Here is a 66,997-nt window from a genome sequence, read left to right as displayed (position 1 = left end):
GTTGATAACATATTTAAATATAATAAAAATATCCTTTTATTGGATCATCAACTACTTGAACCCCTCCCCATAGTTGATAGATTTTTCTTGTAATTTTGAGCTAGAAATAGAAATGAACAAAATTTGGGATGTGACCAAAGACCCATGAGGTCTGTAAGAGACACTAGAAACAAAGGATAAGGCCACTAAGCCCGGGGTCCCGGCAGCTTAGATGATGTTAACCTGATGTGCTTCTCTCTAGAACCTCATCAGTACCCCGGAATGAGACCCCTCAAGTGTAACCATCACCGACACAATTTGTTATCAGAAATGGGCCTAGTGCCAGTTTGTTCAAAACTTAGCCCAGCATTTAAATCTGCCGAGTTTTTTACAATTGGACCATGGTTTGGTAAACCCGTGAACCGGAAACCAGGCGGACACGACAACACGATGCCTCCATTAGGGCCCACAAGGGGTTTCATATCTCCTCCCAGGCTGGCGCCTCTGGAGCAAAACACGTGGTCCATAGCAACTCTACACGTGGCTATCGTACAGCGTTCAATCGGGACCACAATCGCTCCCACGTGGCTCATGTCGGATGGTTTCGCCACGTGTCGGTTAGGACCACGCAGCCAGGTCGACAATGATCCGGATTTTTAAAAAGCACCGGCTTTAATAGTTACACGTCGCCATCGGAACCCATACCCAATGTGGCAAATTCCTTTTATTTGCTTTTGGTCCAGCCTTCTATGCCCGAGGACTAAATTCTAATTTTTAAAAAATAAAGTAAAAAAATCAAAATTACTGAAATGAAACGGGGGACCAGAGTCCCATACAAGGGGAATGTTGGTTGGATTTAAGGTACACTGACCAGGAAAGTGACCTTGTTTCAAAGGGATGTAGACCCCAAGGAAAAAAAAAAAAGTTTTTACTCTGAAAATTTTATACATATTTAATCTAATAATATTTAAATATATATTTCATATTTATGTATAAACAAGAAATTTTTAAGGGAAAAAAAAGAGAAAAGAATTTATTATTTTAAAAAACTGATTTATCTTCACTTGAATGAAGATGCAAAGGGTGAATCAATGCGAGGAAACGAAAAATAACCTTAACTTCGTACAAATGAAGAGAAAGTTGCCATTACATGATCGGATTTTATTCGATCATAATCAAAATATAGTGTTCATAGTGTTTCTTTTGGTTGCAACACGTTAAAGTGAATGTTCCAAAAAATGTCGGAAAAAATTCTAAGAAATATTTTTATATTTTTGGGACAAAAAATATTTTTTTTTTGTTTAATTCCTCTAATCCACCACCCATTTTCTAATGTAATTACTAAATTCATCAGTTAATTTTATTAAAATATATTTTTTTAAATGATAAAACGAAAAAATAGCAAAAAATAAAATAAAATCTCCCAAACAGGTTTGAACTTGGGTTCATAAGTTGCAGCCTCCAGCAGCTGCTGACAAGCCAACCATTTCCCGTCAGTTTCCTGATTGATCAGTTGCAGTCTCGGAGAGGTGGAGATGCCTTCAGAGATCAGTACAATTCGGAGCAGGCAATGCCAGAAAGCTCCTTTTCAGGGTATCCCATGGTGCGAAAAAGAGAAAACACACACACACACACACACACACAGATTCAAACTTCAGTAGGACCTATTGTCCTTACCCAGATTGACCTTCAATTTCCTGGATCCTTTCTGAGCAGGTAAAAAATCATCAGGCTGTTCCTTCTCATTAAATGGCAATCACCTGGACTGCAAGTTTTTTTCACACGCCGCCATTAAAGCTGAGAAACGATACGAGTTCAGCTCATGCAGACTCAGATAACCCAGTTGCTTCTCTCTCTCACTCTCTCCCATTTCCATGGCTGACACTCGGAACCCATTCTAGCAACTCAGTAATGGGGGGGTATTGGGAGTAAATGAGGATGTCAATGGTGGTTTAGCTGCTATAAATGATGACGCTGATTCATTATTGGGTACTGGAGTTATGTAGCAGAAGTAGGTAGCTTGAGACAGATCGAATATTGCTTCAGATCAAGTGACATAACTGGTAGAACATGAATCATGTAATGGCGGACAATCTAATGATAAGATGGAAATGAATTACGTATTTGCTTCAGGGGTTTAATTCATTAGAGAAGTCTATTTTATGATTTTTTTATTAAATGTGACCTACCATCACTAACGTTACTTTTATGTAAAGGATTAGGGAGCAAAGTAGGATCATGAAGAGGCCTAACAATTCTTATTTTTAGTACTTAAATTGAATGGAAAAGGATTACTAGTAGTAATATGCACTTCAAGTCATGTAATAATAATCTAGATTAAGATTTTTTTGTCTCAGATAAAAACAACAACATTTATACATTGTTTTATCATTTGTCTAAAAACATGGGATTCTTCTTTCTACTCGAAAGAGCCTCATTTACGACGAAGAATAAAGTTATTACATGCACGTTGGATATTTGGTATATCATATATCGGTATACTGTATAAGTTGTTTCGTATACGATTTATTTACCTATTTAATGAAAGGAAGAACATGTAATCGGGTAAATAAATAAAAGAATAATAAAAATACTTAAAATTGATAAAATAAAAAAAATTATAACTAAACACGTAATCATATTTACAAAAAATTAAGAGCAATGTCATTCTACTGTATAACAAAATCATAAGAGTATGCTACAAAAACCTTACAAGAAGGCAGTTGAGTTATATTTTATCACTACTAAAAAAATATTAAATTACGCTTATATATAATCCGGTAATCGGTTAATTGGGTATGGGGTAACTTTCGCCCATTTTTATTTTATTTAATAAAAAATAAAAAAAGTGGACAAATAGTTCAAATTTCCACCCCTACTTGTCGGACTATATATTTGTAAATATGGGATTAATCCTTGTTCATAATTGTTGTTTGATTGTCATCACCGTTATCATCATCATCTTCTTCTCCTTTTTTCAAGTTTTCTCTAAATTGTTAAGTGTGGACTCATGATCAATTATGCAACTTGGTTGAAGCAACCTTAACCCTCCTCCACACACTCATCTAACAAAAATAAAATGTGGTTAGGTGTTCTAGGGGATTAAGGGAACCAGTCAAATGTATCCTTGTCATGGTGGATTTTCCATTTCTTACACTCAAAGATTACAGGCAATGAGGCAAAGCAAAATATCCAAGTCAATCGTTGTGGCATAGCAGTTAGGGCACAATGCTTGTAATGTAGACATTGGAAGCTGGAGTTAAGTTTATTAGAGACTTGCAAGCCTGACAAAGAGATTTTAACAGCCAATTCTGCCATGACAGACAAACTGCACTATCCATCTCAATCACATCAAACTAAATGGTTTGCTACCAAACAAAACAACCATGGCCATCCGTAAAACGTAATGAAGTGAGTGAAAGGATCTCAGTGAGGGTCATTTTATGATAAATTTCATGATGGTCACTTTGAAAAAAGATCAGATTGATCAGTTTTGAAGAAATCATTCTAGTTTGAAACCGGAAGTGTCAATGTAGGGTGAGTTTTTTTTTCTTCTCAATCAGTGTTACGATACACTCCAAAGCTTTAAATCGAAAACGGAGGTTAGGACAGGCTCCAGACCCTCTGATCAGAATGAACACCGATGAGGACAGGACATAAGTAATGTCATGGTCATGGGTCCGGTCCCAAGTTACCCCGTGAGTAATAGCATGAGAGAATGCAATTCTAAAGAGAAAATGAAAGAAAAAGAGAGAAAAAGAGGGAGAAGATAAGAAAGGGAGAGATGAGAGCAATCTGAGATGAACCCAAAACGGACTCTAAATGATGTGGGGGACCATATATCGATAGAAAGGTGGTGAAAATAGATGTTTAAAGGTGGCTTCCCATTTAGAGGTTTTTGGACCATGGAATTGGAACTGCGGTTCCAAAATGGGTCCCTTCTCATGTCTCCATTTATGGAATTCAATAACTGATATGACATATTATTGTGGAGAGTGTAGACCAAACAATCTTTCACTTGTCCAATCTCAAATGAACATTGTTTATTTTCACACAAAGACTCCTTGGACAAAAAAACAATGCTTTGAAACTGTTGAGGATCATCTCCTTTCCTTCTTGAGTCTTCCTTTTTTGCTATTAAACTAATCAAACAGTGACTTGTTTATCTTAACTTGCTTGCTTGACATGATTCGCACCTTTGAAAATCAAAAGCTTCACATTGTTTAACACATCTATTCTAATCGAACGCATATAGAATGATTTGTTTCAATCAGTATTATATCCACTGCAAATGATATAGTATTGTGGCAGATTGATAATGTTTCTTGTTCAAACTCGTTAGCCAATGAAAGAGGAGACTGATTCAAGGAGAGAGAGGATCTACGAGAGTATCAAATATTTGGATGAAGAGAACAGATATCGTCCATAGTGTTTGGAATGCCCCACTCTCCCCTCTTGCTCTCTTTTCTATCACGAAGATGATATACTCGTTTGACTCGGGCTTATGTTGAGTCATCTCTTCTTATGAAACGGAATCAAGGTTGTTCATTTATGTGAATGGGCGTCTCTCTCTCTCTCTCTCTCTTACCCTCGTCTTAGTATCTGATGGCATTAGGGTCGTTCACTTATTACGTGGGTCTTGTTTGAATGGACGTGTTTCAGTCTTTCAAATGCCACTAGTCTCTCTCTGTCTCTCTCTTACCCTCGTCTTACTATCTGATGGCATTAGGGCCATTCACTTATTACGTGGGTCTTGTTTGAATGGACATGTTTCAGTCTTTCAAATGCCACTACTCTCTCTCTCTCTCTCTCTCTATACTATCAATAAGGGTATGTTTGGAACCCCTAGAAAAGAAAAGAAAAAAAAGAAAATGAGAATTTGACCATTTGTTTTTCCAAAAATAGTTAGTGAAAAAGAGAATTTGATGATTATCTCATTCTCACTAGCTAATTTTAGAAATAATAACGGTCAAATTCTCATTTTCTTTTCTAGGGGTTTCAAACAGACCCTAAGGGTAGTACTAGTACTACCTCTCAATATGAGAGGGAATTAGGATCATTCACTTATGTGGATCCCATAGGAATAGACAACCCTGGTTCTATCTCATTCTGAAAGAAGATGAGAAATCTCAATAGTAGGGTCTAATCATTTATACTAATCGACCATTTTTTATTCATTAGGAGACAAACCCAAAAGGATTATGATAACCCATTTTCATAAACTTCAAATAGAAATCTATAAAATCTTGGAAGAAGTCCATTCCACAACAAAGAAGTATGACAAACTTAGGTGAGGAATGGCTAGGTTTCCAGAGGTCTATATTATTCCATCCTAACAGCTATATTTGTCTTAGATCAAAGTTTGATCATTCAGGCAACGTCTTGATGGGGTCACTATCAGATTAATCTAATGAATTCATCATCAATATGGTGAAGTTTTTCTTCTGTTGCTTGGGTCATGCTACTGATGATGAAACCTTTCCCTTCTTTCATCTTCTTCGAAGCAGAGATTAAGCTTTCTTAAACAGCGCTCAGCTTAGTCCAAACCAAACTTAAACTCGCTCAGTGATGCGAATTGGCTTTTGGGTGCAGTTTCAGAACTCAGATTTCAGCATCGACGGACGAAGCTGTGTTTATCTTCTTTCTCACTCCTTCTGGAGTTAGGGTTTTTAGGGTTCTGATACTTTTAACGTTACTGGAGCAGAGGACTCTGCAAATATTAATGCATCCATGGCGGTTAATTATCGTCCCTATCAAGGTATCAAGTTTGACTCATCGTTTCACTTGCTTTGACTCTTGAGAAAGCTAAAAGAGTCGTGCAATCGAGCTGCTTTCTGTCTACGAGTTACATTCATGGCGTCGGGTGTGCACACCGAGAACTCGGTTCATTAAAAGTCAAGACCCATGATGCCACCTGATCCACTCCGCCATTAAAGACGGCAGCTCAAACCAGTAACTACCACACCCAGTACATCCCCAGCCCTCACGAATCCAACGGCCAGCGACGCCGTTGACGCACCCTCGTACGACCGTTCTAATAAAATAATCAACCCAAGACGAAGTAAAATTATCGCCGCAATAATGGCGATTATTATTATCGCGAAAGATAAATCCAGGTCCGGCATCGCTGGTACCGTGGAACAGAGGAAAAGAGGACAGAGACAACGATGGGTGTTCATCCGACCGAGACTGTAGAGATTTTCTTTTTTACGGAAGACGGGTTTTGCCTTTGCAGTTGGTGCAGTCGCAGTTCAGAGGAAGGCGTCGCTTGCCTCCATGGCTCAGCGACTGGTAAAGGCTGAAGCGTGAAAGAGGAGGAAGCAGACCATGTTTTCGTCTGTTACTCTCGCTTACGTGATTGTCGAAAGGATTCCTGGAAGACTGCCTGGTCCAGGATCTCCATGATCACGACTTACCATCTTTCTCTCTTACTGACAATTTTTCAAAAAATTCCTGTGGCAGGGAGTCTAAGGAAGACGACCCACGGTCGTCCAAAGGGCAAGTTGTGGATTATGTATTGATTTTTGTTTGGCATAATTTTAAATAATCATTTAAATATCATAAATTGTAAATTTACTTCTTCAATGTGGGTCAACACTCAACCTGCAATTTTAATTAGCATAAAAATAATAAAATATTTTTATTATTTATTATCTCTTGCTCTTTTTTAAGAAAAAAAACGTTACATCTAAACTCTAAGTCAATTAAAAGAATGTGGGTGTCGATCATTAGACCATGTCTACTTCCCAATGGTTTCTTGAGATACTTAGGGGGGGTTATCCACAATGAAGTGGAATGAATTTCTCCCATATTACTTAGTTCATTAAATAACATCGTTAGTATAAAATGAATTGAATTAAAATTAAAATTACATCACTTCATTCTCTCATACAAAAATCGGGGAATTTTGTTTCCCACATATTTTATGAATTTTCTCTTCCCCCTCCTCCCCTGCAATCCTTTGGCCAAAATTTTTTTTTTCTCTTCTCCCTCCCTCCCGTCGGCCTTTCGTCCCTCTCCTCTCCCTCTCGTCCTCCCGACTTCTCTTCTCTTTCAGCCTTCCTCTCTTCTCCCAAATGATTCTAGTAAAACTCTTTTTTTTTTTTTTTTTGAGTCTTACAATTTTTAGCCGGTTGGATTTAATTTAAGAAACTCAACATAGCTATTTGTTATCAAAATATGGGTAAACTTAACCTTACCAATATTTTTTATATGGTTAACTCGCTGGGTCGAAACACCTTGGTTTATAAGGGGAAATGTCTCTGATTTTTTGACTCGGTCCAGACTCACCCTGGTCTGGAAAATGACGGACGGTAGACGAGCCAGAAGGTGGTTCCACTCCAAGTGGCGTAGAACGAGGTGGCCCGCCGTTTCCTTTGGAAGGCGGTAAACGGCATCGTCAAGATCAGAGAGCCCCGCCCACCTTCCCGTCTGTCGTTTTCCTCCCTTCTGCGACGCCGTCATATCAGCCGTTAAGGCCCCTGACCAACCACCCGCAAGTCCCTCCCCCTGCAAGCCATATTCAAGCCGGTTAGCCGTTGTTGTCCCTCAATGACACGTATCGATTTCCCGTTCGCTCTTCGACACCCTGTCAAAGTCTTTTTGTTTAGAGTCTTTAGACGAGCTTGCCGAAAGCGGTTGATCGATCTGACGCCGCCGGATATACGCTGCGAACCGTTACCTGACCCCGTCCGAGCTCAAGATATTCTGAACCGGTTAGGGTTTTTATTCCAAATTTTAATTAATTAATTTATTTTTACTTATTTATTTGATACTAATTTTTTACAAAGGAAACGAGTTTTTTACTAAATATTATATAATAAATAAACCATCATAATTTTACAAGAATTTTTATTAAAAAACTAAAGTGAATAAAAAATAATTTGGTTCGAAAAATTAATTAAAATAAATTATTTATATTTTATGCTTTGATAATATGTTATTATTACTGAAGATAAGGTTATAAAGATTTCAAACCCGGTTTACGTTGGTCCGGTCTGGATATAATAACATATATTTAAACTTTAATATGATTAAATGAATAAACTAGTAAAAAAAGGAAGAGGAGAGTGAAACGGGGTTGTCGATTAGACGCGCGCGTGTAGGTGGTCCCCGAGGAGTTGGGAGCGAGCGTGTGGGAGGGGGTGAGGTTCACGTGACATCATCCAAAAGGCGACAGATGAAGGAAGGTTGGCCTGTCAACTATCAATCCGGTTTGCAGTTAGCTCCATTTTCCCCTTTTAAAAAATAATAATAATTATTAACCCTATTTAATAAATAAAAAATAATAAAAACCCTCCACGAGTCACGTTCCCCGTGAATGACGCACAAAAAGTAAAAAAATAAATAAGCCGTTTTTTTCTTAATTAGCCAATTAAAAAAAAATGAAGATATTTAAAAGAAAAAAAAAATCTAAGACCCCTCTCTCCCTCTCTCTCTTTCTCACACGCGCGCGTACAGCTCACACACACACACACAAAAAAGACGGTTACGAGTGGCTATCGCTTTCCCGCTCCTACGATACAAGCGTGCCACGTCGCACGTGTGATCTGTAGCTAAAATGGCAATTCTTTTTCTTACTGTACGTCCTTCTTTTACGTGACACTCCTCGACCTTTTTCTCCCCTTCACTTTCACCGGTTTACGTTGTGTTGCTTCACGCCATTATTAAATGACCAAACTGACCCCACTCCTCCCTCGTTGACCTGCACCAAACTTACCCTCCTTTTTTTTACAGTTATTTTCTTTAATTTTTTTTACTATTGAAGAGAAAAAACGTGATTTTGGTTGCTTGATTGATTCAAATTGAATTTTAAATTGGAGTAGTTAAAAATAATTAGTCTAATTTAATCAAACTTTGGCTCAGGAATCATATTTAAGATGTTTAATAGCCAGTAAAAAGATTTTTTACTGCCTATTTGTTTTTTTTAATAAAGAAGTGCGAATAGGTGAAAATCTTGAAAAGAAGAGACAGGTGTAAATAAGTAAATTCAATAATAGTACGTCGCTTTCATGGGCCGTGGCGGATTCGTAATATTGTTTAAAACGTTGTCGTTTTCACAATGGGGCCGAGGCCACATAAAGTTAGAGAACCACCGAAGGGGAAACGGAATAGACGGATCTACCCTTATCGAACGAGGAAGATTCATTCGAGATAGAGGAGCTGTCGGTCATTTCGAAATCGTCTCTTGCTTTTGGAGTGTATGAAGAGGGGGGAAAGAGGAGAAGCACAGCGACCTTTTCTTTTCGCTTCAGTGTGCGTCTGAGATCAAGTCTTCGTCCTCCCCCATTTATTATTTTTATCATTTATTTCGAGTTTTTGTTTTATTTTTATCTCCTCGTCTTCCTTTTCAAAAGGCGATTGTAGATGACTGCAAAGAGCAACGGAAGGGCAAAGAAGAAGGAGATGGGAAGAGAAAGATAGGAGGGACAGGAATGGAGGAATTCATCGAGCATCATTCGGTCCTTCTGAGAGAACGATGTCTGAAAGCTTTATACTCTTACAAGCTAGCTTCCAACTGTAAGTATATATGGGAATTAATAGGGAGAGATACCCCAAAAAAAAAAATGGATTTTGTGTCCTTTTGATTCTATCCGTGTGTGTATTATTGAGGCGGCTCAGCTGGGAGCTTGAATTTGATCATGTTTGATTATTTTCGGTTCCGGTCGGACGCAGACAGCTTCTTGCTGAACGGAAACAGAATCTGTTTGTTAATTTTAAGTGACCTTGTCTTTATTTTTTCTTCTTTTGATGTCTTGTGTTGTCTGTAATTACTGAGGATTGATGGTGGATGAGTTGTAGTTTCTCTACTAATTTGCTTGTTACTGGACGGATGGCTATGGACAGGACGAAGGAAAGAAGATGAGGAAAAACATAGAGAGATGGGCTTAGCAACCCCAGCGCCACCCCAGCTTCTATTCCTTCATCAGGAGCATTCCAACTATATAGCTAAAATCACAGTTCCGGTTCGGTCTGATTCCGTCATTTCTATGTCCCAGGGCTTCCATCAGGGGATCTTCAGCTTCTCGGATGGCTTTGACAGATCTTCGTCTCACCAGGAACAGCAATTACACGTCCCGCAGCAAAGCCGGAGAGACAAATTGAGGGTGCAAGGAGGGTTCGAGTCGGCACCACCGCCTCTAGTGGCGGTAGAGGAAGAAGAGCCCGCAGATCTTCCAGTCTACGGGATGCTGTCGGAGATGTTCAATTTCCCTTCCGGGGGCTCCGTCGGCCACTCCGATCTCCTCGAGAATCAGATCCCGTCGAATTATCGGATTCCGAGGCCGTCGACTGGAGCAGAGTGGTATGGGAACAGGCAAGGGATTGTGGGGAATTTGGTTTCTTTGGGAGATGGGAAGCGCGAAAACAACAACAGCTTAGCATCACAGCAGCAGCAGCAGCATCAGATTTCTGGCATAAATGCGGATTCAGCAGCCGCCATGCAGCTTTTTCTAATGAACCCACAGCCAAGATCACCTTCTCCGTCTCCTCCTCCCGCTTCCTCTACTCCTCTCCACATGCTGCTTCCCAATCCTCCCCCTCCCATTCAAGCCTTCCACGGCACAGCCAACTCGTTCGGCAACAACCAAATTTCGCAGTCGCAGTTTACGTGGGTCCCCAGCGGCAGTGGTGACAACCCGACCACCATCAGCGGCGGTCACAAGATAGGAGGAGTGTTGGAGAGCCAAGGGCTTTCGCTGTCATTAGCTTCCTCATTGCAAGCCGGAAAGGCAGCTGACGAATTGAGGATGGGCGATGGAATGTTGTATTACAATCACGCCGGCGGCGGAGGGGCTTCGGCTTCCTCCTCTTCATACCCGCTGAAGAATTTTGGAAATCTGCACTTGCAAGGAGCTGCAGGTGGTGGTGGTCCCGCGCACCAACAGGTTCATATGAGTTTCGGATCAGTAGGTGTGGTTAACGTCTTGCGGAATTCAAAGTATGCTAAAGCAGCGCAGGAACTGTTGGAGGAGTTTTGCAATGTGGGAAGAGGGCAGTTCAAGCACTCCAGACATGGCAAGCACCACAGCTCCAACCCTAACCCTAATCCAGTGAGTGGTTCTTCCGGTGCTGCTGGTGGGTCTTCATCTTCTTCCAAGGATCACCCTCCTTTGTCGCCTGCCGATAGGTTTGAGCACCAGAGAAGGAAGGCCAAGCTCATCTCCATGCTTGACGAGGCATGTATAATCAATCCTTCTTCTTTTTTTTTTTCTCTTTCTTTTTACAAATTAAAACATAGCAGATAAAGAGAATTCATAAGAGGTTTGTGTTCTCTGGGCTGGTAAGGCGCGGGATGTGTATATGGTTTTCTGCTTTATTACTGCTATTGTTTCTGTACTTGGGTTTTTTTTTCTTCTGAAAGAGAGAAAAAAACTGAGAGTTTACTATTGAAGGGCTTGTCCAAAGGGAAACGACGGACTGGATTGGGAAGATCGCCCTATAATACGTAAGAAGTTGTTAGGAAAGCTGCAGCCCAGAAGAGATCCCTTACCCATCATAGTAACACTGCAGAAGGAACCATTGATTTTCATGGAAGTTGACCTGGAGATTGTGGTTTTTTTCTACAGTCGAAGAGGAAAAAAGAAATCGAGGATATTCTCTCAAACAATCATTCGACACTGGGGAGGGCGGCTCGATTCATGAATACATGATTCTATATTTGGTGTTATTATCAACCATCGAAAGCCTTTCCCTAGTCTACTTTTCCATTTCTCGTCGAGATCCTTCTTCTCCTCCTCCTCCTCCGTCTCCTCTATTTCATCTGATTCTCTTTCTTCTTTACTTCTGGGTGGAATTCAACCATCGTGAAGGTATCAGAATTAAATGGGTCTCAAGGCGTATGTGTATGGCCTTGTTTCTGCTGCTGATTTTTGTTTTTTATTATGCTCTTAATGATATGGCTGATATAATAAATGAAACATCAGCGTTTTTCACTGTTTGTTGTCTTCTTCCTCGAGCTCCTCATCGACGATTTTTCATGCTCTTAAGTGACAGTTTTCCACCGCAATCATGCAGTTCACTGGTCATGATAATATTAACTCTAATCTCCTGCACTGGTGATTTTAATGGTTTGAGTTTCTTCACTGATGAGACAATGACAATGAGTTTCTTCTCTTTTTCTTCTCGTCTTCCTTTTTCTGTCTTCTACTGAGTAGACGTTAAAAAGAAACTAGGAGTACTGATTGAGTTTTCAATAATTTTCATTTTGTTTGCTTCTTATTTCAGGTGGATAGAAGATACAACCATTACTGCGAGCAGATGCAGATGGTGGTGAACTCGTTTGACTCAGTAATGGGTTTCGGAGCTGCGACTCCCTACACGTCTCTCGCTCAGAAGGCCATGTCAAGACACTTCCGGTGTCTGAAAGACGCCATTGCAGCGCAACTGAAGCACACCTGCGAGATGCTGGGGGAGAAAGACTCCACAGGGACCTCGGGGGTCACCAAAGGGGAGACCCCAAGGCTACGTATGCTAGAGCAAAGTTTGAGGCAGCAGAGAGCGTTCCATCAGATTGGAACGATGGAGCAGGAAGCTTGGAGACCCCAGCGAGGCTTACCAGAACGGTCTGTCAATATCTTGAGAGCATGGCTCTTTGAGCACTTCCTTCACCCGTACGTATTTTTCATCATTTTCTTATTTCGTCTTCCTCTTCGTCCTCTTCTTCTCTGTTGCTGCTACTGCTGCCTTCAATTATGTGTTAAAGCATTTTCTTTTCTGAAAAATATTCTGAAACCATTCTGGAGTAGGCTCGTCTTTTCTTACGAATCATTAGATAATGAGATGATTATTGTACGAGCATGTAATGCAGCAGAAAGTCCGTCCAAAGAAGCGTCATCAGTGACTGCTAATCACTTTCTGCTTCGAGGTTGCTTTGCATTAAATGAACCAGTAATACAGTGTCCTTAGGTATTGTCCCCTACCACTAAAAGCTGAGCAAAAGCTTCTTTCTCCTTTGCTTTTTCTGAAGCAAAACAGCTGAATGGTCTCTCACTGCGTGGTTTCTCCTAGTTAGTTAGTGAAAAACTCATCAACTATTGCCATTATTAAAGCGAAAAAGATCAGTGGTGCAGTTCTTTCCTCTGTAGTTTCTTTTCTCCTTCTCTAGATCTCCACGCCCTTTGTAGCAAAACCGTTCAATCCCGTTTTCTGCTACATAAAGTTCGAATCTTTATACGGCCTTCGTGAGACCTGATGTCATTAGCTGCTTTTCTTTTTCTCTCAGGTACCCGAGTGATGCAGATAAGCATTTGTTAGCACGACAGACAGGCTTATCCAGAAATCAGGTTCGTCTTCCTCCTCACTAAATGAGAAAGATTGCATGTTTCAGTACTAACTGGACCCAGAAGAAAGTAACCCTATATTCTGAATAATCTTCTGGGTTTTTTTTTTTTTTTCTCTTTTCAAATCTTAATTGTCCTGTGCTTTTTGGAAAAGTTGAAACCCTTCTTTATCTTTTTAAGAAAGAAGGCACTACAGAGAGGACTCCATGGAACCTGATGATTGCAGCTCTACATTTTTTCTCACTCCCATGACTCTTTTACTGTTCAGTTTTCATGGCTTTCATCAGTTTGATAGATTTTTTCCCTTTTAGTTGCTTATTCTCTTGACATGACAAGGTCTCTTTAGTGACAATATCCGTTCTAGTTTTCCCATGCTTCTTTTGATGAAAAGAAAGTAAAGAAGTTGAAATTTTCCACCATTAATGGCATTTTTAGAAGCTCTGGTTAGCTGATTTTTTAAGTTTTTTTCCTGAAAATTGAAAAAACATGGTGAATCATATCAATGCCATCATATATGCTCCCATGTTCTATCAACTCAAGTGTCATTGGTGGGTCTTTCCTCAATCTAATCCGTGTGAGATAAAAGTAGTAGTAGAAAAACTATCAAGAGTAGTCAAGACCACCTACCCAAGTCAAACTAAATAAATGCATTTTCTTTATTAGGGTTTACCTGTATTTGGCTTTGGAGAAAAAAAAAAATTTCTTCTGTATCTCCTATGTTTTCTTTGAAATTTCAATCCTGTTTCTCTGTCTCTATCCAACTTGAAGAAAAGAATTAAATCTCTGATCCGAAGAAAAGAACAAGATGTCATTCTTACAGATCCACCACACAGAGAGAGCAGCCTTCATAAACACAATACTTACAAAAAGGAAGACAATCCTTCGTCACCCATTATTCATTCAAATCATTCTGCACCATTAATGCTGACCTTGACTTGCTCCGCCCCCTCCTCTCTCTCTCTCTGTCTTTCTCTCTCCTTACGTTTCCATTCATTCATTGTGTCCATCTGTAGGTGTCGAACTGGTTCATTAATGCCAGGGTCCGGTTGTGGAAACCCATGGTCGAAGAGATGTACCAGCAAGAGACGCAAGACGAGGAAGAAGAGAGAGAAAGAGACCAACCACAGAGAGCACAAACACCAACGCCAACAACGGCAGCCACAACAACAGCAGGGGCAGGAGGGCCAGTAGCAGCAGCAGCCACTGCGACCACTGCTGTTGCAACAGTGGCAACAGCTACAGTCCCCACAGCCAAAAGATCCGAAATCAATGCCCACGACAACGACCCTTCACAGGCGGCAATCAATAGACACCAGCAGCATCTCTTCTCGGAAAACCAAGCCGACTTCGCCGCCGACGACGGCTTCCTCACCGCCGTCGACGACATGCCCTCCGCCGCGGACCACGACCAGGCCGACGCTGCCACGTGCCGCATGAACGAGTTCGGGACCACCGGCAGCGGCGCCCCGCTGGGCCCTACCCGGGTCAGGTTTGGGGACGTCTCCCTCACGCTCGGCCTACGGCACCAGGGCAACGTCCCCGACAAGACCCGGTTTTCTGTTAGAGATTTCGGTGGCATCTAGGAATTCAAACAGATAAACCAAGAGAAACCAGATGGAAAAAATGGAGCGGAGAGTGATTGAGAGTGATGTGGGAGACGAAACGAGGGTCATCGGGTAGGAAAAAAATTCCATTTTTACATTTTGAATATGTGTAATTTTTTCTTCTTTCTCTTTCTCTCTGATTTTAATTTTTAAGCCGAGGGAACATAGGAATGCAAACACCTGAAATCTATTAAGTGTATAGTAGATTGCTTTCTCTGCTTCTTCCTCTTCTTTAATCTTTCTTTCGTTATTACCAGTTGATTAGATCGAAGTTAAATATACAGTTTTTTTTTTAAAAAATCTATAAACACGGGATCTTTTTAATCATAATCTCGAAAAAATCTCTGCAATTATTTCAAATTGAAACACAGTTAACGATGGTTCGGGAAGGTAGAAAATGAAAAGAAAGAAAAGAAAAAGCAAAAAAGAAACAAAGCCTGTGACTGTGATTGAGGCATTGAAAGCCAGCAGAGAATGCAGTTGATAAATGCAAGAAAACTCACATGGGAGGAGATGGGAGAGGGTAGAGACAGAACTTAAAAGGCCACTTTCTCTAACCAATTCAACCTACATTGCCCTATCCTCACTCTGTCACAAGTCTATCACTGTTCAACTGCAGACCCAAACTCCAGGGACTCTTCATGAAGCTGCCAAAGCTTCGTCTGATGATGACTCTTTAGTTTTAACAAGCAACTTCGTCCTTCTACCTTCCTCACTTAAATTACAGTTTTTAATCATTAATAAGTTAACTTTTCTTGTACGTGGAAGAAAACTAACTTCATCCCTATCAATTGACATTGCCTGCTGGTCTGCTTCTTTGTGTGAGTTTGGCTTTCCTTTTACTGAACTATGAGTAGGATTGAGGACTATCACCCACCACTATTTTATCTTCAAATATATTTATAAGACGATACCAAATATCCTTGCAGCTCAAGCAAACCCAGTACATGGAACAACCTCTGGTTTGAAAGCAAGCTTTGTTTGTGGGGTGGTGGTGAATCTCAGTCACCCAACCAAAAGATCTAATGCTTGAACTAGGGTTTCTGTTTATCTGTTGTTGGATTAGCGTAATGTGAGATAATCTAGTGTTACTTTGTGATTGTGATGTTCTAAACCCTACTTAATTATCAGCGGATTCAAGGTTAAATAAATAATCGGGTTAGTCGGATCACATCGTGATTTTGATGTGTTAGACACTAATCTGCACTAAAATAGAGGATTTCACCTTAAACAAGGAATTCACATCTAATTATCTCTAATTATGAAGTTGTAGAGAGAGAGAGAGAGAGTATTTATATTTCAGTAACTCACTTAATTGTGCCTACTAGTACATAAACTTAATTGATGGGCAATATAGCCTGAATTTGCACCACTTTGTTAAAATGCACATGGTACATTGAATAGTAGTACAAGATAAATGGAACATCCAATTTAGACATATTTTTAAGTGGTCCTCTTGCCCTTCATGACTAGGGCAATATTTTAAGTGGACCTTTGTTTTGATGGTGTCTACAACTCCCATGAATACTCAGTTGAACCAAGGTTTCTTTTCTCTTAGGGTTTCATAATCACATAGCTTGGCTTACTGCATCATTTTATATACTCTTAAATATCATTTTTTGACTAATTTTTTTTCTTTTGCCTGGTTTTTTTGTGTTTGGACTATTGTAGGAAACAACGAAAAAATTAGTTATCGTACTTCTATTTATAACGGAATAAATTATTTTTTATAAATAATAAAATAAGGTTAAAGTAAGAGATAAGAGTATTATTTTAGTGCTTCTTAGTTTATTTTTCCTATAGTTTTTTTTATTAGAGCAATAAACAACTTATTTTTCTATCTTTTTTTTATATTTTTAAAGATATAAAGAATCGAGAAGAATCAAGAGAACAATTTTCCACCTAAAAATGACGCAAAACTGAAAAAAATTAGATAATATAAATTTTTTACAATATGTATTTATTCCGAAACTGAAAGAAAGTTGGACCAACCACTGTAGTTAACATCTTACACTTGCAGGTGAACACAAACTGTCTTAATGTTAAAGAGAAGGGGAAGGAGCTTTCATGTAAGAAAAGCAAGAAATCTTATCGATTTTATTTTACTGATATGCAGCTCAAAAAATCTCATAGACCTTTACGATGCTAAACCATATATTTTAGTGTGAAGAAGGGGGGAAAAAGAAGAAATTCATCTAGTTTCACAACTCTTAACCCATTAATTGCAGCTGTTGCAGTCACGTAATGGCCTTTTATGTAGCTCAGAATCACATAACGCTCGTTGATGCAATAACATGGCGGCAGGTTGAATTTCTTCTGCACCCGCTGCCATTTTTTTTTTTTTTGTTTGCTTCCGAATCATGTGATCTCCGAGTCCAAATGCCTTTTCCTGGTTTTCTTTCTCTGTAGTTTCTCCTCCTCCTCGTACTTAAGTTTTCTCGGAATCATTTCCTTGTTTACAATTTGAAATCTTTCACAGCGGGAAACGTGATAATTTACATCGTTGTGTACAAATGAAGAAAAAAATGATCACCGACATGGGCTGATTATATCAGGGTTACCAAAGGGGTCGAATGCGAATCCGGGAAGGATGTATCGGAGATCGAAGAATTTGTTACTAGGTCGAAAGTGTGTCATGTCGGTTTGTCAAATTTTAAGCAAATATGAGCTTTGACTGGTTTATGGTCAGAAGTGTAGATGCAATCAATCGACTCGTATGAGTGCAGAGTTGCATCAATCTTATCTAGTTTCTCTATCTTGTACAGGATTCTATCCGTCCATGCTGGCACTCGAACCTGATAGAAGTAGATGATAGTCTTAGGACTGCAAATTCTTTAAGGAGACAGACAGGGATAAATCTGCGAGAGCAAGAAGAACAAACCTTGTAACTGGTGTCATAATCGCTGCTTCCGATGTTATGTTTGTATGTTGGCTTGAATGCCAAGATCCCTTCACAGTACCCACTAAACACTTGCCCTCTTTGAGCCTGTTGGAGAAGCTGATCTCTGCTAGTAAGCAGCTGCAGGTTTTTTGAAGCAGAAAACAAATGGTTATCTATCTACGGCTTGGTTCAGAATGTACTGGCAAATAAGAGAAAAGGGTCTTACTCTGTGTTGGTCTCTCTGTATCAGGTTCCTTGCTGCTTGTGTTTTAATGCCCTGTATTCTGTAGTTGAGATCCCCCAACCAGACAGTGATGTGATACGGTCTGGCATAGGCGTTTCTCTTCTTGTCCAGATAGTGAGATATCTGCTGGAACTGAGAATTCCTCTCTTCCACATTTCGAGCATGAGCTGAGACATATCAAGACCAGAAAGTCAAGCAACATCTCAGAAGCAGCAAAGCAATAGTAAACAGATGATCAGCAGGTAAGGTGTTTGAGAAAAGACCTGAAAGATGGCAATTGATGAACAACATGTGCACTTCTTTGAAGTTTATGCTCATGGCGACTGCTCCCTTTTTTCTCCCTATGAAGCCTCCTAAACCCCCAACAGCAAGCTTATCTACTCTTACATCTGCACATTAAAATGAGATCTGTAACTGTAATGTATATAAGGTTTAGGAGCATCAATAACCTCCTCTTACGACTGAAAAATCCTTTTGAAGTCTTACCTTTTGTGTAAGATTTCCAGTTCTTTGGTCCAAAGATAAAAAGCTGCAGAGATTGCATGATAGCTTCACCTGCGAGCCTGTGGGTGCAAGCAGCAACAGTAGTCAGTAAGCGCAGATTTGTCAGATAGTTCAAACTCATTAACAAGAAAACTCTACAAACTGAAAGTACTGATCTTATGATTCATAAAGTTCTGAAAACGAAAAGTCTAATAATGTGTGCTTGGGAAGTACTGTAAAATCGTTTCAGATGCAGTTTTCCGAACTGCCAGCTTATTGAGGAAAGGTGGTTCTGCAGTCACTTCACCCTATAGATGGAAAAGATCACAATATCTTTCCTTTGACAGTAAAATATTAATACCAAAGAAATGTATTATTTGAATCTGTTAAGAATAATCTCATGTTGATCTGTGATTAGAAATGTCAATGGCGGAGAGGTTGGGGGGGGGGGGGCGGCTACCTCTCCATACTCAACAATACTTGAGGGGGAACCGGCGCCCCCTTCTACAGGAATTCCCCTCCATGACCAGGTAGGATCAGCTGGTTTTAAAGTGATGATTCACACGTTCAGGAAAAGTATCCACCTAACAGGTTTGGAACGGCCAATTCCCTTGCAAATTCTTCTCAAATGTTGATAACGAATCAAAAGGCTCAAGGAAGAAGACGATATAAGCATTTCAGATGAAAGTAAGAAATGGTGGAACACTAATGTTGAACCTAACCTGTGGGTGTCAATCAAAGCTTCTTGCAACAACTGAGCCATGTCGGCTCTGGGTACTTCCTGCAAGCCCACCACAAAAAGATCGAAATTCCGGTTTCCTCCAACAAGCTGGAATAAATCCTCCGGTGACACCTTCGCCCCACACACAGGAAAAGAAAATCAGACGACAACCCAGTTATCAGATTATCAGAATCCTAGTTGATCATAAGCTTACCTTCCCATTCATGTTCCACGTTAATATACACATGCACAAGGGAGAATTACTTGGAAGTGTGCTGCAGCTCGTCATCCCAACCGTTTTGATCCCTTCATGATTCGCTTCCTCCATGTTCAATGCTTCAAGCCTGCTGTTCTTTGACGTCGATCTTCTTCTGCGAGATGCTTTTCAATCAAATACCCCAGAACTGAAAGAGAGAAGATGTTAAATAGTAAGAAATTTATAAATACCTTCGATCGTGAGCACTGCAGCCGTTTCCCATGATGCCCGGAGAATCAGCGAAAGGAAAAGAAGGAACAGAAGCAGGTACGTAAAACCAAATGCCGCTCTGGTGCGCAGAAGCAGAACCATGTTTTGGAGGAAAGAGACGATCGCTCATGACGGAAGAGGCCTTTTAAATGGAAAAAGGAAAAAAACTTGTCCCAGTTTATTACGAGTCTCTTCTTCATCTTTCTACCCATTTGGGCGGTGGAGCCGTTGATGCAGAAGTCAAACAAAATAAAAATACCACAACACGCCCGTCTCTCTCCGTGGTTGTGGTGGACAAGCCAAGGATTTCTTCCCCAGTTAGGTTCATCCATTGACTTATTACGAAGCTCAATCCGAGTTGAAATTCAAAGCAGCCAGAAATCTGATCTCCTTCTCTGCACATTGCAGAAGCACATCCGAGTTTTCTTCTTGAAAGGCATGCAGCACGGGCGCAAGCGGATTTAATTTTACGTGTATACAGCCCAAATTCAAAAACAGACAAAGTGAAGAAGAGAGGATCCTCTTCTCTGCACACTGCAAATCAGATTGATGTGACTTTCTCGGAGAGAAAATAAAGTAAAATTAATAATGTATTTTTTATAAATTTTATAAAAAAAAATGTTATATATATTTTTATTAAATTTTAATTTATTTAACCATAAAATCTGAACTGAAATGGATATTTTGATTTTCATGATTGTTTGTCTTTCCAGATCAAGAAACAGCCGCGTAGGCAAATCGGGGACAAGAATCGTCCTTTCCAGGCACCAACCCCGGAACGCGTATGCAGGCGTCGGCAGGTGACGTCCGTGGAGCGATCAAACCACTCGGCCCAGTGTGAATCCATAGAGAAACAGAGAGGACGATGAGTTTCTTCCCTGACAACGCAATCCGAAGAAAACCAGACTTCGGTGACTTTTTGCTGCGAAAGTGTTCGACGAAAGTGCATATGGGTGATCTTAAACCCCTTCGGTTTTTGGCCGTGTGGGTGAGTTCTTCAACCTACCGGAATTATATCTAGATGTGCGTGGACTTTGAACATGATTGCACTCCTACGACCAATTATTGAGGATGGGATGGCGGATATGGGAGGAAATCGTTTTTTGTCAAACACCTATTCCTCTTTTGTAGATTTCGGCACGTATTTTCGAAATCAAAAGGGCTGCTCTGTAATATCTCTGGGAATACAGCAGCTTAGATTGCTGCAGATTGTTCTTCTCTGGCTCGATTTCAATTTAACCAAATTTGGAAGATATCATAGTCGAGGTGTGAACAAGGTGATAAAGATTGCCTTATTGGCTGAGATTGCGGTTGATGCCAGTAGGACGACGGAAGTTCCGTGCTCTTGTTCTTACACTGACCATAATTTTGGTGGTCAAAGACTGTCTTAAATGTTAGAGGTGACCTAACCATTCAACAAGTAACTTCACACAAGCAATTACAAGATTTGCCATGTGATGTTCATGAATGCAGAGGAGGCGGTTTTGGCAAGAACCTGCAAAGGTAGCCAGAAGAGCCCCCACGTTTCACACTTCACTTGGGCAGAGAAAAGAGGATTCACAAGGTATTGCCCTGTGTATAAACTAGAACCGCCATGCCAAAAGCTTGTGAAGAAAAAGTGCAAGAACCTGATACTTACAGAAAGGATGAGAAAATAAAATATTAACTTGCATGTCAACCAAACCTTGCTTGTTCTAATTTAACAGCACAACTAGACTTTCCATAATAATGGGATTTCCACAATCACCTAGCCAGAAGCAGTTCCATGACGATTTTCTTATGCTAAGGTACATCCTTGATGTGTACTCTGAATTTTCCACAAGTAAAACGAACAACCCAAATCTTTTTCTCTTATATGTGGATCAAATATTTTGCAGCTTCTTGCGTTAATCACTTGGAAGTCATAAATGCATTAGTTCTTTCATACTCACCTGACTTTCTATATCACAGCACTGTGTCTTTGACCTCTTTTGTCTTTCTTTCCTTCTTCTCTATGTTTGTGCCGCTCCACTCTCAGATGAGCGGACTGGATTTCCTTGCTGTTCAACATAAGGCCTTATGAAGGTCCTCCTCCACCAGACCTCAAAGGCTCTCTGGAGATTTGGGCAGTTACCTCCGACCTTCAAGAAACTTCCCATCCAAGAAAGCAAAATGCTTTGTTGTTCTTCCAATGGTAAAGTTAAAATAGTCCTCCCAATTCCTTCTTCTACCAACTTCTTATCGAATGATCTACACCCATGTTGTAACCAGCTATAGTCATCAATCAGTGGCTGTAACCATGTCTGCAACAATCTGTGTCGTGTCTCTTTGGGCGGAAGCATCTCACCCCTTCCAATTCCAACAAAGAGCCTTGCTGTAATGCAACTAATAAGATGGCGGGAAACGATTGGCAATTGCGAATGCAGAGTTGCAAGTTCCAACTGTTGCCCCCATATTTCTGTAAATTTGTCTGCAGCTTGCCTATCAACCAAGATCTCCACTAGCCATAGCAGGTTGTCTGCTTCAAGTGCTATCTGTGTCACCACAGGACCTTTACTGCTCATGGATTTATCAGTAAAGCCTGGTTCAGCTGCTTGCCTAAAGAGAAGCAAGAGTGACTCTACACAATTTTCACAGGACTGGTATATGTTATCATTGTAAATCTCCATAAAACCATTATTTAGGTCACTATTTTCTCGCAGCAGCTTTAGTACCAAAGATTTCATGTCTCGTCGTCCTCTATCCTCACTGCTTTGGAGAACAAGGTCCAATATCTGTGTGAGAGTGTCATTTGGAGGGTTGGTTATTTCAGAAGTAACTCGTTTAAGGACTGGGCTGATCCTCTTACTGTCAGTCTGAAGGCGAAGGATTGATGAAACAACCTTTTCTTCTTCCTCCCCAACCCAAGGAACTGCTTCCAAGTACTCTAGGCACGACTGGATGCATGTAGGAAAACCAAGGATTTCTGCAACCTGTAACAGAGTTTCAAAATTTCTTGAGATTTCAACAGAAGATCATAACCAAAAGCTAGGATAAAGGAATGTCAATACTGAAAAGGTTACGATTAAGAAAAACAAACAGATGATGTGCACTGTTCATAGGATCTTCCTAAACACATGAGACAAACAGAAACATTTCAAGAGTTGAACCAGAATTATTTGATCATGAACTATGAGACCTTTGGTTGATGGCATCTCCATTTTTGCAACCCACCAGCTTCACCTGTCTGGGCGATTGTACCTTCAAGTAATGCTCCCAATCAACCCACACACACATCGGTTAACAGATCAGTGCAAGTTTCATAGCTGCCCTTATCAAATAAGCTTTTTGTCTGTCTTCTACCACATTCGGGGAAGAGCTTAACATCCTTCTTGATAAAATGCTTCAGCTGAGATGCAGTCAGCTTGAAGGCAGTAACAGCAGGTGGAGATATTACAACAAATGATGACAAATCTTTGATAAGAATGTTCCCAAGCTTCAACAATCAATCCGAAGAACAGATGCACGGTTGTGGAATACCAACTCTTTAGCCAGATGAAGAGTCCTTGGGTTAAGAATGTACAATAGAGTACAACCATATGAAACATGCAAAATTTTGAGAAAGAAATACCCTTGAAAGAAAGTTGTTTCAAATTTCAAATTGTTAATTACGCAAATGGATATTGTTAAGAACATAGAGAAGCCATGATATCTCTGTCAGGGTAGGACAAAGGAGATGCGGACACACAAAGCAAAATGACCAGTAATTTTTTCAAGAGAGGGCAATTATGGTGAATCCCTCCTATGAAAAGTTAAAGCTCTAATGTGGATCAACCCCAGAATGAAAATCAGAAGAATGAGAGTAGTAATCACAGTATCATCATCTAAACTTACCTTGAGAATTCGAAGAACTCTTGACACACTTTGTTTGATCAAACGCTGCTTCATTTCTTTGCAGTACATCAAGCCGACTGTTTCGACATAAATCTCCACATCCTCACAGTCCGGAATTTCAAGACTAGTTTTTTGAGATTCTTCTGGCAGTTTATCAGCAAAAAATTTGCTCTGTCCTACAAGCACATCTTTATGAACACTCATCTTAACTGCGAATCCCTGCTTTCCGAACAAAATCACTTTCAGATCACTCGTTTCAGACTCGCCGAACTCAACAGCTACCTTTCTCTGAAAATTATCAGCGTTACGCTTTGGCGATCTTTCTGCAGCCACTGAAGGGTTCAAATCGGTATTATCAGATTTTAAACTTTGGTGATCATCGGAGACAACTCGTGACCTTGAAGACGCAGGGTTCGGCTTTTTGTCATTTGGTAGGTTCTGTGCCTTCTGAATGGAGGTCTTTTGAGATGGGGAAGGGGGTTTTGGTTTGTTTAGTGGATTTTGCTGCGGTTTGAGAGTCCTCTGAAACACAACAGGGGAAGGACAGCACCAGAACCCTTCTGGAGTTACGGCAATTGGGACGTTTCGGATTTTGGTGTGGCCTTGCTCTACTCGTTTAACTCTGAAATCCGCCATAATTAGAAGGTCTGTACAAGTGTCTCGGCTGCAGATAGGGCATTCAGCTAATGGGAATCTTCTTCTCAAGTTCCTCCTCTTCAGTAGGCTGATCTTCTTCTGAAAATGCAACAGGGAGTATAGATTTAGCTAAGTTGCCATGTGATTAGATCTTCAACAAACATAAAAATGCAAAGGCTTACTATTTCTCGACAATCATGAACTGTTTCTTTCAGAAAAATGAAGGAAAAGCACCCAAACGGCTAATCCAAACACTGAGCTTCTTCCTGCAGCTGCTTCTTCAGGCAAGTCTTTCGACCTCGAAAAAATTCTGTTTTTCTGTACTAGAAGTGAGATCGACAGCTACAGAATCTGAATAGAATCAGCTTATACACTTCGCGACATTCACAGTGACAAGTCTGAATCTTTTCCTAAACAAACAAGGTTTCATATGGAAAAATTAACCTACTCGTCCTCGACAAACATGAAACAATTTCTTCAAGAAACAGATGTTAAAATCGAGAGCTTCTTGAAGCATAAACTCAGCACCTCATCTGCAACTGCATCCAAACTCCTTCTCTTATTTTTCGCTCCCCAGCTGTTTCTAATGATTGAATAAAGCTTTGCTGCTAGGCATCAAGGAAACCGAAAAATGTGGATAGCCGAGGAAAATGATGGGTGTTTTGGCTGGTTTTTTGGGCAGATGAAAAGGGTAGGACGGTTGCTGCACTTTTTTACTCTTTTCAAGTTAAGGAGTGAGGCTTTTAAGGACATGTCTCTCTGCAATATTCCCACTCATCATCACTCACGCCTGCTGCTCTTCCATCGTCTTTGCCCTTTATACGCTTACCTTCGCTTTTCCCCCTCTCTACCGTTTTCAGCAGGCTGCAAAACAGAACCAGACCATCTCTGCAGCAGCTCAAGGAAAAGGCTAAAATGCCCTCGTGAAAGTTTCCTCTTTTCTGAGTCTGTGTGCAGGGCAAGATTTAGAAAAAATTAACTGTTAAGGAAATCAGAAAATTCTGGAGAAGACAGAGTAGTACGATGAGACAATTAATGGGGTTTTTTATCTGATTTTGGAAGATACTTGGCCAAACCACGGAGGCTGGAGTCTCGAGGTAATCCGTCTTCATTCCCCATGTTGATGGGAATCTCCAGCAAATCGCCCATCACAACCGTCCATCCAGTACCAAGAACAAGATAATGGAGCTGACCTCGCAAACTGAAACAAAGTGGATTACATCCCATTTGAGTTATTCCTTCACACATTCCTTTAAATTGATTCACAAAATCATCTTCTCTTTGCAATAATTTTAGGATTAACAAAATCATATTCCTATGAGATTATGGGCCCTCCTTGTATTTTGCAGATGTAAAGATCCTACCATTATCACACACACCCATTTTTCATTTGCATGAATACTAACCTGCTGACAGATTGAAGATTTGAACTTTCTTCCATTTTTTTCTTTGTTGGTGAATCCTTCTCTTGTCCTCGTTGTTCATTCGTTTTACAGGTCTTCATTAGAGCATAACCTGGTCTGCTTGTATTGTGGTGAATGCAGTTTCCTGTTCCGAACTCCCTGCTCTTCTTTTACCATGAAATGATTCAGCTACCCATTACCCATTTGAGTGCTACAGAGATTAGCTTTAAACTTCTTTTGACCTCTTTTGCATTATTCCAAGCGCCTGGTAGAGACTCGAGAGGCCCATGCCTCCAATAATGCAGCTTGCGAATGATTCTCCCATGGAAAAGTGGTAAACCGAGGCATCAATTTTACATTGTAGAGGAAAAGAGAGAAAAGGGTAAGCGTGATATCAGCTCACATCTGTATCTACAGCTTCTACAGCGATTCTCGTGCAAGACTGGCCTTCATCAATGGCAAATTCTGGTGAGTTTGCATGAATGCCTCTTTCTGCATTTGTTTGAATCTGTTGGGAATTTTCTCAAACACCCTGGCGACCAAAACAGATTAGACTCTGAAGTTACGACGTTCATGGCTTTTAGGGACCATGAGATATTTGAAATGATACGAAGTAGCATTCTGGAAAAACTGGTACAAAGAATCCACAAAAACAGGCAGTTGAAATCAAAAAGCCCCAACCACAAAAAAATCTGTGTTGTCTTTGTCTCTGGCACATCCCATGTGTATGTTACCGATGAATTGCTCCAATCGTAGATTCCCCATCAATCAGCTCTTCTTCCTCTTTTTTTCTTGGTGATGGCTCGTTAACTAATGAAACCCAGGATTATTTGATAACGCAGAACTGCCCTTCACTGAAAATAAGCAGCAGAGAAATGTGTCTCTGAGAGTCAATAATGCAACCACTGCTCAGACGACCTTTTGACTAATCTCTTTCGGTTGAGTTTTCTTGAAGGGCTGTTGTGATTTGTTAAAACTTTCAGTAAAATAATGGGTTTTTTTTAATTACGTCTGTGAAAGCTTTTACTTGAGGGACCTCAGGGTGATGAGGGAGGAGACAAATCTCACGTGGTAGATGGCTTACCTGATGGAGCTGCTTTTTTCAGACATCTCAACATGAGCAGGCTCAGATTATTTTCAAATGAAACCCAGTAGAATCAATTCTTTCCTGTGAAAGCTTTTCATTGAACCCCATTAGGACCACCAATTCAAGCAATTAATCTTCTTTGAAAAATTCACTGTAGGGTAAGAGTTATCTATTGTTTCCTGTCTGGAACGAACTATGAGGACTTTGGAAGCAGCCAGCTGCAGTAGTCGTCTCCCTTATCTCTTGTTTCCGATGCAAAAATGGATTCAAATTGAAAATACCACTCGGACATTAAACTATAAAGAAATAGAAAAGGAAACAGAGAAAAAAACAAAAAAAATTACTTATTGTTGACTTCTATCATCTGCTCTATTTGAATATGAACTGCCACAATTTTTACACACCAGATTTGGAAGATTGAAGGAAAATGGCTTCCCCCACAAATCTGTCATGGCTTTTCTCTTCATGTTCTGTGTTCATGGCTTCTCTGTTTGCTGCTTCAGCATCTGTACAGCTGAATGACCCAGGTAACGCCTTTAAATTGTTTCAGTTCTTTAGAAACTTATAATAGATCTATCTTTACCTCCGAGTATCGAGTTTGATAAAGTTTCCCTCTTTCCTTTCAATCTGTGTTTTAGATTGGTATTTTTGGTTTCCTCTCTATGCTTGCGCATCTGCAGTCAATCTCATCCAAATCATCTTTCCTTCCAAATTCAGCTGTCAAATTGCCAAAATGACTCTTGGGTTAGGAATTTTTCTGTTCTTCAAGGTTGTGATGGAAGACATTCTGCAAGGAATAGCTGGATTTTGGTCACTGGATCTGAGTAAAAGAGTGGTGAGGGAGAAGACAGGAAGTGGGTTTGTGGTGGCTTCCATGTTTCTGCAACTGAAGGCTTTTGCAAACTCAAATTACCCGAGAAAGAGGAGGGGAAGAAGGTCTTTAGACTATGGTACGTAATCTAAGGTTCCACCTGAAAACAGTTTTGATAATTGCAACTGCCAGCATGATCAGGCAATCTCACTCTTATCATAACTGTGATTGGTTAGGGATGACTCTGCTGGTGGCCGTGAGTTTTGGGATTTCCTTTGTCTTCATTTTTGTTAATGGAGGTCTGAATCTGAAGGGAATGCATGAGAACACGATAGATTCTCCTCTTTCTGCAGCTTAAACAAATGGAAAGATAATCCAGAACACCAAAAAAAAAAAAAAAAAAAACTACTAAACTATCATCTACTGCAATTATACTCTCTTCGGATACCATCATCATTCTGTTCACAACTATCTGTAGCATTTCACTGATCTCAAAGAAATTGAAACAGGATCATTGATTACTGTGAAATTGATCGTAACAGCTAAGTTGCTGTAATGATATTTTTTTATAGGTGGCATTGCTGTCACGGACCGCTTCGGATTAATCAGCCATTAATGAAACTTCGCGTAGAGAACATACAAGGACTGATTTACTGCATCTCTGGAGTGGACTCCATCGAGACTTCGGATTGTCTTCAACAAAAGCTCACCATGATTAGAATTTGATTGGCAAATCCCTGCTCAGAGGATTCCTTGTAGATATTCCATTAATCTAAGAGGAATCTACAAATAATGCTCGCCTTGTCCTTCATTATTCCATGGAAAGATGCTCAAAAGACATCTGGGTATGGCTGATGTTGCCTCACATACATAATATAAGGGCTTAATTGGTCTTTAGTAGGTAACATTTTGGTTGCTTACTAAAGCCTAGAGTTACTAGTAATGTTCTAAAAAACTATTTTATTTGTACGTTTAAAAATGTGAAGTGCCTAAAAATACACTAATTCGTATTATTATGGCTAGTCGATTCCAATCGCAAGGACTAACTTAAGAGTAGGCATCGTGTCGGGTTTTATGGATTCCAACCTAATCTGACCCAAAAAACTGAGGTTTAGGTTTCTAATTTTACTTTGCGGATTTGGGATAAAAAAACTTGTCGGGTTTGGGGTCGAGGGCAGATTTTCCCTAATCTGACACAAACCCAACCCACATATGAGAAGGAAATATAAAACCAGGTTAAGATGGATCGGGTTTAAGTTGGGTTTATTGAGATGGGGCGGGAATGAGGTTATGAGGATGGTGGTCAAGTTGGGATCAGGTTTGACAATTTTTTGGGTTGGGGTTTTGGGGTTGGAGATTGGGTTTTATTAAACCTAACCCTACCTGACCCATATCCACCTCTAGGACTAACCCATGTTTATCCATGATCCAATAGCCATTTCCAAGTTGGTTTTGTACACGTATAGAATATATGCAATCCCACATTAAAGTAATCAAGTAAAATTACCTTTATACCTAATCGAATAATTTAATTTATTTTATTATAATCCTATTTTTAATATATTTAATAAACTATAAAGAGAAACTCATGTAAAGAGGCAAAATTGCTCCGTGAATGAGACTTATTTCCAGAGACACCTGTAATAACGTCGCAAACTAACATCGGATAGGATGTTCGTCCGAGTCGTCATAACCGCACATTGAGGACGTAGAGATGCCATGCTTCAGAAGCAAAAAAATTGATCCTTCACTTACTATATATCCTCTCCCAGTGATCTCCTCTGCTGAACGATCCTCAACTGCTAGTGGCTGAGCCTTAACACATTAGTATCGATGGATCTCTTGCATCTGCATTCCCCTCCCTTAACTGCTCTGCCCTCTTCTCTCAGCGTTTTAAACGAAAGGGCCTCCTTCCTTTCTGGACAGGCTCTGCAGGTCACCCAGACCAGGAAATGCCCTCCTCCCAAAAATTTGAAATTCGTCGTTTTCGGAGCTCCAGCGCCAGGTATTGCATTGTTTCGTGACTTGGGTATCTCTCCATTGTCATGTTTGTCACTTTCAATCAGCCATTTTACTAGCTTCTTTTTTTGGGTATCATTCTTACCCATTCAAAATTAAAGTACAAGTTCATTCATGCTGCTTATAATGGAACTAGAACTCTTATGCTCTGAGTTTGTCTTGTAAAAACATACTGATGCTGCAGATAAAGGCTAACGAGCTGAAAAATAGTAGTTTTAAGTTGTATCTGTGCTGAATGGAGCTGCATTGCCATCTAGCATATAGCCAAATATCATGTAAACAGTAAAGAATGAACTTTCATTGGGTTGATCTCTGATAAGAAATGTAATTTTCTAGCTAAACGTTAAGAATTTATCTGCTCAAATATGGAGAGTGGAATTTTAGCATTCTTTGATTCTTTTCTATTTTGTCCTTGACCTGTGCTGGAAGCGTGGAATCATGTCCAGTTTTCTTTTCTTTCTGTTAGATCTGCAACATAAATTAAAATCTTCGGAGGATATGTATAAATCCATCAGAAAAATAAGTTGCTACTTCTTTACATTTTCACAGTTCTTGTACAAGGAAAAATTGGATCCTCTCTTGGAAAAGTAAAAGCTGTCAGGCAAGAATCACTAGCAAAAGATGATGATATTGCATTTGTTGCTGGTGCCACTGGTAGAGTAGGTTCGCGTGCTGTAAGGTTAATTATACCTCCCTGCTTATTCCAAACTGTATAAGCTTATTGATTGGTTTTGTCTTTCTAATTCCTTTGATGATTAATGTATTAGAAGATTTCTTCAGGGAGCTTCTGAAACTTGGGTTTCATGTAAGAGCCTGTGTCCGAAGTAAACAGAAAGCAGAACCACTGGTCCAAGTAGGGCTTTCGAACAATTACATTGTCAGCAGTAGCATCTTTTTTACACAAATGTGGGTTTTTGATTGAATGTACTTTCACAGAGTGTTCGGGAAATGAAGGTTGATGATGAATTTCAGCGTAAGTTTCATTTATACATTGTGTAAGTAACTGCCAAAGAAATTACAAGGAGAATATTTATTTTTAAGGCCAATAACAGTAAGTGTCTGGTTTTTAGCCCAGCTGTAGAGAAGCTTCAAATTGTAGAGTGTGACTTGGAAAAGAGACAGGAAATTGGACCTGCGATTGGCAATGCCTCTCTTGTTTTGTGCTGCATAGGTGCCAGTGAGAAGGAAGTTTTTGATATTACAGGACCATATCGAATTGACTACATGGCTACTAAAAATCTTATTGATGCTGGTAACCCAAACTTCTACTACTTTTATCTTATTAATTGCATGAAAGGAAATTTTCAGTTGACATTTTCCACACCTGAATTCTTCCCTACATTCTATTTCTAGTAAATATAATCTATCTTTGTTGGGTATTTTAACATCAGGAATTTTTTTTGTCTTGAAGTGAAAATCATGTACATTCAACACCATAAAAGGTGCTTTCATCTTTCTTCTTCTTCTTATTTTTTTCAATGTCCAGCTACTGTTGCAAAGGTTAACCACTTCATTTTGCTTACATCTCTTGGGACAAATAAGATTGGATTTCCTGCAGCTATATTAAAGTAAGTGAATACATTTAGTTTTTAAGCACTCTTATGATTGATCTGCAGTCCAGATAGCTCTAGTCTTGTTATCTTTAGTACATAAGTTGTAAGGATTCTTTCATTCTATTTGCGCCTTCTCATGGTAAATTAATTATTCCTGCTTCACATGCCACGGACATACAGAGATCTATGTACTCATCCAGGCATGGTAATTAATTGTCTTTTTCTTTTTTTGGTTTAAGTTTGTTTTGGGGAGTACTGATTTGGAAAAGGAAGGCAGAGGAGGCACTTCTTGCCAGTGGTCTTGCTTACACTGTGAGTATCTTCTTGTGAATAATTTGATTTCTATCTCTAACTTCGTCAAGGAAGAAGAATTCCTTTATGTAGTTTTAGTACTTTGGAGAGGTTAGATTGCGACTAGCAATTATGTTGATTGTTGAACTTGAACTGTTTTATGGACTTTGCTCAATAAGAATTAACTTAATCATTGTTTAATTGTTGTTCAGATAGTGAGACCCGGAGGGATGGAGAGGCCCACGGATTCTTACAAGGAGACTCACAACTTGGTTCTGTCCAATGAAGACACTCTTTTTGGTGGCCAAGTATCAAACCTTCAGGTGATGGTTCTTGTTCTTTTTTGGTGTATGAGTTTGGGCTGGCAGAATCATGTTAAACAGAGTGAAAGCATGTATCCATCTACTTCACATTTAAACTTAGTCTATTTTTCATCAATTAAGTTCCTTTCATTATTATTATTTTTTATTGAGTAAAAGGTGTGAATGTTAAGTTCCTTCCATTATGCTATGTTGGTATTCATTAAGTGCTTGATTTTAGCATATCTGACATTGAAATATAACCGTATATCCATCTGAATCTTGACTATTATCTACATTATCATTATTATTACTGTTTTGTAGCAAACTAGCAATTTTAGCTTGCAATGTTTGACAATGTATCCATTTGAATCTTGTTTACCATCCCCTTGTCATTATTATTGTTGTTTTGTAGCAAATATGTAGTTAAATACATTATTTCAGGTTGCAGAGCTCATGGCAGTCATGGCCAAAAACCGCAACCTTTCTTTCTGTAAGGTTGTGGAAGTAATTGCGGAAACAACTGCCCCTCTGACTCCTATGGAAGAGCTGCTGGCAAAGATCCCATCACAGCGTGTTGATACCTCTGTACCTGAGGTACTTTAAATACCTCCCCACATGACACAGAAGTAATTCAGTCATAGAAGTTTTACAGAGCACTAGGCAGGAGGTTGAAATGCCTGAGAAATCAAGTCACAAGTTCATTTTTCTTGTCAGAAATTACCAAGTGGCCAAAAACTGGAGTCCACGTCTTCTAAAATTCCGGCCCCTGAAGCCCCTACTCTGGAACCAATTCAAGCTGAAGCAAAGAAGCCAAGTCCTCTGTCTCCTTTTATTTCGTAAGACCAAATAGAGTTATTCATTGTTTGCACCTTTGGCAACAAGTGATCTTATCTTACAGCCTTTGGTGACTTTGCAGCTATGAAGATCTAAAACCTCCAACATCTCCCACTCCAACGCCAAGTACTGCCCAGGAGCCCAAATATGTAGGTATAGTGGTGGGAAGTGAGACTCAAGTTAGTTTATCTGAACATGCATCAGGTGTTACAGAGAGATCGGCTGAGGTGGATAAGCCAAGGCCACTTTCTCCATATACCATGTAAGACACTTAATTTTTTAGTATACTTCCTAAATGGTTTCACTCAATTCACATATTGATTTACAGATATGAGGAACCACCAACTTCTCCTAGTTTTACACCAAGCACTACTCCATCCTCTCCTGAAGAAAAGCACGTAACTGCTGTGAAGTCAGAAACCAGTCCCACTAAGGACTTGCCTTTAACATGGCCTCTCTCTCCTTATGTTGCATCAATCTTCTACATCCCTTGGTCTTTTTACCACCTTAAACATAATTAAAATTCTTTCGGTTATGCTCTGAGAACAATATAGCCAGAAAATTACTAAGTTCAGGGTAATGAATATAAACTACATAACTAATTTGAGTGGTATATTATTGTTCTTATGATTCCCGCTTGCCAATGGAAAAAGAAAAGCCCAACATGCTAATTTGAGCGGTATATTATTGTTCTTAAGATTCCCGCTTGCCAATGGAAAAAGAAAAGCCTAACATGATCTAAGTTCATTAGGGATCTATAGAAGTTCACCTTCCAACTGCTCTCATGCCTTGTTTTTCGGATATGAAGACTTGAAGCCACCTACTTCTCCATCACCAAGTCCACCTTCCACTAGAAACCATGAGCTGCAGGTGTCTTCTACACCTACATTCAATGCAGCTGAGATTCCTCTGGCCAATAAATCAGAAGATAAACCACTTTTGAGTCAAGGCCACTGTCACCATTCACAATGTAATATAAGGAGCTTTTACACTTTTCTCCCATGATCCAGTTAGAAGTATGTTTAGTTGGAACTGATGCTTTTCCCTTAACAGGTATGCGGACTTAAAGCCTCCAAGCTCTCCAAGTCCATCAGCATAGGCAAGATCGATGAACTTATTATTGATCTAGTAAGCAACATACTGGAATAGATAAGTTCTATGGAATGAAAAAAGAAAAAAACAGATGACAGTTATCACAGAACCAGGTTTTGGTGAATAATAAATAAGACCTTATATTTACTCTATTGAATCTATTGCAATGCAAGACAATAACGCTACTGTTTATTGCGTTTATTGCAGCCAGGACTGTGCACTGAGATGTTCTCGGTTATCTTATTACACCCTTCTGGAAGCAGAAGAAGCTATTTGAGTGGTAGAAACATGCAAGGGCGTTATATTATGTTTAGTATCTTATACTGTTCACTTATGCTTATTGTATTTCATTCTTTTTCCAGTAAATATGAAGTGAAAGTGAGTGTAGTCCTTGTATTCTACCCATTAAGACACTGACAACAAATGTTAGATTGGTTTTGGCAGTCAAAAAATGATGATCCTCTGAATTAAACTGTCATTTTTGTCCAAACTGGGGGATAGGGCACTGGCAACATGTATCATTGACAGATAACCGAAGTTAATGTAAATTCTATTATGAATTGGAATTTGCTGAAACCACATTCACCACTTTGGACAGTTCCATTTATCAGAGCCATTCTTCCCAATGGCTCCTATTCTTGGGACAGTCCAAATTCACCACTTTCAGTGTTTTGTTTCCGCATATCTGATCTCTCTTATCTTGAAATGCTGTTCTTGCGTTATGTTGATTGATGGTAATGTCTGTCATCTTATCTTTGATTGAATGACCAGATTAGCTTTAGATTTACATGTATGGTTGGTTATCTTCAAACAGTTTGGTTTTTTGACTCATGTCTCAAAATCATATTTATCACTTTAATGTTGAACTATGATCACTATTCAATCACTTATCTCACACATTGAAACAATACATTTGATTAGAATGAGAATGATACATGTATAATTAAATGAGCAGCAGAGTTGAATCTTTAGTAACTACAGGGTGGAATAAACAGGGACTGTTGTAATATGTTTCCATCTAATTTTGATTAGAGATAATATATTTGTAATCCTGTGCTGTAGGGGTCTTGATCAAGTCATTTGAGCAAAAAAATTGAAGTGAATCCAATTGCCTAGTCAGTGAGAAATCAAAGGAACTGGAATAGGAGACAAAGAGGTTTTTTTTTTTTCAATTAAATTTATACCGACAACTAGAGGTGGCACCATGCCAAACTAACTTGCAAACCGTTAGAGTTTGGCTCGAAAAAAGCTTGGCTCAGTATAGTTTTTACTTGAGCAGTTCAAACTTGAAATAAGGCTCTTTAATTATAACAAGCCAAACTCGAGATTTTTCAAACTCGGTTTGTTAGCTTACGAGAGCCGACTCATTAATATTGATATTTTTACGAAAGTACCCTTTGTTCTAATTGTTCTCGTCAATTCCCTTTTTAGTTGGTTGATCGTTACTCTTATTTACTTCAAACCTCAAAGATGATGGATCGTTCAGCCCTTTTGGGTTCTTTAACATCTAATGTTGTTGTTTGTCGATGGAATAAACACTATTGATGGAAGTGTTTGTTCTTTCTTTTAGGTTTATTAAACTAGTTATTACACATCAGTATGTTCCATTACAAAGTTTTGAACTCTTTTATGATACTTTGATGTTCAATGGTACTAAAGTTATTCCAATATTCTCTTTATTTATATTTATATTTTTTATTTTTTATTTTTGAAGTTTTAAATGTAGATTGAAGCTTAAACCCGGTTTAAGCTCAGTTAAATATTTTGGGCTTGAGCTCGATTCCAATTTTAGGCTTGAGGCTAAGCTCGAATTCGACTTCTAGTTCGAACTATTCACACAACCCATGTTCTAACCCTACTCTAAATGTTAAATTTATATATATAGCGGGTTGGGTTGGTTTTTGGGATTAATCCCATCCTTGATTCGGCCGTGTCTGGAAACTCATCCAAGCCTTCAGCGGGCGGGTCAGGTGACCTGCAGAACCAGCCGTTATACTACTCTCGTGTAGCAGAAGCGAGCACCTCTCAGTCTCTGCGCGTCCTTCCCGCCTGGTTTTAGGGTACTCGCAGTTCATCTTCTAGTAAGTGCAGAAAACCTCGTTTCTTCATGTCTCGCAGCGAGCCAGGATTATCGAGAGATGACGTCGCTCCGTCGACTGCCTCGGAATACTTAAATCCTCATTACTGGTGAGTTCCCGATCCAGTAATTCTTTCTCCTCTGATGTGTTTTGGAGACTTCACTCGAATTTGTTGCATTTTGTATTTCTTTTGACGCCCTGTTCACTCTTATCGTTTCATTCATTTCCGATAGTTTATTCGTATTTGTAGTTTATTCTTCTTTGCTGGCTTCTATTGTTGAAATTTGTTAAGAGTTTTGAAAAAAAGATTTTTTAAAGAGCTTACGTGATAGTTGTCGGTCTTCCTTTCAGGGATAAGAGATTTTCTTCTGAAGAGCATTATGAGTGGTTTAAGGACTATTCTCATTTCCGGAATCTTATCGTGAAGCACCTAAATCCGACTGACTCTGTGCGTCTCAAACTCTCTTAATCCGGCAAACTAAATTCTCTTCTCAGGATAAGTGATTAAATGAACTTCTTTTCTGAAAAGACCACTTTGATTTTCAGTTATGATCGAGTTCTTATGCAATTTCATGCTTAGGTGATAAGCTATTAGCTGAGCTTGTTAGAGAAAGCATTCTGTTTTACAACAACATTCTGATTTTGTAGGTATTGGAGCTTGGGTGTGGTAATTCTCAGCTTTCTGAAGAACTATATAAAGATGGTGTAGCAGATATAACATGTATTGATCTTTCAGCAGTTGCTGTGGAAAAGATGCGTGCACGATTGTTAGAAAAAGGGTGCGGAGGTACGAAGATCACTGTTTAATTTCAAGCAAGTTCTGATCTTTTTAGCTGATTTCTTAATCCTGGGAGAGAAATTCATCATGATCAAGAAGCAGGATATATTTCTCACGATGAATTTATTTGTCTCAGATGTTAAAGTGCTGCAGGCAGACATGCTTGAACTACCCTTTGAAAACCACTCTTTTGATGTTGTAATTGAGAAAGGAACCATGGTACGTGTAGAATCTGTGTGTCTTTCCTGAAGTTCATGTTACAAGTTTGAAATTGATTTGAAGATTTATTGTTGGTAACTATTGGTATTTGAAGGATGTGTTGTTCGTGGACAGTGGTGATCCATGGAAACCAAAGCCTGAAACTGTGAGAAAGGTGATGGCTGTACTTGAAGGAGTTGATAGAGTTCTGAAACTACATGGAACTTTCATTTCAATTACATTTGGACAGGTACGATTGTTCTCTTCTCCCACTCTGTATTTCTGAGTGGGCTCATCATGGTTCTGATGTTTCCTCTTATCACAGCCACACTTCAGGCGTCCATTTTTTGAAGCTCCACAGTTCACCTGGTCCATGGAGTGGAAGACTTTCGGGGATGGTTTCCACTATTTTGTTTACACCTTGAAGAAGGTTTATATAGGACCTATAGGATTTCTTTTGCATTTTCTACATGTGACATTTCCTCTTATGTGATAAAAAGCCCTTTCCCAACTATTTTGGGTTCAAAATTGAACTCGTGTTCTGGCTTGTGCTAGTCTGAGATTTTTTTTTTCTTTACACTTCCATATCTTGTTTGAGTCTTGTCCTTTCTGAGCCATCCTATGTATCCTTGGAGAGCATCCACCTCTACCATGTTGCATGTAATTGTCACTGGTGCATTTTCGTTAAAATGAATCTTCTAGCTTTGTCTTATCATAACCTAATGGGGCGACTTTGAAGTTCTTTAGCTCTGCTTGTTTCCATTCTGTTTTCCTAGTACTGGCATTCTTCCACTTAATATCCTGATGTCAGTGTAGTTCATTACTCTCCTGCATGTGTTTTTATTCGCTTAAGATAATTTTATCTCATATTGAACCCTCTAGTTCACCCTAGTTTTTGACAAAAACACGGAAAGAAGAGACAATTCTGTTAACATTTTTCTATACTGTAGACTTTTGCATTTCATGCTATATTTGATCTATGCCTTTATTTATTTTCAGGGCAAGAGACCATTAGATTTCAAGGAAAACTATAAGAAGCTTGAGAAGCCATCTATTTGTTTGTTACAAGATGAGTTAGAAGGGGAGGATTATTTGTTTCGAACCAATGTAGATGAATTGTGACTCTGAACAAGGAATCTTTGGAGAAAGGGTGCTTGCCCTACAGGGAAATATGTAGTTTTTTGGACTTGATGCTTCTCGTCTCACGGATTGATCAGCTAAACAAAAACCCAGTTCAGGTTGAAGCAAATCTTAGCTGAGGTTTCCAAGACTTCTCCAGTAAAATTGTGCTTTTGTGAAGCATTAGCAATTGAATGAGGAACTGAAATTCCAGGTACCTTGATTTACAAGATATTCTTATTGTTTCACAGTTTTGCTTTGTCCTGCTCCATTTGAGACTCTGTGTTGCTGAGAAATACTATATAAATTCGTACTCGTTACTGTTCAAGCACAAATAATGAGTTTCTATAACCCTATATGTTTGGCACCTTCTTATGTGATATGTAGTAATCAGTACAAAAATCAAAACCCAGTTCAGATTTACAAGATGTCTGCAGAAACAAAATCTCAGGTGTACTGGATGTTTGCAGAAACAAAATCTGCCAAATCAAGCAATATTTGAAGATGAATCCTCCATTGCAGGTGGCAGTGAATCATCCATAAAAGATTTCAGAATAACAAAACATCAAGTTTATGAAACCTGTCGAGATTCATTCTATCAAACAGAACGCAGACAGCAGTTCAAAAGACAACAGTTCTGAACAGAATTATCTCGCATTTGCTAACTCATTGCAAAGGATATCCATGTCGCATCTCAGAGGTTCATTATCGAGTTTGTCCAGTTCAGCTGCGATCATCGCCCTGTCTTCCTCAGTCATGTGCAGTTCCCCCTTCCTTTCAACCTTAGCTGTTAACGCGTCACGCATTCGTGTCAAAAACTCCTGGTAGTTCAGAAAATTGGCCGCATTACTCAACTGGACGAGGGTGCGGTAGTCAAGCTCCGAGTACTCCAGCCACGCTTTTTCTTTGTCATATTCCTCCATCATCTCTAATTCCTCCAGTTTCAGCTCGTACTCAGCTCCTCCCATGGCCGCGAACACAGCCATTGCTGCTTCTCGGTGCTCGCGGGCGGGAATGTGGTTGTCGCAGTACTCGACGATCATCTTCAAGATTTTGCTGCTAACATTGGGAAGTGGGGTTTCCGTGCCGTATTCATGAATTTCGTCTATATGCAGAGCTTTGAATTCTCCTGCGTACTTCCTGTCAACCAGCACAATTACATCGTCCGAGCAGCGGAAGGGTATTTTGATCGGACCATTCCAATCCCACATCATCCTTGGAACTAACACAGTCAATGCACTGTTAGTTTTCAGAACATTAGAAACAATCGAATGGAAGAGGAAGAGTAAGTATACCTGTCCTTCTTCTACCGAGAACTTCAGCCGAAGGCACCGAGCTCGACGATTCGTGCTTCAGCTTTCATCAACAAACCCACATCAGGGGAAATCTGCACGCAAGTTGTGGCAGTGAATTCGTGGCGAAGGACAAGATTATCGTGGGTTCTTTAGGGTGATCGTGGCAGGTGCGAACTGTAACAGAGGAAAGTTGCGACTCTGTAACTATCGTGTAGGAAAAATGACATAAATGCTAGAAGCTCTCGGGAATAAATCTGCAACAGATTGTCCTTTCAGAACGTACAAAATGATCCGGAGAATCTCCACCAACTCATGCTGCGTGCTGGGAAGACGACTGCATTTAAAGCATTATCATGTAAAATCCTGTTATTTCGAATAGCAGCTTCTTAATCCTCCATTAGATAGCAAAAGAGCTGAAGTTAACTTCCAAATAAACTACTCAAATTCCAACTTCAGACATGCTAGTTAATTATTATCAATAACGATTATGATTTACAAATGACATTCAATATGCAGTTAATATATATCATGGAGTTACAGCTTGGTTAGAGATCAATGCGTTTCTTTCATTTCCTTTCACTCAGTCAGACGAGATTCAATGTTCTTTCTCTTCTGCTTCCAAAATGGGACCGCTCGTGCGTGTGGTAAAGCAGATCCGAACTCGACAAAAAAGGGACCAAAAGATTGTTTCTTCCAATTCTTTTTTGTTTCTTTCCCTGAAACTCGATGTCTGTTTCTGCTAGATTAGAGTAGTAGCTTATGAGCAGAAGATTAGATCCTCCGCCTGCGGCAAGGAAAGTATAAGAAAAAGATGTAGATGGCCGCATCGGCCCTTCTTTTCTTCCTCGGAGGGGCTCTTCCATCATCCAATCGCCTGCCACCAATCTTGTTTTACGTATGAACTATCTTCTTCGGACCAGAAAAAAACGAAGAATAACATGACACGAAAGTGAAAAATTGAAGCGGCTCAGTGGAGAGCTTTGAAATTCGGATAAGCCGCCGCCCTTTCTTCTCCTCCGTCTTTTGCCCTTTTCTGCTTTAACCTTTAAAGAATGATAATTTTGCTAGGCCAAAACAAGCAAGGTAGGCTTGGGGAAGAAAGAAGCGCCATCCCCTGGATTCTTATCACTCTTCCTCGGCCAAAGAACTCTTAATATAAATTTTGTAGATTATTCAGTTTTTTTTTTGTTCGTGATACTATAAAATGCAGACCAGTTTTCTTGAATTTTCAACTGCGACAGAGTTAACTTAAGTTAAGAGTACTTCAGAAGAAGAAGCGTTTGTAGAGTGAAAGAGATGCTTCGAATCACCTGCATTTGTTTGATTTTGATCTCCAACTTGGCTGCTGCAACAGTAGCTAATGTGATCCTTCCACATCAACACCCTGACCCAGAAATGGTTGTCCTTGAAGTTCAGAGGTATAGGCATTGATTCGATTAAGTGGAAAGATTTTCTTCTGTTTCTGTTTCTGTTTCTGTGTCTGTATCACTGTATGGTAGGATGACGATTTATGAGTTATCTTTTTTTGTTTCAGGAGATTGAATGAATCTGTCTCAAGGAGACGGGCGCTGATCATGCTGACAAATGAAGCAATGGACTCGTCGTCGTCGTCATGTCTGACGGGAAACCCCATCGATGACTGCTGGCGATGCGATCCCAACTGGGAGTCGAACCGCCAGCAGCTCGCCAACTGCGGCATCGGCTTCGGCCGGAACGCCATCGGCGGAAGAGGTGGCCAGATGTACGTGGTGACCGACTCCTCCGACGACAACCCATCCAATCCCAAGCCAGGGACTCTGCGCTTTGCCGTCATCCAGCCCCAACCACTATGGATCACCTTCTCCACTAACATGCAAATCAAACTGAAGCGAGCTCTCCAGGTGAACAGCTTCAAGACCATCGACGGCCGCGGCGCAAACATAGAGATCGCCGGCGGCGCCTGCATCACCGTGGAGCACGTCTCCAACGTCATAATCCACAACCTACATATCCACCACTGCTCCGCCACCGGCGGCTCGGACGGCGACGGGATCTCCATTCTGGCTTCGTCCAACGTCTGGGTCGACCACTGCCAGCTCTCCCAGTGCAAAGACGGGCTGATCGACGTGACGAGGGGATCGACGGCGGTGACGATTTCGAACAACTATTTCTCAGACCATGATAAAGTGATGCTGCTGGGTCACAGCGACGACTTCCTCCCGGACACCGGCATGCAGGTAACCCTTGTCTACAACCGCTTCGGGCCAGGCCTGATACAGCGGATGCCAAGGTGCAGGCATGGGTACTTTCACATCGCCAACAACGATTACACGCCGTGGGGGATGTACGCCGTTGGCGGAAGCGCCCGCCCCACCATCAACAGCCAAGGGAACCGCTACACAGCCCCCGCAGACCCACATCTCAAGGAGGTAACCATTAACCATCACCTTCTGCTATTAGGCAGTGCAAAACAGTACACGATCCACGAACTCGACAAATCAAAAAATAAGAAATTTCTGGGTTTCGGTTTTGTGACTCTGTTTTATAATCACAAGCTCGCGCTGAAATCTGGAACTTTTATAATAAGGAATGTGAAAACTGAGACAGGTTTGGCGGCTGAACGAGTATAAACTATAAAGAAAAAGAACCATAACCCAGTTTGGGTTTTCACTGTTCATTTCTTCGCTCTTAAGTAAAATATTCAGCTTACGTTTAACGGGAGAGAGAGAGAGAGTGCAGGTGACGAAGAGATTGGATGCAGAAGCAAGCGAATGGAGCGGGTGGAACTGGAGAACCGAAGGGGACCTCCTGGTAAATGGCGCCTTCTTCGTCCCCTCCGGAGCAGGCCTGACCGCACAGTCTCAGTACGATAGAGCGTCAAGCGTAGAGCCCAAACCCGTCGCTCTGATCGATCAGGTCACCGTCAATGTCGGCGTTTTGGGTGTCAACACCAGGTAAGATTAATTACTGCAATTTCTTTCAGTTGGTTCGTGCCCGCCGCTTAGAGGTCCATTAAAATGGTCGCTTCATGAATGGAGGTCGTCCAGCTCGAACCCCGGGGCAAACACGGGTGCGCCCGGTACCAGCTATGGCTACGGTGGGACCAGCCCAAATATTGGCTACGGTGGGACCAGCCCAAATATTGGTTACGGTGGAGGTCCGGGTGGTTACTATGGCGGCATGGTATTCGGCAGTGGCGGCGCTACCGTTTCTTGTTCCGCTACAACTGTTACACTTGTTATCGTTACTGTATCGGTTTTGTTTCCTCGTTACTGATACGTTAGTGTCGGATGATCCCGCCCAATCAGGACAGATACAAGACAAACATTTAGTTCATATAATTCAAATATAAGCTGTGAATTACCTGTATTTTTGTAAATAATATGTATATATACGAGCTATGTCTATTGTATTTGTACACAATCAAATATTATATTAATTTAATTATATTTCAAAGATAAATTTTAAATCATTAGTAAACAACTAACCAAGAATAAAATACTAACATAATTAAAAAATCTTTTAGCTTAGATTCTTTTGTGAGACCTCCTTCTGTGAGACTTTTGTAATACTCCACCATATAAATTGTTTCTCAATGAGACTTCTTGTTGTGAAAGTTAGTTAAGACTCTTCGATACCTATTCTTCAACAACATATTTAAACAAGGTTGTAGGGAATTTGGGGAGGAATGCTTGGTGGGATTATTCTTTAGACCCTAATCTTAATTGCGGTGGCAACATGGGCTAACTGGAAAAAGGAGGTAAGCCTCTTCTTGTCTCACCATGATGGCCAATTGAAATATTAATTTCTAAATCCTTTTAAAATGAATGTTGAAGAGATCTTCTAGGGAAAGATCTAGTAGAAAGCTTGGAAACCATTTTACTTTGTTCATATGCAAGATGTAGAAGCTGAAAATTGAGCTAAAAAGTGGGGTGGATCAGTAGGAGAAGATGGCATGCAATGGCTCTTAATGTCTTTTGACTACATAGCAAAAAATCTACATTGTGTCATTTTTTTGTGAAAAAAATCATTTTGAAAGTAGTGGAATCCATAGATTGCAACTTTAATGTAATAAAATCATTCTTCCGCCTACATTATGTCATTTTCTGTTCAATTTTACTTGTCAAAGTAATAGAATCCATTGACTGCAACTTCAGTACAATAAGTGTTGAAGAGTGGGTATGGAAGAGTCTTGCGTGACTCTCACAACGAGAAGTCTTACAGAGTCAGAATTAATATGGTGGAGTCTAAGAAGAGTCTCACAAAATATCTCATAGAGGAGTCTCAGTTAAAAATATTTTAATTATATTAGTCTTTTATTTATGTTCAACTATTCAATTATTCTAGGATTTATCTTTTAGTTGTTAATTTTGGATGTAACTAGAACAAAAGTAGTTTAATTGTAATTGGATTCCACTTGTTTTCTCTATTATAAATAAAAGCTCATTGTACTCAAATTACATAAAGTCAATAAAGTTTTTTCTCTTTTCTGAAAATTCAACATGGTATTAGAGCGAGTAGGGGTAGCATCGCGTCAAGTCAAGCTCGAACTTACATTTGTTTGAGCTAGACCTGATTTAAATACTTTGAACTCTAGCTGGAATTGAGCCGAACCTCGAGCCCAATAATTTTAACCGAGTTCGAGCTCTGACCTATATTTAAAACTACACATAAAATACATATCAAATAAACTGTACATAAAATTATGCATACATTTTACTTAAAATTGGGCATGACCTTTATACATAAACCCTACATAAAATTGTTCATAAACACCGCATAATAATATATATAAATTTTATTAAATAATCAAATACAAAAAATTTTTAAAAATATAAATATCAAATTTACAATAACCCAAATAAAAACTATAAATCCAATAACTACAAGTCTTTCTTTTCATACTACAAAAAAATATGCTAAATCCCCATTTGCATGAGCAAAATATCCTCCTATGACAAAAACAAAAGAATAAAACTTATTATTGTCTCATAAAAAAAATACTCGTATAAACTTATTATCTCAATGTGACTTATTTAAAAACATGACTTGTAAACAAAATGTGACTTTTATATACATGTTCCCCTTATTAAAATATGTTGTTAATTGCACAAATTTTTCTCTAGTATATGGTCTAGATAGAGCTCGGAGAGGGAGAAAGGCTCAAAGAAGCTTGACCTTTTCCTCAATAGACTAATGGCTATGATTGAATTAGTAGTTTGACAATTAGTTTCACTTTCATATACTTTATGAGAAACCAGGACAAAAGCCATAAAGTTTTGCTCCAACCAAATGTTAAATTTAATTTTCTAATATGTTAACACTAGGTAGGGCGACAAAACGAAAGGTATGACCCAGACATGGAGAACCTCATCTGGACATGACGTTTCTATAACATAACACAAACTAATCTTTCATATACCATGCAAAAAATGTAACATGAGCGCCAAAATCAAACGCAAAAACTTAACCTATTCTCCTAAGATGTAACAAAAATAGTTCAACTTTCATAAACTTTTGCTCATGCAAATGATCAATTCCTTTACAAATTTTAAATTTCATAAAACTCTAACATAATCTCTGCATGTGGAAAGAGAAATTTTACAGGTTCTATAGGATGCTAAATAATGTAGAAAAAAATCAGAGAATATCAAGAACCATGAATATAGGAGCCGGAGCAGGAGACTATGATGTGTCGGACTGCTTTGCACTATTCTGTTCAACAGATTCCTCTGGCTGAAGGCTTGCTACAGAATCATCTGTTTGATATAATTAAAAAAATTATGATCTCGCATAGAAAAATTAATTTTTTTAATTATATCAAACATGAAAATACACAATAAAGTTTCTTCCCAGGAGCTGGGGCCATACAAAAAGTTTAAATAATAAGACCAGCAAATGCTGAATTTCTTGCAAAGAGAACCGCCTAATTTCACCTCAAAAGACAACGATCAAATCTCTCTGCAAGATCAGGATGCTTAGCACTACCCAGACTTCCGATCATCACTTCATCACAGATTACATTGCACTTGTAGGCCATGCATCGGATCCCCCTACTCTGCCCTTCATCTATCTTTACTCTGAAATATTCACTCCAACCTGTACAAAGAAAACATGTGTAAACAGAAATATAAAGGACCCAGAGGGACAAAGACATTCTCCAAATGTTTGCATTTGAAACAATGTACACAGTGGTTGTCCATTGAGGATATATAAGGGGGAACATACAGGTATTGCAAAAGCAATGGCCACAGTCCATTGAGGTAGCTTCATGTATAGGAACATCTTCTAGACAAACAATGCATGCAATTAGAGACACCAACTTTGAAGAGGAAACATCTTTCTTTTCCAAAATCGTAATGCTAGCCACTGCAAATAAATAAATAAAAAAATCTTCCCTTGAATCAAAACGAAAAAGTTTATTATGGTGTGATTCTCGGAAACGGATTGTTTCCTTGATCCTTTGATTTTATTCCTTGATTTTATGATCTAAATTGATCCTAAAATCAGCATGTAATTCATTTTAAATTGCCTCCTAAACGGAGAAGAATAATAAGTCAAAAAATATTGTTGGAAAATGTCTGTGTCTCGGTTTCACTGTGTCTCAGTTCAACATGGTATCAGAGCAAGTTGGTCCCGAGTTCGAGTCCCGCTGCCCCCGAATTTGTCCTGGGTTTTTCCAGTGAATTTGTCCCGGGTTTTTCAGGTGAGTTTGTCCACGGGTTTTCCCCGTGTAGGGGAGTGTTAGAATTTGTGTTTGTATCGACCGGGTCAGTCCTTGTATAAGATCCGTGCGATTGTTTTCCTAAGAGGTTCGAGTCTTTTAGTGCATTGGTTTCAAATTAAATTACTTGAATGAGTGATGGAATGTGGTCATGACTGTTGGGAGTACACCCGTCTTTACAAGTTTTACAGAATACGCAACAATTAACAGTCAATGGAATTTATTATTCTTTAATACTCCTAGTGATGCCGGTACACTTGAAAGACAATATCCGACAAAACATACCCTTCCCGGCCCAAAAAACATGCAAAGTAATCAAGAATCATTATCATCAGTGATCGAATCAGCAAACTATAATTCACTTGACATGCACTATAAAATGTAGCTAAACTAACCAATATTCCCACACCCGTCACCCAATTCCGTTCCGGAAACGATGACTAACAAGTAAAGAATCCCCCCAGCCCTCGGAAAACAAATCCAAAATCGAGAACTCTGTCAAAGAAACCTGCCGGCGAATAATCCAATTCAAACAACACTGCGAACGAACAAATTCCGGTAAGAAGAGGCCGAGACCATCAAGAACTACAAGAATTCAACCTACGGATGCCTTAAAAGCCGACAATTAAAGACGAAAGCAATCAAAAAGGAAAGATAAAGAAGCGCATGACCTGACTGGAGGAAGCATTGAATTTCGTCCGCGACTCCAAATCTTTGCCGTTCTCGATTCCGTCGAGCGAATCCCGATCGGTGTAGTAAATGTCTTCTTCGTCGGAGCTGAAGAAATCCTCGATTGAGCAGAAGAGAGGGAGAAGAAGAAAGACGAAGATTTAGAGGGAAGCAAAAGAGGGGAAAGATTGTTTTCTCAGCGAGAGACAGAAACAGAGGGAGAAAGCAGAGCCGAACACGATTAAATAAGGATTTTCCCGCCTTTCTGGTTCTGTTTAGTGGATCAAACGCCGTTACAGAACTAATTCGTAAAATATATATTTTTATTTTATTTCTTTTGAAAAAGGAGATTTTGACAGAAATTGTGAAAAAAATATAATAGTGGTGGGCTCAATATATAAAAAATTATAAAAAATTATAAAAAATTAAAATTTCAATAAATAATTTAAATATTGCAGTTATTACTGGGAATGGAAAACCAAATGACGGGAAAATCATTTTCCCTTTAGTTAATTTCTCAATGAAAATTTTGCTTTTGCCTGTGCTGCCATAAGAAACACCAAAAGAATTAGTTATAACGTTTGTGTTTATACTAGAAATAAACGAAAGGTAAATCAAAATAGGAGGTAAGTGTTGTTGGCAAAAATCCCAGGAAAACGGCCAATGGACCCTAAATGTATCATCCTGGCTCATAAACATCGGCCAATGGAGCTACATTCTTGTAACGACAAGTGACGGAGCTTGGTGTGGTTTCACCAGGCTGGCCTTCAAGGACCTGTACGAGTTTCTCAAGCTTTCCTTAGCTTCGGCAGTTATGTTATGGTATAGTCAATAACCAAAATAAAACACCCTCCGTTTTGCCATCTCTAACGGGAAGTTACAAATATTTTTTATCTTACCTGTCTCCGATGAATTCACCTCTTCTTCAGCTGGAGTATTGGTACTTGATGCTACTGATAGTCCTCACAGGTCATTTGAAAAAAAACCCTTGTGCCTGTTGATGCCATCTCTATCTGGTAAAAGACTCTCCATCACCATGTTCCATCAATCAACTTCTGGGTTGAGAAGAAGCTATTTTTCTTCATCTTTCCGTTGTTTTTCTAAATTTCTATACTATATAGTTAAATTATTCGCTGTAGAGGTGGTGTGCATTACATCAATAGGGATGGGCTTGATTGTCATGGCTGTTCTTCTCTCAACCAGAGATCACTTTCCACTACTTTTCATTAACAGCAGTGATGTTGCAAAGGAAGTTAGTAAACTTTCCAGCTTACTGGCTGTTGTTTTGAATGGCCTTCAACCTGTTCTATCTGGTAATACATAAAGACTCTGTTTTACTCTCATCACTGCAGCTTCGTTTCGAAAGGAGTTCTGTTTTCTTTTACAAAATTTGGAAGGGAAAATCCGAAATTCTGATGTTAGCTCACTGGTTTTGTTTCTGAAATCTAATGTCAGGGGGGTGGCAATTGGTGCTGGATGCCAATCTCTGGTGGCTTATATCAACATTGCATGTTACCTCCTGGTTTGCTCCTGGGGTTCAAATTCAATTTTAGGGTTGAGGTATAGTACTAAAGCATTTGATAACTACTTGAAAAATATGCAGAATGTGTGTTGCATGTTTATGCAACTTAAACTGGATACTGGGGGTGCAGGGTATTAGGGGAGGAATACTTGGTGGGATTATTCTCCAGACCTTAGTCTTAATTGTGGTGACATCAAGGACTAATTGGAAAAAGGAGGTATGTCTCTTCCTGTCTCACCATGATTTCCAATTGAAATATTAATTTTTAAAACCTTTTAAATCGAATCTTTAAGAGCTCTTCTAGGGAAAGATCTAATTGAAAGCTTGGCAACCATTTTCCGTTGCTCATATGCAGGCTGCATAAGCTGAAAATCGAGTTAAGAAGTGGGGTGGATCAGTAGGAGAAGACGACATGGAATAGATCTTAATGTCTTCTGCCTACGTAGCAGACAGCCAACATTATTATCATTTTCTGTGAAAGTTTTCCAGCTCAAAGTAATGGAATCCATTGCAAGATGAAATCATGCTTCCACCTACATTATGTCATTTTCTGTGAAGGTTTTCCTTGTCAGAGTAATGGAATCCATTGACTGCAATTTCAGTGCAATGAAATCCTTCTTCCTACAACTCTACTCACACCCAACAAACTGGATTTGTATGAATCAAAGAGAGCAGAACATAGAATCTTTCATGTTAGAGGAAGAGCATACCATACATGAGTGATTTTTAATTTATTACTTTACCAGATAACTGCAGACATTCCCGTTGATTAATAGTGCCTAACCATCACTCTGTTTTTGGTCATTGACTCATTGTAGATATAACAGGCACAAATGGTTAATAGGAATTCCAATGACCGAATACCAGGCTTGGCTATTGGCAACTCAAGTTAATTACAGGTTTTATACTCTAGGTGGCAGGACAAACAATCTCGTTAAATTTACTTAAATTTTAATCAAACATCTATGACATTTAACTGCCTATTCAGAAATTACCCATTATGTGGACTTAATTGACCAATTGTAATCACCGATAAGTTTCGGATACATACAGGCCAAAGGAAGGTCTTCTAACAAGAGACACAAGAGTTGTAGAGAGGAAAAAGGTGGGTCTAAAGAAGGCACGCAAAGCCCCACAATATTCCAAAGGTTGAGGTTCGACACCAAACACAAACCACCTACAATCTGTTATCTCTCTCTCTCTTTGCTGATGTTAGCAGAAGGTATTTGTTAATTTTTTTACTCTTTTTTCTGCTCTTGTTGAGTAAAAAATTGTTGATCAATTGTTGACTGATTAAGATTCTTTCCTTACATGGTCAAAAACTTTTATCTATGAAAAATGAACACTGAGCAAGGGGAAGACACAGGCAACCACAATACAGGAGAAGCTACATGTAAATTAGAAAAAAAAAAAAAATTGCAACTTGAAGACATCTGCTTCTCACCTGAAACTTGTAACCTTCACTACTTTACTCAGACTTGATTTGCACTTTCATAGACATATATACTTCACAATTAAATCAGATTTTACTCCAATTGTCTATCTCAAAATGTTAGAGAAAGACCCTTAATGAGGGAAAGGTATAAACGTGGTTCTTGAAATCACACCCAGATAAAGAAGACAGTGAATGCATGGGTGTGTTCTATACATGTATATACTATGAACATTGGCTCAGGACAGAAAGTACAAAAAAAATTGAAAAAAAAAATCCGCAAAAGATGCTGCTTGCCGGGACATTACCTCATCAACAGCCGGTAAAGCCAACTAGAACAAAAGGCAGAAAAATGGGCAAAGCACCCACAGCAGCTTTGAGCTTTGGCGGCTCTATGTTAGGCCTGTACACTTGAAGTAGCCATTACTAGGTCAGATGCCCCACCAATCAACTCTTGTCGACCACTTTAGCAGGCATATTAAGATCAAACCGTGAATCCCCCAAGGCTTCTTTTCTAGCACGTTTTCGAGTTGAGCATCCAATCTCATTTATACTCTGAGATGAACCAGAAGATTGGCTACTGGATGATGACCGATTCTTCTCTGATTCTCCTATTAGTGCCATATCCACAATATTCTCCATCAGAAGACGTTCATCTCAATTTCTTCAATTTAAGCTTCCAATTAAGACAAATTTTGAGATATTTTTGTCATTAGTACATATGACAGGTAATATATTTCCCTCAAGAGCATAACCAATAAAACAGGAAAGGACTTCAGATAAAAAAAGATCAATTAAAACGCAGAAGAATCTGGGCAGATATCCCCAAACAAACAACTAATTGGACAAGTTGGTGAGAGAACTACATACCAATCAAATAGCTACCGGTAATCATGGGCTTTCTGGAATCCCTACACTCAGAGAGTTCTGATGCCCTCATAACCCCCTTAGAATTGTATGGGGCAATACAATGCGTAGCTCCCTGAAGGCAACCCAACAGATCATTCTCTATATACTCATACCTATAATAAAAAAAAAAAAAGTTTAAAAGTCAAGATATGTCAATATATCAAAAAAAGGTTTCTATTCTAAGTCTTACAGCACCAAGATTCTCACATTTTTTTGCACAGGTTATCAGTCACTAAAGACAGATTGATGACATTCATCCTTATCTCCATGATTTTATCAGTAGTAAACTCATCAAATGGCTCCTCTACAAACTTCGACAGCTTCTCCACATTGCTCTCTAACAGCTGCTGCTGATCTTCGAATAAATGTTGTTTCAATTCCTTTGTCTCTCTATCCATTTCATCACCGAAGAGTTCATCCCCAAACATGTAAAATGTAAATGGGTATGAATAAGAAAGAACCCGTCTACACCTGAATAGTCTGTTTAACCCATTTGCAAGCCAAGAAAAATCTTTCATCCCAGAGTCCTTGGCTTCAGCAATCGCTATTTTCGCCTGGATGGTTTCCTTGAGCTTTGTTTCAAGTTTAAAGGAATCTGTGTGTGCTTTGTAACGGTTGTGGTAGTGCATGTATCTGTATAGATCACGTTTTGCACGTTCAGCTAACTTATCTTGGTTTTCTTTGTAGCGCCCACAACTGTGACCTGCAATACTTGACCATGTGTGCTCACGGCCGGTAGCACCACCACACAACCAACTGCAATAAACAAGAAAATTAGCAAAAAACGAAAGATAATAAAACTAGGGAACTTCTAATATAGCCTTAAAAAGTTATTAAACAAGACTTTAGAAGGAAACACACCAAAAAGCCTGTCCACAGATACAACTGACAAGATTACAACCCCCGTTCTTTTCAACAGGCTTGTGGCACTTTGGGCAGGGCTTTGTATTTACTGTAATCCAATTGACAGTCTCTGATTCATCTCTGCACTTCTTGGCCCAGAGCTCCCACATAAGGCATGAACAAGGTGAGTGGGCCTCAGAGGAACAACCAAAACAGAACTGGAACCCACATGCACATTCCACCTCAGTTACCTCACAAGCATCCCGGCCTTCAACACGTATGGCATTACCACAGTGTGGAACACTAGGACACCATTTAACCTTGTTATTATCTTCTATATATGACTCCAAAAGATAACGATCAAATCTCTCAGCAAGATCTGGATGCTTAGCACTAACTAGATTTCTAATAATAGCTTCATCACAGATTGCATTGCACTTGTGGGCCATGCATCGGATCCGCCTACTCTGCCCTTCATTTATCTTAACTATGAAATGTTCAGTCCAACCTGTACGAAGAAAACATGTATAAGCGAAAAAAATATATATATTTATATTTATACGGGTTTATTGAAAGGAATAATATTCAATTCACAAATTATACTTATGTAATTCACAAAGACTCTCAAATAAAAAGATAATCCATTTCAGTTGCAGGATTACTAGAAAAAGTGGAAGTGTATGTGTAAAATATATAAAACTATATGAGTTTTTGAAAATGCTAATTATATAACTCACAAATATTTTTTAAATGTTGGTTATGTATGCACATACACCCTTTACCCTTAATGAGACTTAAACCCAAACCTCGCATTAAAAAACCTTCCATGTGACTGTTGAGCCAAAGACCCAAGTCACATTTCACAAATAATAATTCTAAAATTCATAAAGATTCTAAATTGAGAAAAAAATTCCGCTTCTGTTGCAGGATTACTAGAAAAATCTACCTTTCTTACAACACATATATGACACACCAAGACATCTTACCATGGGAAGACTGGTTGTTAATATGGAAATACATTCTAGTACCCGGAGTTAAAAGTACACTCATGTTTGTAATTGCTCATAACATCAGAAATATTTATCAAATTGCTAATCAAGATACAGTTAGTGACTAAAGACACATTAAATGTCCAAACTGGACGAGGGTATCAACTATGAGATATAAAATTCCTTTCTGCGACATACTTTAAACAATTATAAAGTAGTCATGAACTTATATATCACATGCAAGTTCATGTCCGACTTGTTTATAAAGGACCCAGAGGGACAAAGACATTCTCCAAATGCTTGCATTTGAAACAGTGTACACGTGACTGTATAATAGGATATAAGGGGAACATACAGCTATTGCAAAAGCAGTGGCCACAGTCCATAGAGGTGGCTTCATGTGGTGGAACATCTTCAATACAGATAATGCATGTGACTAGAGACGCTAACTGTGAAGAGGGAAGATCTTTCTTCTCCAAAATTGTAACACCAGCCTCTGCAAATAAACAAGTTCTTCCCTTTTCCACAAGTACTGCTAGCAAATTCTCAACATTCCACCGGTGATGAATAAGTAGAGTTCGTGCATGGTGCTCTTTTATTGTAAGCATATCCATGATAGTTTGCAGATCTTGTCGCTGCATGGAAAATGAACTTATATCAATACTTTAACATAATGCTAATGCATAAATGCATAATCTGAGATACTCTATTTTGATTAAAGCCAGAAATGCACACAAATCAAAGCTCAAAGATGTTCTCACCTGTGCTGCCAAAAGAGACTCTCTTGTTATTACCTGTAAAAGAGCAAATAGAAGAATTATTGTCAATTTTCTTTTGGCCGTCTTCACCCAACATTTGCAGGTTATATCGGATTCAAAACTCAAAATGGCAATTTCTTCATTCAGTCCATCTGCTATGAGGATTAAAACTGGACTGTGCAACTATGCATCACCGACTATTTTTGAATTATATCAAACAGAATATACAAAAATAAAGATTCTTCACTGGAGCCGGGCTCAGAAAAAGGTTCGAGCGATAAAAAGTGTTATGCAAAAGTTAAAAGAATAAGAACAAGAAGCAAATGCTGAAGATAGTATTACTCGAGTGGCTGATAAAGACCGCAAAAACAATCAAATGCTAAAGGAAAGAGTACTCGAGTGCAGAATAGAGCTTGGTGGATGGACAACTTCATAAACAAGAAATGTTAGCCACTTGTAATCGACATGGCACCCACAGTTCAGTTGGCCCTAAACACTACGTTTGTTAAAAAAACAAAGACATGCAAAGTACTCAGAATCATTATCATCAGTGATCGAATCAACAAACTACAATCACTTAACATGCACTTAAAAATGCAGCTAAACTAACCAATTCCCACACCCGTCACCCAATTAAGATCTGGAAATGATGACTAACATGTTAACTGCTTCCCTTCCATTTCGGAATCGGTGGTCCAACTTCTATCAAGGAGTAACTTCCGTTTCAGAAGTTATGGTCCACGTCTATCAGGAGTTATAATTCCCTCTCATCGGCAGTTACAGGAAGCCGATAAGGTTGATGGAAGCTTGGCTTATAAATAAAACGTTTGGTCCCCAATCTTGATCACTGATTCCCCTTCAGTAATACACCATCGTATGAGAGTGATCGGAGAGTGGAAGTGCCAAACGAAAGCAGAGAACAGAACGCCGGTTATTTATACACAGAATCTGATCGCATGGAGGAAAGTATGATTCTGAACTTCCGTTTACATTTTATACTACGAATTTGATGAAGTTAGAAATCCATGTTTTATCGTACATAACAAGCAAAGAATCCCCCCACACCCCCGGAAAACAAATCCAAAATCGAGAACTCCGTCAAAGAAACCCGCCGACGAATAATCCAATTCAATCAACACAACGAAGGAAAAAAATCCGGTAAGAACAGGCTGAGACCATCAAGAACCACAAGAATTCAAACATACGGCTGCCTTAAAAGCCGACAACCTCCGCCGACAATTAAAGACTAATGCTATAAAAAAAAAAAAGGAAAGAGAAAGAAGAGGATGACCTGACTGGAGGAAGCATTGGATTTCGTCCGCGCCTCCAAATCAGCGTCGTTCTCGATTCCGTCGAGCGAATCCCGATCGGTGTAGTAAATGTCTTCTTCGTCGGAGCCGAAGAAATCCTCCATGGAGTAGAATAGAGGGAGAGGAACAAAGGTCCGGCGACCGCCGGCGAGGGGGAGTAGAAAAAGACGAAGCTTTAGAGGGAAGCAAAAGAGGGGAAGAGTTGTTTTCTCAGTGAGGGACAGAAACAGAGAAGAGAGCCGGACAAATCACAGTAGACGATCGATTAAATAAGAATCTTCCCGTCTTTCTGGTTTTGTTTAGTTGGTTACTTTCCATCAAACGCCGTTACAGAACTAATTCGTAAAATGCTCAATATAATAAAAAATAAATATTAAATTTATAATAAATATTTCTAATAAGAGAAAAATAAGGATTTTTCAATTTTTTAAAAGATATATAATTCATGACTTTTCCTGATTAATTAATTCTTTTCACCATTTTAATTCCTTTTTGTTTGTTTCCTGTTTTGATATAAGTATATTTTATATGATTATTATTTGCTACATTTAATCATATTTATTTTTCTGTCTTATTTTCTTTTATTTTTCTATTAAAAATAATTATTTATTTTAAAAATAGTATAATCCTTTTGGTTATTTATTTAAATTAATTTTTATTAATTTATTTATAATTATTTTAAAATTAAAATTATATAAGTTGTAAACTACATTAAGCAATATTTTGTATTCATTTATATTTTATTTATTTTTATAATTACTTCTATTATTTGATTTTGGCTAAGACTACAAAATCTTCTTTTATTTGTTCCACGTTCTGGGTATAAACTCTCGGTTTTCTCTTCTCCATAGAGAATCAATCAATGATTGATGTTATAGACCATGGTGGTGTTGAGTATGTAAGAGTGGAGGAGAAGGCAATGGTCCTAGAAGAGTGTGGACATGAGTATAGTCAGTCTTCTTTCTTTCTTTCTTTTTCTTTGAAACAGTGGACAGTGGACGGGAAAGGGAGAATGATCGAGTTGTGTTTGGAAGAGAGAGTAGAGACGTGTTTTTTTTTTGTGTAATTTGCATTATGTTGAACTGTGATTTGCATTATGTTGTGTCTCGTCTTGGAGGTGAATGGAGCATCAAAATAAAAATATCTGGAGATGAAACGAAAGGGGGCTATATCCATTTTTCTGCTCATGACTAGAGCATTCAATTAAATAGATGAAAATGGAATATTGCCACTGAAGAACCTACCTGAACAACTAAGTGGGCTAAGACACTGTTAACATACAATCTAAAGCTGTTACGTGAAGCAGGGAAAAGAAAATTCTTCTATATATAAGATGGTTGAGACAGACATGTATTCTACACTAACAGGGCAAGTCAGCTGGTTCTTTCACAGATATGATGAGTTACTCAGCTGATCAACCCGCTGCCACATCAAGAGGGAAAAATATAAAGCCAAAAAAAATAATAATAATAATCAAATTTCAGACAGGATTACCAGGTTCAAAAATGTGATAAAGGCACTGCAAGCCGCCCGAACACGAGAGATGCTCAGTTCTTCCCCATCCCTCGTCATTTTCCAGTTTCCGGCAAGGTGACTTGATGACCAAAAGTCTGGATCCATTTTTTCCTTCAGCAATTAGAAAGAATATACCTTAGTAAAGACGCCCCCGACAATTTGAAGCACCACAGTGACAAGGGCATCCCTCGCCTGGCAACAACTTGTAGTGGTAATCATATGCCAGTTCCTCCCCCTTTGCAATCTGCTCATATAAGCAAGAGCTATCAGAAAGAAGGAAAGAAAGAGAGAGAGAGAGAGAGAAACGGAAAAGAAAGAAGAAGAAAGTTACATCTCGGTTTGCATAGAGCCCAATATGTGCAAGCTGACAATCCATGCTCTCCACTAAAACTTGGTAGTTCACAAGGTTAGGGGAGCAACTACCACGAGCACGAAACACACAATCAATCAATAACAGAACTTTTTCTTTATTACAATAAATAATAGAACTCCTACACCTCCTCTAGAAGTAATAATAAACTTTTAGTAAAAGGAATTTACAAAACTGTCATCCATCCTATGAATAGCACAAAGAAACATGTTAGTAGCAAGTACATAGCCAATGTACCTGTGATTAATGAACCGGGCAACATTCCCATATTTTGTGGCATCAATCACATATGGCACAGACTCCTCATTCATGCCTCCCATGTCATCTATATGAGCATCAATGTCATACAAATAGCTGCACCCTTCATGATCATACCTGCCACGTTGTATCAAGTCCTCTTCAGTATAAACTTCATGCCAAGTAATAAAGGTTCAAAAGAAAAAGAGGAACTCATTTAGACAATGCCAAACCTCTCGCCTCGCTTATCTGCCTCTTGGTCATTTAATAACTCCCCGATGTACTCACACACAAAAGTACCATGTGGTATTGCTTCACCTGCTCTGACTGCCCAACCCTGTTAAATCAGAAAGTATGAGTCTCTAAAGTTGATAACTTGTATTCCCTGTTCATAGGAAGACTTGAAGTAGATGAGCATCTCAGAAAACCAAATTGGTGAGCTCACCTTCTTCTTTGTCTTGAAGATTTCCAATTTTAATTGCACCCCATTCTGCAAAACTCTATTCCGACAAGTTCTATCACATCTGCACATCGAATTGCACTCATATACCAGGTAACCCTCCTGCAAGATTCAATTGATATGAGCTAAAAGAAAAAATTACTCATTTTTTTTCTTGATTTAGAACATAAAGAATAACTAACTTAGAAGGACTGGCCGTAGTAGACCAACATTGAACACAAAAAAGCACATCAAAACCAGAACATCGCACCATCACTGTGTGGTAGAATGACAAAAGCATTACCTCTAATATAATACGACCCACTTCATCATACGGAAACCTCCCATGCATTGGCTTCCCTAGTAGATCTTTTGCACTCTCATAATCATTATCAAAGAGATAGACATGGTCACAAGTTTCTGGAGAACAATTAGGGTGTGGGCATGCACATCCCAATTGTGAACTCTGTAAATTATAGTATATTAATATAAATCAATTCAAGACAAACTTTAAGCATATAAGCCAAAGATTTAAATTCAAATAGATATCTTAAACGTGTATTACCTTTGTATCAAGGCCAAGAGACGGATCAAACTTCCTTTCTGTGACATAAGAGAAGCCCTCCCAAGGCATGGACCAGTTCGTTTTTTGTCCATTTAAGTCGGGCTGAAACTCTAAATCCTCATCAACTACACAAGCTACAGGTGTGCGTTCTCGTCCAAAGCTTATATCTTCACACAAAATAGTAACCTTTCTCAGCGGCTTCTCCAAATGCTTTGAAGTGATAACATGGTGACACTCTTCCATTTCCCATTCACCAAAGGAATCTGCATGTCCTACACTACATTCCTTATATGGGCTTTTCAGAAGGCTGTCTGGAAGGTTGTCCAAAGGCGATAAACCATCAGGTCGTGCGACTGGTACGCATCCTTGGGGACAGATGAAACCTTCACAATGCCACTCCACCTGAACATTCAGCTCACTACAAAGCTTTGCAGCCTTCAGATATAGACGCTCAGGTAAGACGCCAAATGTCTGCTCTAACACACTGAGGAGGGCCACCTTACAGCAAGTGGACCGAGCAACTGAGAGTATCTCAAGATTAGTAGGCCTAGGTTTAGTTTGCTTAATATCCTTGAACAGGACTTCTGCTACGGCAGAGCACTGAGATTTGATAGACCTCTCAAAAGCTGCTACTTCAGATACCTGAGTCAGCAACTTCAGGCTTGATGAGCTCAATGAGTCGGTACCTTGTAACTCTTTCTTCAAAGAAAAACTGGAATTGTTCCCAATCGGGAATGCTCCTCCAAGACCTTTTTTGAACCTAGAACGACCAGGTCGGCCAGGTCGCAAACGAGAAGCAGCACTAAAAAGTGACCGCCTCTTTGAAGGGAAATGACTAGTAGCATTGGGACCCATATGCGCCGCCTGGTGATGGCGCCCAAGATCAGGCAATAGATCAAACTTCAACCCACAAAACCTACAAATGAACCTACGAGCTCCGTGTTGGATTTCATCATTATTCTCAGCAGCAGCCTTTGTTGAAAATCCAGGATTTTTGCCAGACTCAGACAAGGTCTGAGAAGCAGCTTGTTGAACTGGAACCTGGGTTTGCTGCTCAGAACTGGTTCGAAGCCTGAATTCTGTTGAATGAAATGAAAGAACATGAACCCACAACTGTTCGGGATTCACAAATTGGTCTCCACAAGGCATGCATTGAAAGAGTATGCACTGATCAAGAGATTGTATCTTGTGTTTCTCTTTCACATGCACCTCCAAAACTTTTCTATTGGTGAACGAGTTCATGCAGATTGCACAAGCATACCCTCTGAACAGCCACTGAGCTTCCTTTTTGTGCACATCCATCCAATGGGCTCCAAGGGTTTTTTCATCTATGAAATCTTCTGCACAGATTTTGCATTTCACTATACTGATGCTCTGGGCCCTATCTTGTGCCTGGACAGGATGCACCACTGGTTGGATCAAAGCAGATGAACTCTGTCTGCCCTTTTCAACATCAAACTGCCAGAGCCCTTCAATCTTTTCTTTCTCAAGTGAAACCAACCTCATTAAGTAATCTCCAACACTCAAATCTTTTGATGCTTCAGATAATATCCACTCCATAAGGTGCTCTTTAGAAACTCGATTCCGACGGTTTAAGGCACTTCTCATAAATCCATAAAGAAGCTCACAGGCTTGATGCAGTTGCACCTTTTGGTTTCTAGAAGTGCAATTTTTAAGCAGATCAAGAAAGTGTTCTTTCGAAATTATACGACTCTTCCCATTTCGTGCACGCTTCAAAAAGTTAGGTCGGTGTTTCTCACAGTATAAAGTGTGCAACTTTGCTTTCTCTGGACATTGGCAATTATTCTCATGACCCCACACTATACAGCATGGCCACTCTTCAATATATCCTTCCACAGTTGCAGATGATGATGCACCATAATTCTCAATGGGCTTTCCAATCAAACCATTTCTTTCTTGTGGAGCTTCAACCTCAAAAGCTGCATTCAAGTTCCCCATGAATGGACGTTGACCACCCACAAGAACCATTTCTTTACTAGTGATTATGTCTAGAGTGGGAATATTCTCCAATGAACTGTTAGTCTCACTGAATTTCCTCTTTAGATCATTCCCTGGTGAAACTGAAGGGTTTCCACTACCCATTTGACTTCCCTGTGGTCGGTGTTTTTTACAGAATAAAGAACCAAAACGGGCTCGATGCTTACATCTCTCGCCATGGTTGGTTGTACCTTCACACATGGCATTGGAAAAGGATGGCGGAGTTTCCTCTACCTTTGCAGCTTTCTCAGCATACCGACAGTTCAAATGCACACAGCAGTATATCTCACCATCATTAGCCCACCTTCCACACTGCCTTCCCTTCGCAGCAATAAAAGCCAAACATTGACGATATTTGTTTGTAGCATGGGATCCATGATTAGCATCAACCAAAACTTTTGTGCCACTACCTGTGTCCACCGGCGGTCCGGCCTCTTCTACATTACGGGTAAAATCTGGATTCCCTGCTTCCACTACTATCTCAACCCATCCATCACCTCCACCACTTGGGCAATCTGTAAAAGACTCCTCTTTAATCACAACATTGTCAGAGTGCCCACTAGTGAAGAATCCAGAATCAATATTGACTTGATCAGTTTCCATATCAACTTGAGAATTATGGGCTTCAGCGCGGCGAATTTCTAACTTTGGTCTTTTCCTGCTGACATTGTGCCCACTGCTGGTGGAGGACTCATCACAATTGCGTAACTCTGAAGACTCTCCAGGAGCAGCTAGAGGAGGATGTGAGGTAGAAAACCATTTCAAGACTTCTTGCTTCCATGTCTTCCATTCTGAACCCAACTTAGGCTGGACAGGTGCATCCCAGAGTGACTCAACTTGGTCCCACAGCACGGACTCTACCAATTCCTGCTCAAGAAACATGAATGCATCAACAACCCAACATAATTAAGGCCGACTATAGCCTTTCATATTTTACAACACTCTTCATCACTTATACATTTTCAGTAATTTAATTCTTCAAAAAATAATTACAGAAGGTATAGAATTATTGTTAATATAACTGTCTTCTATTGAGATCTCCGCATTCAACTGACTATGAAAGACACAAAACATAACTAGTTTTCCGAATTGCATTTTCACAAAATCTGTACCTCAATGCAGGATGTCAAACATAAGTTCATTTGTATATCTCATACTGTTGTATAAAGTTTAGTACATGCATACCACAGAAAAACCTCATGAAGCACTCAGGTTAACACATGTTCAACACATGTATCTTAAGACCCATACATGATGTGGTGTTGTCTCCGGGTTTGCACCTGCTTCCTTCAGGAGACCCTTCTTAATATAATATGTTTCTCTCTGAGTTACAGGTATGGACAAACTAATTCGGGAGAACCATACTAGTTTATGAGAATGATATTTTTATGTTGGCTTTTCTTTTAAAAAAAAAAAATTTGAGTAACGTGAGTTCTTTTTAACAATGGATTCAATCCACATTGATTTTTAGGTTGGACAATGATTTTGAGCTGAAATGATGATTCTTCACCCATACTCGGTGCCTTTTAACATGGAACAAGCTAGTTGCAAAGTTCTTTTTTGTCTTTGTGCGTTTTTAGCTGCCAAGAATTCATTCGATCACAGTTCAACACTTCCTCTACACTTGTTTGACTTAATTCTGACTAAATGTTGAAAATGAGAAAATCTCGTACTCAATGAAACACATCAATAATAATTCAGTTGTATTGCGTCAAAATTCAATCTCTCCATGGCATTCTTGACATAAATGAGGGCATTAATTCCATACAAGTGAAAGACTGTGCTTATAAATCAAGGAAGCTGCAAATAGAGTTGTTTCTTTTCCTTAACTAATTTCATGTGTTAATACTTTTTTGCAGTTAAATTATCACCCAGTTGTTAGAAAGAAAAAGGAGGTCTTCCCTTTTTATCATTATAGAAGCATACATTTTCTTCACTTTTTAAGAGCAAACCCATCCACTTGTATCAAACTTTAAAAAAAAAGATTATCCATTTGCAGAATCTGCCAATTTAAAAAACCTGAAATAAAAGAACTTAACACACCACCCACTTTCATCAAACTTTAAAAAAAAAAGATTATCCATTTGCAGAATCTGCCAATTTAAAAAACCTGAAATAAAAGAACTTAATACACTGCAGAAACAAATGAAATATATGCTTATATATTCACAAACAGGTATGCACACCAATGTTATAACAATCGACCCAGTCAGTAACCCAGAGAGGTGACTGGGCCTAGTTGACCCGGTTCAACAGAGTTTGACCAGCAGTTGACCCAAGGTGATCTCATGAAAAGAGAGCCAGGAAAGAAAGTTTCTTCCGCACTCTCAATGCAAGGAGGGAGAGGGAGTGAAACCCACTCTCCAATCTTAGATGCAAATGGGGCTTCCTCCATCTGCCAAAGTCGAAGAGAGGAGGAGATTAGACCAGTCCAATTAAGACCTGATTTCTGCAATTTGCTATTCAAACTGCCAAAACCAGTTGTGTCTGCCGGTTCTTTTCCCTCTGTTTTTTTTTTTTTTTTGGACACATAAGACTTGAACAGAGACTGGGTCCAATCGGACCTGGTCCATCTGGCCACTCAGTCCAGGATTTCTGACACTGGTCCTCAAGTTAATTCATGACAAAGAGAAAAATAGATTTCCTTAACAGAAAGCAAACTTAAACAAAGAATTAAGTGAAAGAAACTGCCAGCAGCAATGAAAATCCTCTGTCTAACATATGAAGAACACAACCTTAGAAATCATTTAGTGTGAAAAAAAAATAATTACCTTCAAAAGAGTTTCAACAGATTCAGCAGATTGGGCATGCTCACAGCAGTTGGCCCAAGTGTCAAATGATTGCTCAAGCCAATCAGGATCCATGTAGGCTGGTAATATCATCTGCTCAGGGAGTAAGCCACATTACTTATCAAGACACTTATTGACTTGTTCCACAATAATACAATATAAATGGCCAAGACATAATTCTCATGAATGCTCGAAAAAAGTCAAAACTCAAGTTGAATCCACTTGGGCAACTTGAATCCACTAAGCTCACAGCTGCTTTTATCAAGCCTACATCTTCTGTATGCAAGGAGCAGTTGTTAAATTCAAGAAAACTAATGTTTCAGTGATAAAAACTGAGAAACCTTTCTTGAACCAAACAGATTTTAAATGACATAATCAACAAGTTTCATTCATAACAGAAGGATCATAGTTTACGAAGAAAATATGCTGGTGCTCAAGAGAGAGTTCAAAAAAAGTAATAAAACATAAGTTAATTTTCACAAAAAAACTTCTGGTGAAACAAGTAATGCAGCTAAATGTCCTTAATTTTTAAGCTAAAACAAAAACCAGTTTTAGAAAGCATCCAAAATAAAATAGAGCAGATGGATTTACACTATGCAGCTTCAGCAGCATAGTTCCAAGATCAGAATAGGCTTCACAATTGTAGGCCTCCAAAGCAAATTCCTTCCAGGCTGCAACCTGGCGAGCTCTCTCTATCACAGCCTATGTAAGACAGAAGAAACCAATCACCGAAGGAACATATAAGATGAAAAAAACTAATAATGAACCCAAAAGTCGCAATGCATACCTCATTATGTAGTTGGTCACTGACGTTTAACATTGACACAGCAAGTTTTTGCATGATATAACGGCGAGGAGTGGTCAAATCTTTCACCATTTCCAGCCCACTAAAATGGGTCCCATAAGCAAGAGGCTCTGGTAAGTCACTGATAGAACGGACAAGTAGCATATCTGCCCAAGAGTGTGTTCTTGTGTTGGGAAAGAAAACAACAAAATACTTCTTTCTGCCATGAGTTGGCTTTGCTTTCACAGTTGACAAAGGCCAATCAGCCCTTGCACAGCGTATTCCAGCCTGCCACTTCCCTCTCCACTATACTTGAGAAAAAAGTAATTAAGATCAAAACAGAACTTCAGAAATTTCCAGCAAAGAGTCACTCAAATGACACATAATGCAGTGGAAATTTTTTGTATATAAAACACAAAGTACAGAACTTACCTTGACCCACAGAGCCACAGTCTCATCTTGTTCTTGGGATTCAGCATCCAAAGAACTACCATCTGTAACTCTATTCCTGTTTGGGACATTGGTTTCGTCCTTATTCAAAGAGGCAGATTCCTGATTTCTTTCCTGTGGATCCAACTTACCTTGTTCAAACTCATTGAAGTCCTTATTACCACTAGGATACTCTTCCTTCAGCAGACAAAGATTACCATCTTCCTTGTCAAGAATATTTGAGGGCTCAAGAGAACAATTTGCCAACTCCTCTGCTCTCTTATGCTGAACATCTAATACAACATTTTGAGAAGTGTCACATGATTGTCCAACTTGTACAACTCCCTTATCATCACTTTGCATGTCTCTTTGAGCTTCTTTTAAGCCTGGAAATATTTTCTCAAGCTCAGCAGAAATATCTGATCTGCCACTTTGAGATACTTGGCTAGGTATGCCATAAAGTTGACTTTCAGGGTGATTTGAACGTAGATGAAGTTTTGGGCTAACAGCTTCATCACTATGTCCCACTGTCCCTAATATGGTTGCTTCAAGGTGTGTTCCATTTGGCAAAGCACATCCAATCTGCCCGGAAGACTCAGATATCACAAAGTTTGCTTTTCTTTCATGGAAATCATTTGATGGTTCATCTCCAACAGAATTTCTCAGGGAATCAAGATGCAGAGTGACCCCATTAAGTAGTATTCCTTTGCAACTTTGCTGAGAAATGTTAACATCTAGCAACCCTTTGCCGTTATTCGACTGAACAACATAACGTATTGGAGGAGTACAATCTAACCCTGTTGGCGGTTGTTCTTCCTTGTTCGTGTCAAGGAGCAGTTCATCAGATCTTTTGATTTGAAGACTATCAATTCGCATCAGTTTGACTCCATCTTCATGTTTTTCAGTAGGTTTCAGATCGGGGCTTCTTTGGGGGCAGTTAGTCTCACCTGCATACTGAACTTCAGAGCAAGACAATACCTCCATTGCTCTTCCCTATACACATGAAAATACATAAGCCTTTAACAGTGTCCAGCTTCTTTCCAAGGTCCCTGCCCACAAAGACAATACAAGCATTAACCTCAATAATGGAAGACAACATACTCCGACTATTACCATTCATTAATTTTATGCTGAGTTTCGGTGAAAAAATTAGTTTATCCCCACAAAGCAACTATAAGCAGTCGCAGAAATGAGAGAAACAAAAAATGTATATATTAGTCAGAATTCATGACAACAGCAGCTTCCACCGAGGAATAAAACTTAATGACACAGGACTAAATGGTCAACTTGACCAAATGCATGAACTTTTGTAAAACAATTGTACATCGCAAAAATTTGACATGATGCCAGATTAATTTTTCCACGTGATAATTTCGTGTGTTCATTACAGCGGAATCAAGTAGGAACCAAGTACAGTCCACTGCTCCAGAGCTTGTTGGAGCTGGTTCACACGAAATGAGGTCTCCTTCTTTTTTCAAAAAGGGTACCGTTTAACGAAACAAAGATGGCAGTTGATCTAGTTGTTCAACCAGCAGATAATCAACCTACTCAGAGAGGCATAGGTTAAATATCCGAGCTCCTACCAAGCACTCCTACTGCATTGAGGTCCAAAATGCTTACTTGTACACTTGCCTGAACCCATGCAGAATAATTCAACCAGAACAAAAAACACCATCTTCATAGAACCTCAAAATCCAAAAAATGAAGGCCAATAGAGAAAATCAAAGACACTTCAAAGTAGCGATCACACCTAATGTACGCAGTAACGTCTACTGTACAAATTGTAGCAGAATAAGGAGGAAAAAAAAAATACAGACAACGTACAGATAAAGCTCGTGACCGTTCACCCCAAAAACCTCAAAACACCTCATAAAAGGTTCCACCATTCGCCAACCAAAAAACCCAGACGTACGAAAACAGTAAATAGGATTCGCACGAATCCAAAAACCGAACACCCGTGCCCAGATCAACCTCCCAAACCCTAATTCAAAGGTATCCACCATGAAAAAGGTGGGTTCGAATCCAAATCACCCTAATTAACCCTACCAAGGGAAAAAAAAAAACTCAAATCAAGACCCAAAAAAACACGTTAATTAACCCAAACAAGGAAGTCCCTTGACCCTTTTTTTACCCCCTTTCCTCTTCATTACCATTACACCCCCCCCCGGGCCGGTGGTTGCTAGGGTACGAGTGCCACCATGACTGTATAAAGTAACAAACATAACATGTCCGGGGGTCCAGTCACGCCACTAGTAATCGGATTTACCGAAGGGGTTGCGTTGAAATTGAGAAGAGGAAGAGAAAAGAAAGTATTCAGGTAATGTACCTCTCTTAATGGGTATGAACACGGAGAACTCTGGACAGAAGATCTCCTCCTTCCATGGTTGATTTTGTTCCTCGTTGTGGTCTGTGCGAGCCCCCTGTGGGTCTCTATTCTTTTGCCCCCAACCCAACCCTTTGTGCTGTTGTGGCTGTCCCAATTGTTCCCTCCCCCTCTGTTGCTAATGCTAGTAGTGCTCCCAACCCCCTTAAGTCTCGCTGTTCCCTGACCAGTTTTTTCAGATGTGTACAGAGAGAAAAGTGAAAACACAGAGAAAAGAAAATGGAAAATCGATTGGGCCACAGAGATGAGAATCGTTGCTGCAGACTTGAGAGGGATCGAGGGCATCCGTTTCGGCCCTCTTCCCCAAATGTGTCTCCCTTAATTGCCCTTTCTCTCTCTTCACTCTCTATCGATCCTTTCTACCCTTCTCTAGGTTTCTGGAAAAATTCCACCTTCGGATATCGGTTCACTGACCTATGAAGTGACACTTCTATCTCTGTGCTTTGTACTTATTGTCTTTTGTATCCTCTTGTCTTTTTTCAGAAAACGACTTCTGCCGCGATCTCGTCATCTCCATCGTATGGAAACCATGATCTACGCCGTTGAATTAGTTCCCAAGATTTGGTAGGGACCGTTTGATTTGAAACTGAAGCTGTTTGGAAATAGCTAGGGCCTAGGGCAGTGGTGGGGCCTGCTTGTTAGTTGACTTTACTGGAAGGTAGTTTTGTAACTCAAATGGATCAGCTCAACCGAACCATGGTTAGGTAGAAAAATCTAATATGCAGGGCTCTAAAAGAGTTTTTTTTTAAATCAGTTAAATATATACAAATTATTTAAAACATAAAAAGAATAATCAAATACTATATTTTATTTTTATTTAAATAATAAATTAATAATATATTATTATTATTATTCGGTTGTTATTTAATAAAAAATTATCCAAAATAAATATTTAGAAAATTACATGTTTAACGAATAATATGGAAATTGTAATTAGAACAAGTTGGGAGTTACATAACTTCAAATATTCTACTTACATAAGTGAGTTGTACAACAGGGTTGGCCAGGGAGTAGCTACCCCTTGGGGGCCACATAGGAGAGGGAGAGTTCACCCTCACTTCAACTAGGGGTGGCATCGAACCGAGCCGAGCCTAAGCTCGAGCCTAAAATTGTTGTTGAATTTGAGTTTAATAATTTTAACCGAGTTTGAACCGAGTTCAAGCTCCAACATACATTTAAAACTTTTCAAAAAATACATGTTAAATAAAATTGTATATAAAATTATTCATACATTTTACATAAAATTGAAAATAATCTCTACTTAAAACTGGGCATAAGGGTGGCATCGAATCCAACTGAGTTTGAACTTTGTTCAAGCCAAGTTTGATTTAAATATTTTGAACTCAA

General features: G+C 39.3%; 11 protein-coding genes across 18 annotated transcripts; 6 read left to right on the top strand and 5 right to left on the bottom strand.

The window, feature by feature from the left end:
- The first annotated feature begins 9,238 nt into the window (after positions 1–9,238).
- On the top strand, positions 9,239–15,083 carry LOC137952018 (BEL1-like homeodomain protein 4). Its single transcript, XM_068799061.1, has 5 exons — positions 9,239–9,498; positions 9,826–11,156; positions 12,205–12,590; positions 13,202–13,262; positions 14,273–15,083. Exons 2-5 carry the CDS (start codon positions 9,861–9,863, stop codon positions 14,840–14,842), a joined length of 2,313 nt encoding a protein of 770 aa, XP_068655162.1. The 5' UTR covers positions 9,239–9,498; positions 9,826–9,860; the 3' UTR covers positions 14,843–15,083.
- A 2,413-nt stretch (positions 15,084–17,496) lies between these two features.
- On the bottom strand, positions 17,497–19,418 carry LOC137952086 (type IV inositol polyphosphate 5-phosphatase 11). Its single transcript, XM_068799158.1, has 7 exons — positions 19,407–19,418; positions 19,194–19,324; positions 18,475–18,551; positions 18,252–18,377; positions 17,971–18,155; positions 17,745–17,882; positions 17,497–17,658 (listed from the first exon to the last, which is right to left on the bottom strand). Exons 1-7 carry the CDS (start codon positions 19,416–19,418, stop codon positions 17,497–17,499), a joined length of 831 nt encoding a protein of 276 aa, XP_068655259.1.
- A 1,889-nt stretch (positions 19,419–21,307) lies between these two features.
- Positions 21,308–24,987, bottom strand: LOC137951972 (BTB/POZ domain-containing protein At3g50780-like). 2 transcript variants are annotated; one of them, XM_068798985.1, is made up of 4 exons: positions 24,675–24,987; positions 24,329–24,556; positions 23,511–24,245; positions 21,308–22,609 (listed from the first exon to the last, which is right to left on the bottom strand). In XM_068798985.1, exons 3-4 carry the CDS (start codon positions 24,144–24,146, stop codon positions 21,650–21,652), a joined length of 1,596 nt encoding a protein of 531 aa, XP_068655086.1. In that variant the 5' UTR covers positions 24,147–24,245; positions 24,329–24,556; positions 24,675–24,987; the 3' UTR covers positions 21,308–21,649. The 2 variants fall into 2 exon arrangements, with proteins under 2 accessions (XP_068655086.1, XP_068655085.1); XM_068798984.1 differs by having other exon boundaries at positions 24,329–24,987.
- A 202-nt stretch (positions 24,988–25,189) lies between these two features.
- LOC137951974 (uncharacterized) lies at positions 25,190–27,937 on the top strand. Its single transcript, XM_068798986.1, has 4 exons — positions 25,190–26,017; positions 27,044–27,163; positions 27,386–27,586; positions 27,684–27,937. Exons 2-4 carry the CDS (start codon positions 27,064–27,066, stop codon positions 27,803–27,805), a joined length of 423 nt encoding a protein of 140 aa, XP_068655087.1. The 5' UTR covers positions 25,190–26,017; positions 27,044–27,063; the 3' UTR covers positions 27,806–27,937.
- A 1,254-nt stretch (positions 27,938–29,191) lies between these two features.
- Positions 29,192–34,157, top strand: LOC137951841 (protein TIC 62, chloroplastic). Of its 2 annotated transcripts, none has more exons than XM_068798785.1 (13): positions 29,192–29,452; positions 30,016–30,145; positions 30,247–30,319; positions 30,403–30,439; positions 30,542–30,718; positions 30,953–31,034; positions 31,259–31,331; positions 31,523–31,633; positions 32,054–32,206; positions 32,327–32,448; positions 32,529–32,708; positions 33,500–33,545; positions 33,746–34,157. In XM_068798785.1, the coding sequence occupies exons 1-12, from the start codon at positions 29,281–29,283 to the stop codon at positions 33,543–33,545; spliced, it is 1,356 nt and encodes a 451-aa protein (XP_068654886.1). In that variant the 5' UTR covers positions 29,192–29,280; the 3' UTR covers positions 33,746–34,157. The 2 variants fall into 2 exon arrangements, with proteins under 2 accessions (XP_068654886.1, XP_068654885.1); XM_068798784.1 differs by having other exon boundaries at positions 29,193–29,452; positions 33,500–33,574; positions 33,746–34,156.
- Positions 34,158–35,545: 1,388 nt separating this feature from the next.
- On the top strand, positions 35,546–38,324 carry LOC137951115 (uncharacterized). 3 transcript variants are annotated; one of them, XR_011112114.1, is made up of 8 exons: positions 35,549–35,725; positions 35,968–36,064; positions 36,265–36,403; positions 36,531–36,613; positions 36,708–36,842; positions 36,918–37,022; positions 37,592–37,925; positions 38,182–38,324. XR_011112114.1 is itself a non-coding variant. In XM_068797715.1 (7 exons), the coding sequence occupies exons 1-7, from the start codon at positions 35,646–35,648 to the stop codon at positions 37,712–37,714; spliced, it is 762 nt and encodes a 253-aa protein (XP_068653816.1). In that variant the 5' UTR covers positions 35,549–35,645; the 3' UTR covers positions 37,715–38,099. The 3 variants fall into 3 exon arrangements, 2 of the variants coding, with proteins under 2 accessions (XP_068653817.1, XP_068653816.1); XM_068797715.1 differs by lacking the exon at positions 38,182–38,324 and having other exon boundaries at positions 37,592–38,099; XM_068797716.1 differs by lacking the exons at positions 36,918–37,022; positions 38,182–38,324 and having other exon boundaries at positions 35,546–35,725; positions 37,592–38,099.
- Positions 38,171–39,114, bottom strand: LOC137951116 (SKP1-like protein 1A). The gene is made up of 2 exons (XM_068797717.1): positions 39,007–39,114; positions 38,171–38,933 (listed from the first exon to the last, which is right to left on the bottom strand). Exon 2 carries the CDS (start codon positions 38,923–38,925, stop codon positions 38,359–38,361), a length of 567 nt encoding a protein of 188 aa, XP_068653818.1. The 5' UTR covers positions 38,926–38,933; positions 39,007–39,114; the 3' UTR covers positions 38,171–38,358.
- A 1,188-nt stretch (positions 39,115–40,302) lies between these two features.
- On the top strand, positions 40,303–41,943 carry LOC137951114 (probable pectate lyase 12). Its single transcript, XM_068797714.1, has 3 exons — positions 40,303–40,424; positions 40,541–41,414; positions 41,725–41,943. Exons 1-3 carry the CDS (start codon positions 40,303–40,305, stop codon positions 41,941–41,943), a joined length of 1,215 nt encoding a protein of 404 aa, XP_068653815.1.
- Positions 41,944–47,543: 5,600 nt separating this feature from the next.
- Positions 47,544–48,264, top strand: LOC137952085 (protein DETOXIFICATION 33-like). The gene is made up of 4 exons (XM_068799157.1): positions 47,544–47,691; positions 47,776–47,900; positions 48,031–48,117; positions 48,256–48,264. The coding sequence occupies exons 1-4, from the start codon at positions 47,544–47,546 to the stop codon at positions 48,262–48,264; spliced, it is 369 nt and encodes a 122-aa protein (XP_068655258.1).
- Positions 48,265–49,407: 1,143 nt separating this feature from the next.
- Positions 49,408–54,385, bottom strand: LOC137951609 (probable E3 ubiquitin-protein ligase ARI2). 2 transcript variants are annotated; one of them, XM_068798389.1, is made up of 7 exons: positions 54,123–54,385; positions 52,835–52,867; positions 52,429–52,708; positions 51,103–51,592; positions 50,449–50,997; positions 50,203–50,354; positions 49,408–49,943 (listed from the first exon to the last, which is right to left on the bottom strand). In XM_068798389.1, the coding sequence occupies exons 1-7, from the start codon at positions 54,243–54,245 to the stop codon at positions 49,780–49,782; spliced, it is 1,791 nt and encodes a 596-aa protein (XP_068654490.1). In that variant the 5' UTR covers positions 54,246–54,385; the 3' UTR covers positions 49,408–49,779. The 2 variants fall into 2 exon arrangements, with proteins under 2 accessions (XP_068654490.1, XP_068654491.1); XM_068798390.1 differs by having other exon boundaries at positions 49,908–50,008.
- Positions 54,386–55,316: 931 nt separating this feature from the next.
- Positions 55,317–65,747, bottom strand: LOC137951475 (histone-lysine N-methyltransferase SUVR5). 3 transcript variants are annotated; one of them, XM_068798149.1, is made up of 12 exons: positions 65,594–65,747; positions 63,271–64,316; positions 62,842–63,144; positions 62,646–62,756; positions 62,037–62,147; positions 57,268–60,132; positions 57,007–57,168; positions 56,709–56,825; positions 56,497–56,600; positions 56,264–56,401; positions 55,988–56,075; positions 55,317–55,900 (listed from the first exon to the last, which is right to left on the bottom strand). In XM_068798149.1, the coding sequence occupies exons 2-12, from the start codon at positions 64,249–64,251 to the stop codon at positions 55,793–55,795; spliced, it is 5,088 nt and encodes a 1,695-aa protein (XP_068654250.1). In that variant the 5' UTR covers positions 64,252–64,316; positions 65,594–65,747; the 3' UTR covers positions 55,317–55,792. The 3 variants fall into 3 exon arrangements, with proteins under 3 accessions (XP_068654250.1, XP_068654251.1, XP_068654253.1); XM_068798150.1 differs by lacking the exon at positions 65,594–65,747 and adding an exon at positions 64,888–65,335; XM_068798152.1 differs by lacking the exon at positions 65,594–65,747 and adding an exon at positions 65,092–65,335.
- Between the last annotated feature and the right edge of the window lie 1,250 nt (positions 65,748–66,997).

This window comes from Aristolochia californica, unplaced genomic scaffold (genome assembly GCF_029961685.1).
Source record: "Aristolochia californica isolate CCGP_79_NKW_82.1479 unplaced genomic scaffold, dmAriCali1.0.hap1 SCAF_15, whole genome shotgun sequence".
Classification (NCBI taxonomy): Eukaryota; Viridiplantae; Streptophyta; class Magnoliopsida; order Piperales; family Aristolochiaceae; genus Aristolochia; species Aristolochia californica.
Note: the sequence above shows the minus strand (reverse complement) of the source record. Positions and strands in the feature narration are given on the sequence as shown.

Bases quoted from the DNA above. Each gene is read 5' to 3' on its own strand.
- LOC137951116 (XM_068797717.1), bottom strand. From the start codon at position 38,925: ATGATGTGGGATTGGAATGGTCCGATCAAAATACCCTTCCGCTGCTCG.
- LOC137952085 (XM_068799157.1), top strand. From the start codon at position 47,544: ATGGGCTTGATTGTCATGGCTGTTCTTCTCTCAACCAGAGATCACTTT. The intron at 47,692-47,775 runs GTAATACATAAA...AAAATTTGGAAG, and splicing joins CCTTCAACCTGTTCTATCTG to GGAAAATCCGAAATTCTGAT. The intron at 47,901-48,030 runs GTTTGCTCCTGG...CTGGGGGTGCAG, and splicing joins ACATTGCATGTTACCTCCTG to GGTATTAGGGGAGGAATACT.
- LOC137951114 (XM_068797714.1), top strand. From the start codon at position 40,303: ATGCTTCGAATCACCTGCATTTGTTTGATTTTGATCTCCAACTTGGCT. The intron at 40,425-40,540 runs GTATAGGCATTG...TTTTTGTTTCAG, and splicing joins GTTGTCCTTGAAGTTCAGAG to GAGATTGAATGAATCTGTCT. The intron at 41,415-41,724 runs GTAACCATTAAC...GAGAGAGTGCAG, and splicing joins CAGACCCACATCTCAAGGAG to GTGACGAAGAGATTGGATGC.
- LOC137951972 (XM_068798984.1), bottom strand. From the start codon at position 24,146: ATGGCGGATTTCAGAGTTAAACGAGTAGAGCAAGGCCACACCAAAATC. The intron at 22,610-23,510 runs GTAAGTTTAGAT...ACTCTGTTACAG, and splicing joins GAGTTCTTCGAATTCTCAAG to GTTGCAGAAATCCTTGGTTT.
- LOC137951609 (XM_068798389.1), bottom strand. From the start codon at position 54,245: ATGGAGGATTTCTTCGGCTCCGACGAAGAAGACATTTACTACACCGAT. The intron at 52,868-54,122 runs GTCATCCTCTTC...GCTCTTTTACAG, and splicing joins CCAATGCTTCCTCCAGTCAG to GTAATAACAAGAGAGTCTCT. The intron at 50,998-51,102 runs GTGTGTTTCCTT...TGTTTATTGCAG, and splicing joins ATCTGTGGACAGGCTTTTTG to TTGGTTGTGTGGTGGTGCTA.
- LOC137952018 (XM_068799061.1), top strand. From the start codon at position 9,861: ATGGGCTTAGCAACCCCAGCGCCACCCCAGCTTCTATTCCTTCATCAG. The intron at 11,157-12,204 runs GCATGTATAATC...TTCTTATTTCAG, and splicing joins TCATCTCCATGCTTGACGAG to GTGGATAGAAGATACAACCA. The intron at 13,263-14,272 runs GTTCGTCTTCCT...GTCCATCTGTAG, and splicing joins CAGGCTTATCCAGAAATCAG to GTGTCGAACTGGTTCATTAA.
- LOC137952086 (XM_068799158.1), bottom strand. The intron at 18,156-18,251 runs GTCTTTTCTCAA...GATATGTCTCAG, and splicing joins CATCAATTGCCATCTTTCAG to CTCATGCTCGAAATGTGGAA. The intron at 17,659-17,744 runs GTTTGTTCTTCT...TACTTCTATCAG, and splicing joins ATTATGACACCAGTTACAAG to GTTCGAGTGCCAGCATGGAC.
- LOC137951475 (XM_068798149.1), bottom strand. From the start codon at position 64,251: ATGGAGGTATTGTCTTGCTCTGAAGTTCAGTATGCAGGTGAGACTAAC. The intron at 56,826-57,006 runs GTAATGCTTTTG...TGAATCTTGCAG, and splicing joins TGGGTCGTATTATATTAGAG to GAGGGTTACCTGGTATATGA. The intron at 55,901-55,987 runs GTAACTTTCTTC...TTATATGAGCAG, and splicing joins GGCTCTATGCAAACCGAGAT to ATTGCAAAGGGGGAGGAACT.
- LOC137951841 (XM_068798785.1), top strand. From the start codon at position 29,281: ATGGATCTCTTGCATCTGCATTCCCCTCCCTTAACTGCTCTGCCCTCT. The intron at 30,146-30,246 runs GTTAATTATACC...AGATTTCTTCAG, and splicing joins GTAGGTTCGCGTGCTGTAAG to GGAGCTTCTGAAACTTGGGT. The intron at 32,449-32,528 runs GTAAGACCAAAT...GTGACTTTGCAG, and splicing joins CCTCTGTCTCCTTTTATTTC to CTATGAAGATCTAAAACCTC.
- LOC137951974 (XM_068798986.1), top strand. From the start codon at position 27,064: ATGGCTTCCCCCACAAATCTGTCATGGCTTTTCTCTTCATGTTCTGTG. The intron at 27,164-27,385 runs GTAACGCCTTTA...CTCTTGGGTTAG, and splicing joins TGTACAGCTGAATGACCCAG to GAATTTTTCTGTTCTTCAAG. The intron at 27,587-27,683 runs GTACGTAATCTA...GTGATTGGTTAG, and splicing joins AAGAAGGTCTTTAGACTATG to GGATGACTCTGCTGGTGGCC.
- LOC137951115 (XM_068797715.1), top strand. From the start codon at position 35,646: ATGTCTCGCAGCGAGCCAGGATTATCGAGAGATGACGTCGCTCCGTCG. The intron at 36,065-36,264 runs GTGCGTCTCAAA...CTGATTTTGTAG, and splicing joins ACCTAAATCCGACTGACTCT to GTATTGGAGCTTGGGTGTGG. The intron at 36,404-36,530 runs GTACGAAGATCA...TATTTGTCTCAG, and splicing joins GTTAGAAAAAGGGTGCGGAG to ATGTTAAAGTGCTGCAGGCA.